The sequence below is a fragment of the Nicotiana tabacum genome, chromosome 8 (assembly GCF_000715075.1).
Source record: "Nicotiana tabacum cultivar K326 chromosome 8, ASM71507v2, whole genome shotgun sequence".
Taxonomy (NCBI): Eukaryota; Viridiplantae; Streptophyta; class Magnoliopsida; order Solanales; family Solanaceae; genus Nicotiana; species Nicotiana tabacum.
Window position 1 is genome coordinate 84,442,794 of NC_134087.1, and position 68,786 is coordinate 84,511,579.

The following is a 68,786-nucleotide window of genomic DNA, read 5'->3' on the forward strand; positions in this document are numbered from 1 at the left end:
TAACTAATTTCGTGCAAAATAGGAGACTTTTTTTAATATAAGCTTCATATTTTTCGAACATAGAACACAACCTTCAAAATCATCTTGGTTGTTTCACACTTAGGCTTTACTTTTTTTTTACTTAGGCTCAATATTTGTCATTTTCAAGAGCTTATATTTAAAAAAATTATTTTTAAGAGCTTAAATTTCTTATAATTTTAGATGCATCGTATATAATACACGTGCAACACGTGTACCGAGAAACTAGTTATATTAAAAATATGGACCTCTAAATTTAAAAGTTAAATTACTTTTTTTACCCTTTTTAAAAACCTAATTACCCCAATGAAGAAGAAAAACTACTAAACCTAGGCAACGCTTCATTCCAACAAATGGGTGTAACCTTTCAATATTCAACGAATGGGTGCGAGTGTGACTACTCATTAGTTCTTTTACGTGCTCTGACATGAAAAACTCGGCAATCACTTTTTCTTTCGGACGAGTCACCTCTCTCCTCTCTCTCCTTTTATTTCTCCCACTTGCAACAAGTTATTATCTGAGGTGCTAGCCGTTATGCTATATTATGGGGGAGTAATGAACTACATACAGACTTCAAAAAATTGAAGCAGAGTATGTTTTGGGTAATAATCTTTGGGAACATCAAACGCTTATACTACTTTTTTTAACTTCCTTTTCGTTAATACAGATTCAGCACCGACAAGAACAAAATTTCAAAACAGCCGCAACTTGTAAGCCAGCAATATTGTAGCTAGAAAAAATTAGAGTCATCAAGAGACAGAATAAAGAAAGAACAAAAGGTTTGAACTTTACGCCATTATGATGAATTACTTTTTAGCATTTAAACAACAGTTTGTTGTTGAAAATTAGTTAATGGAGGTTTTATTTTGAAGTAGTTCTTTTTCTTTATTCTCTTTTCTTTTGATCTTAGGAGAACATAGTTCGAAAATTTAGGAGGAATAACAAATAAGTACTAAGGACTCAAGCCAAGGTATTAAAAGTATAGACCTTTGTTCTGTGGCTTGATATAAATATGCGATTTCATCAAAATATTAAATTAATTTTTAACGTATATGAATGCTTTTTATTCTCTCTTTTCTCTTTTTTTCATAAAAAAAATTCTTAATTCACTAATGTATATATTGTCTCCTGGGAGTGTGTATTTGGGTATCCTGGGTATTCTTCATCGGCAAAAGATTGACGATGACCCTACTTATCGTTAGGAGGTGTCACGACCCAGATTTCCCACCATCGGGAGCCGTGATGACGCCTAGTAATGAAAGCTAGGCACGCCAATTATTCTAATTATTTAACTTTTTTTCATTTTTAATCCCCTAACAATGGTAAATAACATCATATAAACAGCGGAAATAATAAAGCGGAAAACTGAAATGTAACAAGTTAATAATAATTCCGATACAGATCCATAACAAACTACCCAGAACTGGTGTCACAATCTTACAGACTGTCTAGGAATACTACAAATAGTGGGTTCGAAAGATAAATACAACACTGTTTCTGAAATACATAGAAGGAACAGTAAGGAAAGATAGAAGGAGACGCCAAGGCCTGTGGACGCCTGTAGGACTACCTCGGGTCACCTGAATGGATTGAAGGCAGCAATCTCACTGCGGTCCAAAAGCTGCAGCACCGAGATCTGCACACAGTGCAGAGTGTAGTATCAGTACACCCGACCCCATGTGCTGGTAAGTGCCTAGCCTAACCTCGGCGAAGTAGTGACGAGGCTAGGACTAGACTGCCAAATAAACATGTGCAGTTAAATCATATACAGCGGAAAAGTAAAAGCAGAAATATACAGTTAAGGATAGGAGGGGGAACATGCTGCGGGGAACATCAAGTAATAACAGAAGAACAACAGATAAATATAGGGAACACCAAAATTCAATTATCAACAAGAATCATAAATAAAAGACAAGTGCACGGCATCACCCTTCGTGCTTTTACTCTTGTCCTCACCATAAAATCAATAAAATCGGCACGACATCACCTTTCGTGGCACGGAATGATCCTTCGTGCATTATCATGGAATGGAATGATCCTTCGTGCATTATCACTCATATTATGGCACGGAATTCTACATCGTGCGGCACAGCATCACCCTTCGTGCTTTTACCTCACAATATCGGCACGACATCACCCTTCGTGCATTAACACTCTCAAAAATCATACACGGCATCACCCTTCGTGCTTTACACTCTTCCTCACCCAAACAACAATCACAAAGCAATTTGGGAAAGGGAATCAATAATATTTCAATAAAATCCCGGCAAGAAAACAATAACATAATAACAATATCCCGGCAAGGGAAACAATGTCATGAATAATAACGTCCCGGCAAGGGAGATAATACCAAAAGCAATAACATCCCGCCAAGGGAGACAATATTATAAACCTCTTCTCTTTCCACAATTTCTTCACAACTTATTGCTCAACTTGAGCCAACGCTCTACAATGATCAATTACCAACAATACTTCCACAAGTCTTGTTCAACAATAGAAATCATCATATAAAGCATGAACAATACGAAACGGAGTCACATTAGCCATAGTATAAGACTCACGGGCATGCTTGACACCAACGTATATATACGCGTAACCATACCTATACGTCGTACTCAACAATTAACACATAGCAAATAGACTCAACTCCTAATCCCTCAAGCTAAGGTTAGACCAAACACTTACCTCGATGCCACGAACACAATTCAAGCCTCAACTACTGCTTTACCTCTTGTTTCCACCATCAATTCGCTTGTATCTAGCCACAAGTTACTTAACTATATCAATAAATTCTAAATGAATCAATTCTAATGCATGAAAATAAATTTTCCAATGATTTCCCCAAAAAGTCAAAAATCGATCCCGAGCCCACATGGTCAAAACCCGAGGTTCGAACCAAAGCCCGATTACCCATTCACCCACGAACCCAAATATATAATTTTCTTTTTGAAATCGAACCTCATATCGAGAGCCAAATCCCAAAAATTTAATAATTCTAAGTTCTACCCAAAACACCCAATTTTCCCTATGAAAACCCTTGATTTTGAGTTGAAATCATATGAAAAGATGTTATAAATTGAAGAAAACGGGTTAGAAATGACTTACAATCGATTTGGAAGAGTAGTTGCATTTAAAAAATCGCCCAAAAATGTTTTAGGTTTGAGAGAGTTTGAAAATGAGAAATTTTCGGCTAAGTTATGATTTAGCAGGTCGCAGATGTCGCAATTGCGACCAGGGTTCGAAATTGCGAAGCCCTTTAAGACCTGCTATCTTCGCATTTGCGATCAAATGTTCATAATTGCGAACTCGCATTTGCAAAGGGATTGTCGCATGTGACAGCTGGGGATTTCTGGGGTATTCGCATTTGCGAAGAAATGCTCGCAATTGCGAGCAAGGCTGGCTAGGGCTTACTTCGCAATTGCGAAGAGCCCCTCGCAATTCCCAAACCTGATAGGCTCGCAATTGCGACACTTGACCTCGCAATTGTGAGATCAGAGCCTCCAACACATACCAGATGAAAATTTGAAACTTCCTAAGTCCAATTCCACTCCGTGGCCTATCCAAAACTCACCCGAGCCCTCGGGGCTCCAAACCAAAACTGCACACTAACCTAAAACATCATACGGACTTGTTCGTGCATTGAAATCATCAACATAACAACAACAACTATGAATTAAACCTCAAATTCATGAAATCGCTCAAGAACATCAAAATTCCTATTTTCTCAATCATAGGTCCGTTTTATACCAAACCAATTCCGATCTTTACCAAATTTCACAGATTCCACTTAATTATTATTTCAAACTTGTACCGGGCTCCGAAACCAATATACAAGCCTGATACCATCAATTTCAAACATCTTTTTCTTTCTAAAAAACTCTTATATTTTCCAGAAAATAATTTTCTTTAAATATTTATTTCTCGGGCTTGGGACCTCAGAATTCGATTCCGGGCATATGCCCAAGTCCCAAATTTAACTACGGACCTTAGTGACCATCGGATCACGGGTCCGGGTCCGTTTACCAAGAATCTTGACCAAAGTCAACTTTATTCAATTTTAAAAGTAAATTTCCTTATTTCACTTAGTTTTCACATAAAAGCTTTCCGGAAACGCGCCTGGACTGCGCACCAAATTGAGGTAAGATAGAAAGAGGTTTTTAAGGCCTCAGAGCACTGAATTTATTTCCAAAACAAGTGATGACCTTTTGGGTCATCACATTCTCCACCTCTAAAACAACATTTCATCCTTGAACGGACATAAGAAAGAAGTACATGAGTCAGAGAAAAGATGGGGATATCGGCTCCGCATATCGGACTCGGACTCCCAGGTTTCTGCCTCAATAGGCTGACCTCTCCACTAAACACGAACAGAAGGAAAACTCTTTGATCTCAACTTACGAACATGTCGGTCTAGAATAGTTACCGGCTCCTCCTCATAGGACAAGTCCTTGTCCAACTGGACAATGCTGAAATCTAACACGTGGGATGGATCGTCGTGATACTTCCGAAGCATGGACAAATGAAATACTGGATGCACGACTGATAGACTCGACAACAACGCAAGTCTATAAGCCACCTCGCCCACTCGATCAAGAATCTCAAACGGGCCAATGAATCTAAGGCTAAGCTTGCCCTTCTTTCCAAATCTCATCACGCCCTTCATAGGCGACACCCGAAGCAACACCCCACTCACAGACCATGAATGCCACATCAAGAACCTTACGGTCGGCATAACTCTTTTGCATGGACTGAACCGTACGAAGCCTATCCTGAATGATCCTGACCTTGTCCAAGGCCTCTTGTACTAGATTTTTACCCAACAACCGAGCCTCTCCCGCCTCAAACTATCTAACCGGCGACCGACACTTCCTACTATATAAAGCCTCATAAGGAATTTGGATGCTCGATCGGTAACTGTTGTTGTAGGCAAACTCTGCTAAAGGAAAAAACTGATCCCACGAACCTCCAAAGTCAATGACACAAGCTTGGAGCATATCCTCCAAAATCTAAATAGTACGCTCGGACTGACCGTCCGTCTAAGGATGAAATGTTGTGCTCAACTCGACCCATGTGCCCAACTCACGCTGAACTGCTCTCCAAAAATATGAGATAAACTGTGTACCTCGGTCCGAAATGATAGACACGGGCACACCATGAAGATGAACAATCTCCCGAATATAGATCTCAGCTAACCTCTCGAAAGAATAGGAGACTGCCACAGGAATGAAATATGCTGACTTGGTCAGCCTATTAACAATAACCCACACTGCATCGAACTTCCTCTGAGTCCGTGGAAGTCCAACAACGAAGTCCATAGTGATATGCTCCCACTTCCACTCAGGAATCTCAATCTTCTGGAACAAACCACCAGGTCTCTGATGCTCGTACTTTACCTGCTGACAATTAAAACACCAATCCACATATGCAAAAATATCCTTCTTCATCCTCCTCTACCAATAATGATGCCGCAAATCCTGATACATCTTAGCGGCACCCGGATGAATAGAGTACCTGGATCTATGGGCCTCCTCTAAAATCAACTCTCGAAGCACATCCCCATTAGGCACACAAACTCGACCTTGCAGACTCAAAACTCCATCCTCTCCAACTGTGACCTGCTTGGCACCTCCGTGCCGCAATATGTCCCTAAGAACACACAAATAAGGATCATCATACTGCCGATCTCGGATACGGTCCAATAAAGAAGAACGAGCGACTGTGCAAGCTAACACACTGCTGGGCTTATAAACATCAAAACTCACGAACTGATTGGCCAAAGCCTGAACATCCAAAGCAAGTGGTCTCCTACCGACCGGAATATACGCAAGACTACCCATACTGGCTGACTTCCTACTCAAAGCATTGGCCACCACATTGGCCTTTCCCGGATGGTATAAGATGGTGATATCATAGTTTTTCAATAGCTCCAACCACCTTCTCTGCCACAAATTTAGTTCCTTCTGCTTGAACAAATACTGTAGACTCTTGTGATCCGTAAACATCTCACATGTCACCCCATACAGATAGTGCCTCCAAATCTTCAACGCGTGAACAATGGTTGCTAACTCAAAATCATGAAATAGATAGTTCTTCTCATGAATCTTCAATGGCTGCAATGACCTCGCTATCCTGCATCAACAACACCAAGCCCAATACAAGATGCATCACAATAAACCGTATATGGCTCTGAACTTGTGGGCAAAACCAACACTGGTGCCGTAATCAAAGCTATCTTGAGCTTTTAAAAGCTCGCCTCACACTAGTCCAACCACCTGAATTATGCATCCTTTTAGGTCAACTTGGTCATCGGGGTTGCAATAGATGAAAACCCCTCCACAAACCGATGGTAATAGCCTGCCAAACCCAAGAAATTTCGGATCTCTGTAGCTGATGCGGGTCTAGGCCAGTTCTTGATTTCCTCTATCTTCTTCGGATCCACCTGAATACCCTCTACTGAAACTACGTGACCTAAGAATGCAACTGAACTCAACCAGAACTCACACTTCGAAAACTTAGCATACAACTAACTATCTCTCAAAGTCAGGAGGACCACTCTCAAATGATGCTCATGCTCCTCCCGACGATGGGAATAGATCAAATATCATCAATGAAGACTATCACGAACGAATCCAAGTAAGGCTTGAACACTCGGTTCATCAAATCCATAAAAGTTGTTGGGGCATTTGTCAACCCAAATGACATCACCAAGAACTCATAATGCCCATACCGGGTGAGGAAAGATGTCTTAGGGACATCATATGCCCTAATCCTCAACTGATAGTAGCCATATCTCAAGTCAATCTTCGAATACCTTGGCGCCCTGAAGCTGATCAAACAAATCATCAATCATCGGCAATGGATACTAATTCTTAATTGTAATCTTGTTTAACTACTGGTAATCTATACACATCCTTATCGATCTGTCCTTCTTCTTTACAAACAACACTGGCCACCCCAAGGCGAGACGCTAGGTCTAATAAAGCCTTAATCAAGCAAGTCTTGCAACTGCTCCTTCAATTTTTTCAACTCAGGCGGGGCCATACGATACAATAGAATAGAAATGGGCTGAGTGCCCGGAGCCAAATCAATGCAAAAGTCAATATCCCTATCGGGTAGCATACCCGGCAGTTCTGAAGAAAATACCTCAAGAAGCTCACGAACTACAGGCATAGAATCCATAGAAGGAACCTCAGCACTAGAATCACGAACATATGCCAAATAAGCCAAACACCCCTTCTCGACCATACGCCGAGCCTTCATATATGAGATAACCCTACGGGTAGAATGACTAGGAGTCCCTCTCTACTCTAAATGAGGTAAACTCGGCAAGGCTAAGGTCATAGTCTTGGCATAACAGTCCAAGATAGCGTGGTAAGGTGATAACCAGTCAATCCCCAATATGACATCAAAATCAACCATGTCCAAAAGTAACAAATCTACCTGAGTCTCAAGACCCCTAATCACAACTATACATGAACGATGGACACAATCTACTATAATAGAATCACCTGCCGGTGTAGACACATATACAGGAGCACTCAAAGAATCACTAGGCATGACCAGATACAGTGCAAAATAAGATGCCACATAGGAGTAAGTAGACCTTGGATCAAATAGAACTGAAGCATCTCAACTACAAACGAGAACAATACATGTGATAACTACATCGGAAGCCTCAACTTTAGGCCTGGCTGGAAGAGCATAACATCGGGGCTGGGCCCCACCATCCTAAACTACATCTTTGGGATGGCCTCCTGTTGGCTGGCCTCCACCTCTAGTGGCCTGACCTAAACCTCTAATACCTCTACCTCAACCTTTAGCACCTCTACCTCCACCTCTAGCTGGTTGAGTGGGCGGTGAAACACTCGGTGCTTGAACCATGGAACAAGAACCCTGGTGATGAGATATACTCGGTGCTTGAGGGCAAAATCTAGCAATATGCCTCGTATTGCCACATATATAACAAGCCCTCGGCAGCTGAGACTACTGACCCTGATGACCTGAATACCACTCTGAAAACTCTGGAGCGGAGGTGCACTGATAGGAGCTGGCGGTGCATTATAGGGCAACTGATCAGAATACTGCATATGAGAACCACGACCACCTAGAGCACCATGAAAAGCCTGAAGTGTTGAATGAAACGGCTTGGGAGGATGGCCCCTACCAAAAGAATCCCTGCTTCCAGATGAGGCACCACTGAATCTACCCGAATGACGGGGCCTTTTGTCAAACCCCTGAACACTCCCCTATGATAGAACCATCTTAACTCTCCTGGCCACATTGGACGCCTCCTGAAAAGAAATCTTGCTCCCCGTCTCCTGAGCCATCTGCAATCGAATAGGCTGAATGAGTCCCTCAATGAACTTCCTCACTCTCTCCCTCTTAGTGGGAAGTATAAGAAGAGCATGACGGGCCAAGTCAATAAATCTGGTCTCGTACTGAGTAACAGTAATAGAACCCTGCTGGAGATGCTCAAACTGCCTATGATAGTTCTCCCTCTGAGTGATAGGAAGAAACTTCTCCATAAATAGCTGAGAGAACTGATCCCAAGTCAAAGCTGGTGACCCAGCTACTCAAGTCAAACGATAATCTCTCCACCAAGTCTTGGCGGATCCAGACAAGCGAAAAGCAGCAAAGTCAACTCCATTGGTCTCCACTATCCCCATTGATGTTCTAAATCTCAATACCACACAAGAAGGGGGGATGATTTGTGTGGTACCCAATTTTTTCTCTAGAAGAACCTGGTTCTTCTAGGTGTTCTACCTACTACTGTTTGCAGAATAAAAGTACATAAAATAAAGAACACAGAGATTTTTACGTGGAAAACACCTGGCTCAAAAGGTGAAAAAACCACGACCTACTGCTCAGTAGGATTTTTCCAAACTGACACTAAGATCACTGAGCCAAAATAGCATTTACAAAAACTCTTTGTAAACCAAAGGATTAACTCTAATCCCTTGTAGCACACAGCCTCAATTGTTGCGACAACGTCAAGTTAGCTTATAACTTAAACGCTCAAAGTACCTAATACACTTGCTTCTATGAAAGCTGAAAGGTACAACTTTAAACCACCTACTACAATTGAACTAGAATAAGAAAAAACACAATGAAACTGGTTCTTCTATCTCGTTCAAGTAGCTTCAGGAGTGCACACTCAAATCTCACTTAAATTGCTTACAAAATCGCCTTGCTCTTTTGCTTTCAATTTTGTTTAACTTCTGCGTATGTGCAATCCCAGTAAAAGAGAACAATCACTGTCATTTAATAGGTTAGAAATCAGAGTTTGATTTGGACTCAATTTCTGATCTTCTATCGTAGTTGAGTCCTTGAAGATATCAAACTCTAACACTCTCTTTATCTGGATTGTGTTCTCTTCATATAAGGAGACTTTCTTCCCTTATCCAATATGCAACCTTTTCAATCAGATCAGGAGATATTGCTGCTTGATCAGTAGGACTTATCTCCATCACGTGCATCTCACATGTGTAGGTTGATCATGACAGTGCTTCACAAGATGGACCTGGTCTATGACTGAGTTCATTTGTCATTCTTCAAAACTTCACATGTTCTTGGGCTAACAAATTCCCCCTTTTTGATGATGACAAACTCTGTTCTTTTTACTGATAAAAACACCTGTAAGAACTCAGCTTAACCATCAACACTAAACTTAGAAAATTTTCTTTTCATCAAGGACCAGGTTAATTAGGTTATAAATATCACTTATTTCAGAATAATGTGTAAAGCACAATATCTTTTCCCCCTTTTGGCATCATCGAAAAGTTGCATACACAGTGTGAATTCCAGATTTTAAAAAGTACTCATGGCCACTGGGGCAACTGCAAGTGCAATTATGGTGCAATCATCAGTAATCAAACAAACATATTTAAACTATCAAGGTCAAAATAATCATTGAACAAGATAAAATAGCATTTGTCATTGAGAGAGATATGTTGCCACTAACAATCCACAAAAAGAAAGAAAAACATCCAAACCATGAACAAAAAATAGAAAAATCCCTAATCTGGGTCACTGGGGTACTAGAACTAGTTTAGGAGACAGAAACTAGGAGTCCTAAAGCTTGGAGGAACTAGAGGGTTGAGTTTGGAGAAGATTCAGTATGTTCTGAAGAATTCCATCATTCTTCTCCTTTTCTTTTGCAAGCTCAATTCTGAGACCATCCCTCTCAGCTTCCACTTCAACCACAAAAGCCTTGAGCCTAGCAATTTCAGCATCCTTAGCTGCACGTTCCTGAACCAAAGTCCTAACTTTTCTATTGATGGGTGTCCTCAAGGATGAACTAGGTTCAACTAGGATGGCATTGACTGGATAGTCACAAGCAAGAAGAGTTTTGATGCCAAAGTATTCTTTGATCGAGGCCATTTCCCATTTCTTTAAAGGCACATTAAGCCTGTCTAGAACTGTGGTTAGTATAAATCCATATGGGGTAGCATGAGCCTTGGAACCATTTATGACCCTGTCTAGCAGTTTGACTATGAGGGCAGGCCAGTTGATTTGCTTTCCTCTCTCTAGGCATTCCATACTAACCAGATCCATGTAGTTGGCAGTGTGCCTTCTCTCCTGTCTTGGCAATAAGCACTTGTTGACTAACTCAAACACCACCTTGTGCTGAGGCCTCATCTGACTTTTCTGCACAACTCTGGCTTCATTCGCATTCTCTGAATCACAGAACTTTTTGGTGATTTCAAGGGTAGTGAGGAGGGAGTCCAGGCATGGCCACCTTTGCTTAGTATAGTCATCAAACCATTTAGAGGGTATGTCCAGAATCTCTCCCAGTTTCACAGCATCAAACTGTACTTGAACTCCCTTCACCTGGCTACTGACAACTCCATCCTTAACAGCAACATTTGCCATAAATTCAATCAACTCATTTCTAGCTAGCCTACCTTCCATCTAAAGGATCATGTCCTTCCATCCTTGAGCAGCCAAAAAGTCTACCAATCTCATCATCCCTGGTTCCACCAGGTCCTTCAACAATCTAACTTTTAAGTTTTTTCTTCTGCCAAAATGGCAAGCTTATCCTTTTCCTTCTCATATTCATCATCGTCTTCTTCTTCTCCACTCCAATCACCATCATCAGAAACTTTGGTTTGTTTAGCTTTCACTGCAGATCTTGTCCTCTTGGCTAGTGTGGGTTTAGCAGCTACAGGCACAGAGGAGGACTTCTTGGAGGAAGTCTTGGGTTTCTTAGGCTTGGGTGTAGGAACCTCCACTGTTGTACCCCTCTCTTGATGGACCAGTTCCATCTCTTCTTCCTCAATAGCCTCTGAGGATTCTGCAATCTTTCCCTTTCCCTTATCCTTTTTCCTTTTCTTGCTTTCTTCTAAAGCCTTCTATAGATCAGCTTCACTCTGTTTTACCCTGCTTCTTGTGGCTCTACCCCTAGGCACTGAAGAGGCAGTAGGTGTTGGGGATGAGGCTTTTCTTTTCATGGATGTCTTGGGAACATTTTGGGATTTTGGTGTAGTAGCTTTGCGTTTCTTTGGGTTATAACTTGCCCCAACCCTTTTCAGTAGGTCAACCAAGGTTTCTTTAGTAGATGAAACAGGTTTATCTCTTTTTTTGCTTAGATGAACTAACCCCTCAGCTGCTTCCCCAAAACCACTTCCCCCTAACTTCATGCCACTCTTATCTAACCTATCTTGTGCAACCCCACATATAGCAAGAAATGCTCCCTTCCCTTTTCCCCTCTCTTCACCACATGCACCCTCTTTTTTTTTTCTTTTTCAGACTTCTTTTTTCCTCCACTCCTACTCATCTCAAGCAACTCAACATCCATAATGGGTCCAACTAGAACAAAACTAGTTTCTAAGTTTTCAACCACAGAAGAACGTACCTCAGAAGGAGATTCTTGAGTCTTTTCAAAGTCATAAGACCCATGTCTATCTCCCTCAGTCGCGAATTGAAAGGACTCAGACTCAGACCTAGAATCAGACTTTGGAGCTGGGCTTTCTTTCACTTGGCTAGCTTTCAACCTTTCATTTAAAACCTTCCTCATAGCCCCAGATGCTATAGTTTTTCGAGCAAGCATTTTTTGCCTTCGAAACCTAAGTTTTGGAGATACACTGGGTAGAGTAGATGAGGATGAATTTGAGAGAGATGGTGGTGGAGGAGTGCCAGGATGATCTTGTGGGTTAGACATGATTCTTCGTTTCTTGAGAGGATTTGGGAATTTTGGAGAAGAGGGCAATTAGAATTGAAGAGGAATTTTTGACGGTTTTAGAATTATGAAGAAGACTAGAGATGTGGTATGTATTTAAAGCGAATTAGACATTAAATAAGTAACTACAGCTTTTTCAGGGGTCAAATAGAAGTCTAATCAAACTAAAATTCCAGAATTTTAATGATAGATTTGGCTTCCCTAGATATTAGGCAAAAGTCACGGTTTAGAGTTCTAGATGGACGGAACTGGTTCAATGCTCAACGGATAGAATTTTCTAGGAATTTGATAAGTATAGGACTTCTGCTCATGATTGAATTATTAATCTTTCTAATTGTGTAGAATATAAAAAACATACATGAGCTTTCATATGAACCCATACTGATAAACCATGTTCTTCATATAGAACTTTCTTGAACATGCTTCAAATGCCATAATAGAGAAAATGTTGTAAGAGATCAGTGAGTCATATATACACATGTCACCAGAGTATACTAATTAAAGTATGAACTGAGTACGAATTAATCTAGATATTTACACAAGGTTAGAATTCCTAACAAAAAAAATTCAATTTTTTGTGCATTCTGAGTTGGATCTATTAGGTGATCTTAATCATCCCTAATTCCAACATATTCCTCTCAAAGTTTTCTCTACTTAGTGCTTTAGTGAAGATGTTAGCAATTTGCTTATCAGTAGCACATAATTCTATGGAGATCAAACCTTTCTCATAGTTGTCTCTTAAGAAATGGTGCCTAACATCTATGTGCTTAGTCCTCTTATGATGAACATGGTTCTTTGTCATACTTATAGCACTAGTGTTATCACAAAATATAGGAATGCAACCAACTTCAATGCCAAAGTCTACTAGCTGTTGTTTGATCCATAGCAATTGAGCACAACAAGAGGTAGCAACAACATACTCAGCTTCAGCAGTAGATAAGACCACTGAATTTTGCTTTTTAGTAGCCCATGACACTAGACATGAACCAAGGAAGTGTGCCATACCTGAAGTGCTCTTCCGATCCACTAGAAAACCTGCATAATCAGCATCAGCATATCCTACTATATTGAAATTACTACCTTTGGGGTACCAAAGACACAAATCAATGGTGCCTTTCAAATATCTTAGTATCCCCTTGACAGCAATCAAGTGAGACTCTTTTGGATTTGCCTGAAAACGAGCACAATGCCCTACACTAAAAACAATGTCAGGTCTGCTGGCAGTAAGATACAAGAGTGAACCAATCATACCCCTATACAACTTTTGATCAAGTGATGAACCAGGTTCATCAATGTCTAATTTAGTGGCAGTTGCAATGGGTGTGTCTATTTCTTTTGATTCTTCCATTTTAAACTTTTTGATAAGCTCTTTTGCATACTTCTGCTGTTGGATCATGGTTCTATTAGGATTTTGTTTGATCTGCAAGCCTAAGAAAAAGTTAAGCTCACCCATCATACTCATTTCAAACTCACTCACCATTAATTTTGCAAAGTCCTTACTTAGCTTATCAGTGGTGGCCCCAAATATTATGTCATCAACATATATTTGTACCACAAGGAGATCCTTACCTTTTTCCCTTAAGAATAAGGTACTGTCAATTTTACCTCTTTTGTAACCATGCTCCAGTTAGAATTTGGATAGTAGTTCATACCATGCTCTTAGGGCCTGCTTGAGTCCATAGAGAGCCTTGTCTAACTTGTACACATGCTCAGAACATTCTTTGCTCTCAAACCATGGAGGTTGTTTTACAAACACTTCTTCTTTCGGGTAGCCATTCAGGAAGGCACTTTTGACATCCATCTGATGAAGAGTGAATTCCATGTGTGCTGCAAAGGCTATGAGGAGTCTGATTGCCTCTAATCTTGCAACTGCAGCAAAAGTCTCATCATAATCTATGCCTTCCTCTTGACTGTAACCATGGACCACCAGTCTTGCCTTGTTTCTTGTAACTGTTCCATCTTCATCAAGTTTGTTTCTGAAGACCCATTTTGTACCAATAACTAATCTGTCCTTGAGTCTTAGAACTAGATGCCAAACTTGACTTCTCTCAAACTGATTGAGTTCATCTTGCATTGCATTCACCCAATCTGCATCCTGCAAAGCCTCAACAACATTTTTAGGTTCAATAAGAGATAAAAAGGCATCAAAAATACACAGATTCTTTAATTGTGATCTAATTTTGACTCCAGATGTTGGATCAGTGATAATGTTCTTAATAGGATGAGAACTTTGATACTTGTAAGGTCTTACAACCAACTGGTCTCTGCTAGATATTTCTCCCATGTTTTGTTGCTAAGAAATAGGGTCATGAACATATTCTTTTAGGGGATTTATTTCAATTCCTCTTTGATCAGTTCCCCCTGTTAGGTTGCCCTGGATGGAAGAACCTATTCCTTATTTTGGTGTCACTTTGACTTGTGCTGAGGTTTCAGTCAAATCCTTTACCAATCCAATGGCTTCATCTTCATGTGTCCTATCTCTCAGAAAGAATGTTAGTTTCATCAAAATAATACATGTACACTTTCTTCTACGCACAAAGTTCTTTTATTGAACACTTTATATGCTTTGCTATGTGAAGAATATCCCAAGAATACTCCCTCATCACTTCTGAGATCAAACTTACTTAGGGAGTCTTTTCCATTATTGTGCACAAAGAACTTGCATCGAAATGCCCTAAGATGGGATATATTTGGTTTTCTCCCTTTAAGTAACTCATAGGGAGTCTTCTCTACAAGAGGTCTAGTTATGCATCTATTGATAATGTAACATGCAATGTTTATAGCCTCTGCTCAGAAGCTATGGGGCAGTTTACTAGAAAGAAGCATAGTCCTAGCCATGTCTTCAAGAGTCCTGTTCTTTCTTTCAACTACTCCATTTTGTTGAGGGGCCCTAGGGGCAGAGAAGTTATGAACTATACCATTTTCATCACAAAATTCAGCAAACTTAGCATTTTCAAATTCAGTTCCATGATCAGACCTAATTGATGTAAGTTGATTTCCTAATTATTTCTGAGTTTTTCTAACAAAGGCAGTGAACATGTCAAATGCTTCATCTTTAGATGTTAAGAATAGTACCCAGGTAAATATAGAATAATCATCAACAAGCACTATTACATATTTCTTTCCTCCTCTACTCATGGTTCTCATTGGACTACAGATATTCATATGGACCAGTTCCAACGACTTGGTTGTGCCTACCATTTTCTTGATTTTGAAAGATGATCTTACCTGCTTCCCCTTGCACAGGCCTTACAAACTTTGTCTTCTTTGAAATTGATGTTGGGTAACCCTATCACCAAGTCCTTAGAAACCAATTTGTTTAGCTGATTCAAATTGGCATGACCAAGTTTTTTGTGCCATAGGAGGGAATCATTGCAGTCAGCTTAGCGGTAATAAGACTCCTCAGCAATGCAGTCAGCTTTTGTGCCATAGGAGGGAATCATGACCAAGACTTCTTCAAGTCTTCAGCAATGCAGTCAGCTCTTGTCTTTGGCACATCCACTCCTTCAGCATTCTTCTTAGTAGTTGCTATAGGACCATCAGTGACTACGTCCCAGAGTTCATAGTCTTCTCCTATGATGTGATCCCTCATCCTGTTCTTCCACCAAGAATAGTACTGACCATTGAAAAGTGGATGCCTAGGAGTGGATTGCCCTTCCCAGTTCCCAGGCGGTGCACTCATGTTGATCTTTTCCTAAGATGTTAGTCTCTTCAAGGATAACCCGTTCTGATACCAATTGATATTCTAAACGTTAATACAATACAAGAAGGGGGTGATTTGTGTGGTACCCAATTTTCGCTCTAGATGAACCTGGTTCTTCTAGGTGTTCTAACTACTACTATTTGCGGAATAAAAAGTACATAAAATAAAGAACACAGAGTTTTTTACGTAGAAAACACCTGGCTCAAAAGGTGAAAAAACCACGACCTACTACTCAATAGGATTTTTCCAAACATCCACTAAAATCACTAAGCCAAAACAGCATTTACAGAACTCTTTGTAAACCTAAGGATTAACTCTAATCCCTTATAGCACACAGCCTTAACTGTTGTGACAACTTCAAGTTAGCTTATAACTTGAACACTCAAAGTACCTAATACAATTGCTTCTATGAAAGGTGAAAGGTACAACTTTAAACCACCTACTACAATTGAACTAGAATAAGAAAAAACACAATGGAACTGGTTCTTCTATCTCATTCAAGTAGCTTCACGAGTGCACACTCAAATCTCACATAAATTTCTTGCCAAATCGCCTTGCTCTTTTGCATTCAATTTAGTTTAACTAATGCGTTTGTGCAATCCAAGTAGAAGAAAACAATCGCTGTCATTTAATAGGTTAGAAATCAGAGTTTGATTGAGACTCAATTTTTGTTCTTCAATCGTAGTTAAGTCCTTGAAGATATCAAACTCTAACACTCTCTTTATCCGGATTGTATTCTCTTCATATAAGGAGACTTTCTCCCCTTATCCAATATGCAACCTTTTTTATCAGATCAGGAGATATTGATGCTTGATCAATAGGACTTATCTCCGTCACGTGCATCTTACATGTGTAAGTTGATCATGACAGTGCTTCACAAGATGGACCTGGTCCATGACTGAGTTCATTTGTCATTCTTAAAAACTTCACCTGTTCTTGGGGCCAACACCCATGTTCCGAAGAACCTCGTGATAGCTGTCCAAAATAATCCTGGGGATCCTCAGAAGTTGCACCAACAAAAGTAGTAGTGAAGAGCTTGGTGAACCTGTCTAATCTCCATAAAGCATCAGCAGACATAGTTAGCCCCTCTTCGGTCTGTGCCATAACACCAGGCTAAACTACCTCAACTGGCTGAGTTGCTAGAGTCTGAAACTGGGGAGCCATCTGCCCCGGAGTGCGAGTAGCAGGAGTTTGGGCTACTCCTCCAGCCTAAGAGACGGCTGGTGCTACAGGAAGCAAGCTTGCCTGGGTGACACTCTCCATAAGGCCCACTAGACGGACCAAAGCATCCTGAAGTACCGATGTGGCGATGAACCCCTCTAGGACCTGAGCTGGTCCTACTGGAACTGCCTGGGCTCGAAACTCATCATCAAACTCAACCTGAGGCTCCGCCGCTAGTGCTGGTGCTGGTGCTGGTTATCGAGCTCTGGGTTGAGCCCTGGCTCAGGCCCTATCACGGCCTCGACCTTTGCCTCTCACAGCAGCTGCTATTGGGGGATCGAGCTGATGATCAGGTGATGAAGCGGTACGTGTTTTCACCATCTGCGAAAGAATAGAGTGGAGGTTTAATTAGCATTGAGAAATCAAGTCGCACGACAGGAAAGAATAGATGTGAAGTTTTTCATAACTCTGTAGCCTATGGGATAAATACAGATGTCTCCATACCGATCTTTCAGACTCTACTAAGTTTGTTTGTGAATTGTGAGACCTAAGAAGCCTAGAGCTCTGATGCCAACTTGTCACGACCCAGATTTCCCACCCTACGGAGTCGTGATGGTGCCTACTAGTGAAAGCTAGGCAAGCCAATTATTCAAATGACTTAACCTTTTTCATTTTAATCCCCTAACAGTGGTAAATAACATCATATAAATAGAGGAAATAATAAAGCAGAAGACTGAAATGTAACAAGATAATAATAATTCTTATACATATCCATAACAAACTACCTAGAACTGGTGTCACAATCTCACAAACTGTCTAGAAATACTACAAATAGTGGGTTCGAAAGATAAATACAACAGTGTTTCTGAAATACATAGAAGGAACAGTAAGGAAAGATAGAAGGAGATGCCAAGGCCTGCGGACGCCTGCAGGACTACCTCAGGTCACCTGAATGGACTGAAGGCAGCAACCTCACTGCAGTCCAAAAGCTACAACACTGGGATTTGCACACAGTGCAGAGTGTAGTATCAGTACACCCGACCCCATGTGCTGGTAAGTGCCTAGCCTAACCTCGGCGAAGTAGTGACGAGGCTAGGACCAGACTACCAAATAAACATGTGCAGTTAAATCATATACAGCGGAAAAGTAAAAGCAGAAATATACAGTTAAGGATAGGAGGGGGAACATGCTGCGGGGAACATCAAGTAATAACAGAAGAACAACAGATAAATATAGGGAACACCAAAATTCAATTATCAACAAGAATCATAAATAAAAGACAAGTGCACGGCATTACCCTTCGTGCTTTTACTCTTGTCCTCACCATAAAATTAATAAAATCGGCATGACATCACCTTTCGTGGCACGGAATGATCCTTCGTGCATTATCATGGAACAGAATGATCCTCCGTGCATTATCACTCATATTATGGCACAGAATTCTACATCGTGCGGCACAGCATCACCCTTCGTGCTTTTACCTCACAATATCGACACGACATCACCCTTCGTGCATTAACACTCACAAAAATCATACACGGCATCACCCTTCGTACTTTATACTCTTCCTCACCCAAGCAACAATCACAAAGTAATTTGGGCAAGAGAATCAATAATATTTCAGTAAAATCCCTGCAAGGAAACAATAGCATAATAACAATATCCCGGCAAGGGAAACAATATCATGAATAATAACGTCCCGGCAAGGGAGATAATACCAAAGCAATAACATCTCGGCAAGGGAGACAATATTATAAACCTCTTCTCTTTCCACAATTTCTTCACAACTCATTTCTCAACTTAAGCCAATGCTCTACAATGATCAATTACCAACAATACTTCCGCAAGTCTTGTTCAACAATAGAAATCATACTATAAAGCATGAACAATACGAAACTGAGTCACACTAGTCATAGTATAAGACTCACGAGCATGCTTGACACCGACGTATAGATACTCGTCACCATGCCTATACGTCGTACTCAACAATTAACACATAGCAAATAGACTCAACTCCTAATCCCTCAAGCTAAGGTTAGACCAAACACTTACACCGATGCCACGAACATAATTCAAGCCTCAACTACTGCTTTGCCTCTAGTTTTCACTACCAATTCACTTGTATCTAGCCACAAGTTACCTAACTATATCAATAAATGCTAAATGAATCAATTCTAATGCATGAAAATAAGTTTTCCAATGATTTCACCAAAAAGTCAAAAATCGACTCCAGGCCCACATGATCAAAACCCGAGATTCGAACCAAAACTCACTTACCCATTCATCCACGAACCAAATATATAATTTATTTTGAAATCGGACCTCAAATCGAGATCCAAATCCCCAAAATTTGAAAATCCTAAGTTCTACCCAAAACACCCAATTTCCCCCATGAAAACCCTTGATTTTGAGTTGAAATCATGTGAAAAGATGTTATAGATTGAAGAAAACGAGTTAGAAATGACTTACAATCGATTTAGAAGAGTAGTTGCCTTTGAAAAATCGCCCAAAAATGTTTTAGGTTTGAGAGAGTTTGAAAAATGAGAAATTTTCGACTAAGTTATGATTTAGCAGGTCGCAGATGTCACAATTGCGACCAGGGTTTGCAATTGCGAACCCCTTCAGGACCTGCTATCTTCGCATTTGCGATCAGATGTTTGCAATTGCGAAGGGATTGTCGCATTTGTGACAGCTGGGGATTTCTGGGGTATTCGCATTTGCGAAGAAATGCTTGCAACTGCGAGCAACGCTGGCCAGGGCTTACTTCGCAATTGCGAAGAGCCCCTGGAAATTCCCAAGCAGGATAGGCTCGCAATTGCGACACCTGACCTCGCAATTGCGAGATCAGAGCCTGCAACACATACCAGATGAAAATCTGAAACTTCCTAAGTCCAATTCCACTCTATGGCCTATCCAAAACTCACCCGAGCCCTCGAGGCTCCAAACCAAATATGCACACTAACCTAAAAACATCATACGGACTTGCTCGTGCATTCAAATCATCAAAACAACAACAACAACTATGAATTAAACCTCAAATTCATAAAATCACTCAAGAACATCAAAATTCTTATTTTCTCAACCATAGGTCCGTTTTATACCAAACCAATTTCGATCTTTACCAAATTTCACAAATTCCACTTAATTATTATTTCAAACTTGTACCGGGCTCCGAGACCAAAATACGGGCCCAATACCATCAATTTCAAACATTTTTTCCTTTCCAAAAACTCTTATATTTTCTAAAAAATAATTTTCTTTAAAAATTTATTTCTCGGGCTTGGGACCTCGGAATTCGATTCCGGATATATGCCGAATTCTCAAATTTAACTACGGACCCTATGAGACCATCGGATCATGGGTCCGGGTCCGTTTACCAAGAATGTTGACCAAAGTCAACTTTATTCAATTTTAAAAGCAAATTTCCTTATTTCATTTAGTTTCACATAAAAGCTTTCCGGAAACGCGTCCGGACTGCACACGTAAATTGAAGTAAGACAGAAAGAGATTTTTAAAGCTTAGGAGTACTGAATTTACTTCCAAAACAAGTGATGACCTACCGGAGGAGAAGATTGTTTAGAGCCAATACTTACGTGAGCCGTGGGTGGGAGAGAGATCCTACATCTTTACCTTCTTTTTTGTGCTTTAGTTTTATATTTAAAATGCCTACGCTTTTTAATTGTTTGAATGGAGTTCCTGTGTTGAATTTGTTAATGATTAGATCATCAGTGACTTAGAAGCCAAAAATATTAATGATCATCATTAGTTATTTAGCATTTCTCTTCTAAAAAGATTGACTAAATACTGAATATTTTTTTGATTTGAGGCATTATGCAATGGCGAATATTTGGAACGATTTTAGGATCAGTTGTAGTCAACGTGGGACTATTTGTCTTCTATTTCCTTGGCAATGCTTTATTAATATACTCAACAATTGCCTTCTATCTTAATTTGCATCATGCAGCAGTGTTTGCTCTTGAATTTCCTCAAAATTCTCACCAGGAGAAAGAGAGTCGGGAAGAGAGGCAAGAATTTGAACCTAAAGGCCTACAAACAATTCTTCACATTGCTCTCTGCATAGGAAATAGGAGCACAAAAATATAATTGTTGGACTATAGGAGTACTACCAACAAAGAGTTCCGTTTTTGCAAGGTATACGTTGACAACTTATATTTTTCGGCAACGGACTAAATATACCCCTTTACTTTCAAATATTATTTATCTGTACCCCTCGTTATACTATTGGGCTATCTATACCCCTATTGTCATACTATTGTATTATCTATACCCCTACTGTCATACTTTGAAACAAAAATATCCCTATTTTGGATGGAGTGACACGTGGCAATACCAGATTAAAACGACCCATTTCTTTTTTTTTCCGACCCGTTTTTAAAAAAACCCACCACCCGGCCCCTATTTTCATTTTTTTCCAGTTTTTTTAAAAATTTCAAATTTTAAAAAACGAAAATATTTTGTCAAAAAACAAAAAAAAATCTGTTTTTACAAATTTGTTTTTCCAGTTTTTACAAAACAAAATTCTTTTAAAAAAACTGAAAAAATGGAAAAAAATATTTTTCAAAAATGAAAATATTTTGTTGAAAATAATTTTTTCAGTTTTTAAAAAACGAAAATATTTTGTTAAAAATGAAAATATTTTTTTCTGTTTTTACAAAAAAATTCAGTTTATACAAATTTGTTTTTTCAGTTTTTACCAAAAGAAAATCTTTAAAAAAAAACTAAAAAAAAAACATTATTCAAAAAACGAAATATTTTGTTGGAAATATTTTTTTCAGCTTTTAAAAAACTAAAATATTTTGTTAAAAACTGGAAAAAAATCCAGTTTTACATTTTTTTTCAGTTTTTACAAATATGTTTTTATATTTATTACAAAAAATATATTTTGTTAAAAAAACGATTTTTTCAGTTTTTACAATTTGTTTTGCAAAATCTTTTCAGTATCTACTCAGTTTTAAAAAAAGAAAATATTTTATAATTTTTTTTTAAGTTTTACAAAAAGAAAATTCTTTAAAAAAACTGAAAAATGAAAATATGGTTCGGGTTGTTAGTTTTTTGTAAAATGGGTTGGGTAAAAAAAAGAAATGAGTCATTTTAATCTGGTGCTGCCACGTGACACTCCATCCAAAACAGAAATATTTTTGTTCCAAAGTATAACGGTAAGGATATGAATAGCCCAATGGTATAACGAAGAATATAGGTAAAGTTTCTCTCCTCCAATTTGGTAATTTGGGAACCAAAAGAGACAATGGTCGACCTATGAGGTCTTCAATGTTCACTCGCTTGCTTCCCCCCGCACTTTGAAAGTTCCTTCTAAAGATTATCATTAGGCTAGCCACCTTTCCCTTACTCTTTCTCTGCGCCTCTACTTTTGTATGTATACGTCATTGTGGAATTAAATATATTCAATTGTTAACATTTTATTCGATATTGGGTGATGCGACAGAGCGAATATGTGTCGGCGCAGGATAAAAGGCGCAAAATTGTGTTTGGATTCGCTGGAAGTACTGATTCATTCTGCTTTTACAATCACTTAATGTTGATTTACTTATATTTGAATCGTTTAAAAGTGATCAATTTCTTCTTTCTTCTTTCAAAAAAAAAAATGGAAATGTGTTCTATATATTTATGCATTGTTTCTATTTTAGATTCTTACTGTTTTACTATTATTAGGTAGAATGACTTTTCTATTTTATTCATATTCTCAAATTTTAAGTGCAAGGAACATATGCCAATCAAATTATGTCGATCGAGCTCTATTTTACTTTTTTATAGTCAAATAGTTATTTCTTCGACAATAGTAATTCAAATTTTTTGATATAATCATTTTTGTACTCTATTCATGTTTTAGTCTTTCTTTCTTAAATGATATGGAATATTAAATTATATGGGGAACTTTAATTGCTAAAAAGATTAATATGAATTTGAAGATGTTGATGCTACCACAGTTTAGGAATAAGAAGATAAACTAAGGATGAGGATGTAAGAATCACTGAATATTAATGTTCACTAAATATAGATTAGTTGTCTCTCTTTATAATGGAAGAAATTGTGAACTAATTTGATTTTTTAAGTTGTATTTAACGAAAAATTATTATTGTTGGTGTATAAGCTATATATCAATTTTTGTGTGTTTCTTCACATGAAAAACAACTTGTACTGGCATAATATTCAAAAATTTATTTGTATTAAGTAGGAAGCCCATAACTTAAAAGTTCAATTATCTAAATGCCCTTCTAAATAATTCAAATATTTTACTTGTAAAAAAATTAAATACAATGAGAATTTTATTTGAAAGGATGCCACCCTTCAAATTAGTTGCAAATGTTAGTGTTCGGTTGTGTATTAGATGTCATAATTGGATTACACGGGATTATGATACCATCTATATTTAAGTGTCCGAAAAAGAATTTACAACATATCTCCTAACGATCTCCCTTTTTTCAAGGATTTGTACTATTGATTTGTCAAGCGACTCCCGTTATAGCATTGTGAGTTTTAATATGATTCTTTCAATCTATATGTTATCTTTGTCTGATTCAATTAACAAGCATTTGCATGTGTGTTTCGATCCTTTATTCGTATTTGTGACATTGTGATTTAGATTTTAACTTTTCTATCACCAAGTTGTTTCAAACTAAAGTATTCACATGTAACAAATATAACGTTGGTAACTCGAAAAAAGAATTATTATTATGGTTGTAGTTGACTTGTCAAATGTAAAATCGAAAGATGTAATTTTTTTTAGTGTTTGCTAGAGATAATGAATTAATTACTTTTGACAAGAAAGAAGATCATGTCAAAAATAATCTCAAAATAATATATTTTGAACTAATTACTAAATAAAATATTTTTAATTAATTATTCTATTAATTAGCCTTAGAAAGTTTTTCTATGAAACATTACTTTCTTTGTCGTAATTTATGTATCATACTTTCTTTTTTAGTATTTTCTAAAATAATATCATACTTTTTTATTTAAAAATAACTTAACTTCAAACTTACTCTTTTACCCTTAACAAATGATGTGTAGTGACATAAATATCTATAGGTTACTTTAGACTACGCATTTCAAAAAAATTTCTTTCTTATATTTCGTGTCAAGTCAAACACACCATATAAATTTGGACTAGGGAGTAAATGTGATGACCCAAAAGGGTCATCTTTTATTTTAGAACTCGAATCCGGGTTCGGAGACTTTGAAAATCTCATTTTCTTTCTTCTCGATTTACGTGCTCAATCTGGGCGCGTTTACGAAAAGCATTTATGTGAAATTTAAGAAAAATATTGAATCTTTGCCTTTAAAATTGACTTCGGTCAGTATTTTTGATAAACGGATCCGGACCAGTGATTTGATAGTCCCGTAGGGTCCGTAGTTAAAAATGGGACTTGGGCGTATGTCCGAAAGAGAATTCCGGGGTCCCTAGCCCGAGAAATGAATTTTTGAAGAAAATTATTTACTGAAAAATATAAGGATTTTTAGAAATGGAATAGTGTGTGATCTCGTTGATATCGGGCCCGTATTTTAATTTCGAAGCCCGGCACAGGTTTGATATAATATTTAAGTCGTGTATGTGGAATTTGGTGAGAAACAGAACTGATTTGATGTGATTTGGACGTCCGGTTGCGAAAATAGAAATTTCAAGTGTTCTTAAGAAAATCATGAGTTTTGGTGTTAAATTCGTTGTTTGAGATGTTATTTTGGTGATTTGATCGCACGGGCAAGTCCGTATGATGTTTTTAGACTTGTATACATGTTTGGTTTAGAGCCCCGAGGGCTCGGGTGAGTTTTGGATAGACTACGGAGTGAATTTGGACTTGAAAAATCTGCTGTTGCATCTGGAATTTGTTGCAGGCCTCTGATTTCGCAATTGTGAGATCAGGCTTCGCATTTGCGAGCTTCACAAGTTGGCAATTGCGAGGGTTTTATCGCAATTGCGAAGAAGCCCTAGGCCAGCATTGTTCGCATTTGCGAACATACCTTCGCATTTGCGAAGCCATCAGGGAGGGGCAACCTTCGCAATTGCGACCAATAGTTTGCAATTGCGACAGTAGCAGAAATGCAGCAGGTTCGCAATTGCGTTGCCTATCTCGCATTTGCGAGCTTCGCAATTACGAAGCTCTAGTCGCAATTGCGACATCTACAACTGATCAAAACCTAATTTAGACAGGATTTCAACTCATTCTCTCAAATTTTCAAACCTTAAGCTCCCATAGGCGATTTTCCAAAGGAGAGTTCTTCCCCAACTCATAGGTAAACGATTTCTAACTCATTTCCTTCAATCCATTTCATCATTTTACAAGATTTCATCACAAAATCTAGGGGTTTTATGGTAGAAATTAGGGATTTGTGTAGAATTAGGACTTTTTTTACAATTGGGACTTGGACTTCGATTTGGGGTCAGATTTTGAAACTAATTACATATTTGAGCTCGTGGGTGAATGGGTTTTGGTCCGAACCTCGAGTTTTGACCAAGTAGGTCCGGGGTCGATTTTGGACTTTTTAGTAGAAAGTTTGAGAAAACTAAATTTATGCATTGTAGTTAATTCCCTTAGCAATAATTGTTGATATTGAGTTAATTGTGGCTAGATACAAGCGGATTGGAAGTGGAACTGAGAGGTAAAGCGGTAATTGAGGCTAGATTTTTGGCCGTGGAATTGAGGTAAGTGTTTGGTCTAACCTTAGCTTGAGGGAATATGTATTGTTGTCTTAATTGCTACATGTTAGTATTAAGTACGACATATAGGTGTGGTGACGAGTATCTATATGTTGATGTTGAACATGCAAGTGAGTCTTATACTGTGATCGTTGTGTCTCTTATTACGTACTGTTCATGCCTAAATTGATAGTTTTCTATGTTGAACAAGTCTTATAATATTTTCTTGGTATTGGATTGTTGTCGAGTATTGACTCAAGTTGAGACTTATTTTGTGAAGTTAACTGTTGAAATGAGATTTGTTATTGTTGATTCCCTTGCCAAGATATTATTGTTTCTATTATTTGGGTGAGGAAGAGTGTAAAGTACGAAGGGTGATGCCGTGCACGATATTGTGAGCGAGTATTAATGCACAAAGGGTGATGTCGTGCCATATTCTGTGAGTGTTAATGCACGAAGGGTGATGTCGTGTCATAATTTTGGGAGTTAATGCACAAATGGTGATGTCGTGCCATGATTTTGAGAGTTAATGCACGAAGGGTGATGTCGTGCCATTTCGGTTGTTTCTTATGGTGAGGATGAGAGTAAAAGCATGAAGGGTGATGCCGTTCACGTGTTATTATATCATTATTTCTATTGGTTCAAATATGGTGTTTACTTTGCTTCTTCATTGAATTACTGTTAGAATCTGATATTTCCCGCAGCATGTTTTCCTTTCCCGTCTTTATCTGTTAAATTTCTGTTATTATTGTTTTTCATATATGATTTAATTGTACAGGTTTATATTATTGTTGTGTCCTAGCCTTGTCACTACTTCGCCGAGGTTAGGCTCGACACTTACCAGTACACGGGGTCGGTTGTACTAATACCGCACTCTGCACTTTCTGTATAGATCTCGGTGGCGGACCTCGTGAGTATAGTTGAGGTTTCTGCCTTCAGTCCACGGGAGACCCAAGGTAGATCTGCCTCCGTTCGCAGACCCTGGAGTCCCCTTTCCTCTATTTTAGTTTTCATGTCTCTTTCTATTTTGAGAACAAATGTACTTCTTTTAAACCAATATTTGTAGAATTTCTTAGACATTCGTGGATTGTGACACCAGATCAGTAGGGTAGTCATATATTAGAGTTGTTGAACTTTTATAACATTTATGCACTTTATCTCTGTTCGGCTTTAGCTATTATTTATTTATGTTCTGGTTAATAGTTAATGTGGTAAAACTATATCTGTCGGCTTGCCTAGTTTTCAAGAGTAGGCGCCATCACGATCTCGACGGTGGGAAATTCGGGTCATGACAAGTTGGTATCAAAGCTCTAGGTTGCCTAGGTCTCACAATTCACAAACAAGCTAGGTAGATTCTGAGGGATCGGTATGGAGACGTTTGTGCTTATCCCCAGAGTCTACAGAGTTAGGAGAACTTCACATCTATTCTTTTCTGTCGTGCGATTTGATTTCCTAATACTAATTGAACTTCCACTCTGTTCTTTTGAAGATGGCGAGAACACGTACTGTTTCATCAGCTGACTAGCAGCCCTCCTACGAGGGGTAGAGGCCGAGGTCGTGCTAGACGTCGAGGCAGGGGAAGGACTCAGCCCAGAGCTCGAGTAGCAGCACCAGTGGAGGAGCCTCAGGTAGAATTTGAGGATGAGGTTCCGGCCCAAACCGTCCAGCAGGGCCAGCTCAAGTTTCAGAGGATTTCATCGCCATCCAGGTACTCCAGGATGCTCTGGTCCGTATATTGGGCCTTATGGAGAGTGTCACTCAAGCAGGCATACTTCCTGTAGCACCAGCCATCGCTCAGGCTAGGGGAGGAGCACAGACTCTTGCTACACGCTTTCCGGAGCAGATGGCTCCCCAATTTCAGACTCCAGCAGCTCAGCCAGTTGGGATAGTTCCGCCGGGTGTTGTAGTACAGACCGGTGATGGATCAACTATGTCTTCTGATGCCTTGTGGAGACTGGACATGTTCACCAAGATTTTTACTACTAATGGCGGTACATCTTTAGAGGATCCCCAGGATTATTTGGACAGTTGTCACGAGGTTCTACAGAACATGGGGTAGTGGAGACTAATGGGGTCGAATTTGCTACTTTTCGTCTGTTAGGTTCCGCCAAGAAGTGGTGGAGGGATTATTGTTTGGCCTGACCAGTTGGGTCACCTGCATTGACTTGGGACAAGTTCTCTCAGCTATTTCTCGAGAAGTTCCTTCCTATCACTCATAGAGAGGACTATCGTATGTGGTTCGAGCATCTTCAGCAGGGTTCTATAACTGTCACCCAGTACGAGACTAGGTTTGGTGATTTGGCTCGTCATGCTCTTCTTATACTCCCCACCGAGAGAGAGAGGGAGAGGAGGTTCATTGAGCGACTAACTCAGCCTATCAGATTGCAGATGGCTAAGGAGACAGGGAGCGAGATTTCTTTCCATGATGAGGCCAATGTGTCCAGGCGAGTGGAAATGGTTTTAGCTTAGGGGAGAAGTCAGGGGTCTGACAAGAGGCCCCGTCATTCTGGTAGGTTTAGTGATGCCTCGTCTAGAGGCAGGGATTCTTTTGGTAGGGGCCATCCTCTCAGGCCGTTTCATTCAGACTTTAGGCTTCTCACAGTGCTTCAGGTGGTCGTGGTTCTTATATGTAGTATTATGAGTAGCTACCCTACAGTGCATCACCAGCCCCTATCAGTGCACCTCCGCTCCAGAGTTTTTAGGGTGGTTACTCAGGCCGTCAGGGTCAGTTTCAGGGTCAGCAGTCCCAGCAGTCGAGGGCTTGTTATACTTGTGGATCCGAGGCACATTGCTAAATTTTGCCCTCGAGCTTCAAGCAATTCTGAGCATTAGGGCTCTTGTGCCATGGTTCAGGCATCGGGTGTTCCACTGCCCGCTCAGCCATCTAGAGGTGGGGTGAGGCAATTAGAGGTGGAGGTCGAGGTATTATAGGTGGAGGTCAGGCCGCTAGGGGTAGAGGCCAGCCAGTACGAGGCCATCCCAGGGATGTAGTTCAGAGTGGTGGGACCCATCCCCGATGTTATGCTTTCCCAGCCAGGCCTGAGGCTGAGGCATCCGATGTCGTTATCACAGGTATAGTTTTAGTTTGCAATAGAGATGCTTCAGTTCTATTTGATCCAAGGTCTACATATTCCTATGTGTATCTTATTTTGTTATGTATTTGGTTGTGCCTCGTAATTCTTTGAGTGCTCCTGTATATATATCTACACTGGTATGTGATTCTATTATAGTTGATCGTGTCTATTGCTCATGTGTGGTTATTATTGGGGGTCTTGAGACCCGTGTAGATCTCTTATTTCTTGATATGGTCGATTTTGATGTCATCTTGGGGATGGATTGGCTGTCACCTTATCATGCCATATTGAACTGTCACGCCAAGACCATGACCTTAGCCTTGCCGGAGTTGCCTCGATTGGAGTGGAGAGGGACTCCTAGTCATTCTACCAGTAGGGTCATTTCTTATATGAAGGCTCGGCGTATGGTCGAGAATTGGTGTTTGGCTTATTTGGCTTATGTTCGCGATTCCAATGTAGAGGTTCCTTCCATGGATTCCGTATCAATTGTTTGTGAGTTTCTAAAGGTATTTCCTGTAGACCTGTCGGGGATGTCACCCAACAGAGATATTGACTTTTGCATTGATGTGGCTCTGGGCACTCAACCCATTTCCATTCTATCATACCATATGACCCCTCTAGAGTTGAAAGAATTGAAGGAATAGTTGCAATATTTGCTTGATAAGGGCTTTATTAGACTTAGTGTCTCGCCCTAGGGTGCGTCGGTGTTGTTTGTTAAGAAGAATGATGGATCGATGAAGATGTGCATAGACTATCAGCAGTTGAACAAAGTCACCATCAAGAACAAGTATGCATTGCCGAGGATTGATGATTTATTTGATCAGCTTCAGGGTGTCAAGGTGTTTTCGAAGATTGATTTGAGGTCTGGCTACCATTAGTTGACGATTAGGGCATCTCATGTCCCTAAGATAGCTTTTCGCACTCGGTATGGGCATTACGTGTTCCTACTTATGTCATTTGGGTTGACAAATGCCCCAGCAACATTTATGGATTTGATAAACCGGGTGTTCAAGCCCTATCTATATTCTTTCGTGATTGTTTTTATTGATGATATTTTGATCTACTCCCGCAGTTGAGAGGAGCATGAGCAGCATCTTCGAGCCGTTCTTCAGACTCTGAGAGACAGCTAGTTATATGCAATACTTGTTTAAGCAGAAGGAGCTAAATTTGGGCAGAAGAGGTGGTTGAAGCTATTGAAAGACTATGATATCACCATCTTGTTTCATCCTGGGAAGGCCAATGTAGTGGACGATACTTTGAGTAGGAAGTCAGCCAGTATGGGCAGCCTTGCGTAGATTCCACTCAGTGAGAGACCGCTTGCTTTGGATGTTCAGGCTTTAGCCAATCAGTTCGTGCAGTTGGATGTTTCTGAGCCCAGCCATGCCTAGCTTGTACAGTCGCTCGGTCTTCATTATTTGAGTGTGTCGGAGATTGGCAGTATGATGACCCTCATTTGCTTGTCCTTAGGGATACAGTGCGGCACGGAGATGCCAAGTAGGTTACAGTTGGGGATGATGGAGTTTTGAGGATGTAGGGTCGTATTTGTGTGCCCAATATGGAGGGACTTGCGGCAGCATTATTGTTGGAGGAGGATGAAGAAGGATATTGTTGCGTATATAGCTTGGTGTTTGAATTGTTAGCAAGTAAAGTATGAGCATTAGAGACCTGGTGGTTTGCTTCAGAAGATTGAGATCCCTGGGTGGAAGTGGGAGCGTATCACTATGAATTTTGTTGTTGGACTCCCACGGACTCAGAAGAAGTTTGACGCAGTATGGGTTACTGTGGATAGACTGACTAAGTCAATGCATTTCATTCCTGTGGCGGTTTCCTATTCTTCGGAGTGGTTGGCAGAGATTTATATCCGTGAGATTGTTCGTCTCCATGATGTGCCCGTGTCTATCATTTCTGATCGAGGTACACAGTTTACCTCGCATTTCTGGAGGGCAGTTCAGCGTGAGTTGGGTACGTGGGTCGAGTTGAGCACAACATTTCATCCCCAGACGAACGGTCAGTCCGAGCATACTATTCAGATTTTGGAGGATATGCTCCGAGCTTGTGTTATTGACTTTGGAGTTTCTTGGGATTAGTTCTTGCCATTAGCGGAGTTTGCCTACAATAACAGTTATCAGTTGAGCATCCAGATGGCTCCCTATGAGGCATTATATGGTAGACGGTGTCGGTCGCCGGTTGGATAGTTTGAGCCGGGAGAGGCTCGGTTGTTGGGTACAGATTTAGTTAAGGAGGCATTGTATAAGGTTAAGATTATTTAGGATAGGCTTCGTACATCTCAGTCCAGGCAAAAGAGTTATGCCGACCGTAAGGTTCGTGATGTGGCATTCATGGTCGGAGAGCAAGTGTTGCTTCGGGTGTTGCCCATGAAGGGCGTGATGAGATTTGGGAAGAAGGGCAAGCTAAGCCCTAGGTTCATCGGGCCTTTTGAGATCCTTGACCGAGTAGGAGAGGTGGCTTACAGATTTGCGTTGCCACCAGGTTTATCAGCTGTGCATCCAGTTTTTCATGTGTCCATGCTTCAGACAGTTGAGATAGAAGAGTTATCATTCGGTTCGTGTTCAGTGGAGAGGTCAGCTTGTCAAGGTAGCTACCTGGGAGTCCGAGTCCGATATGCGGAGCCGATATCCCCATCTTTTCACTTACTTAGGTACTATTCTATGTCCATTTGAGGACAAACGGTTGTTTTAGAGTTGGAGAATATGATGAGCCAAAGGATAATCTTTTATTTTTTAACCCAAATCCAGGTTCCAAGGCCTTGAAAACCTCATTTCCTTTCTCTCTATTTGCGTGCGCAGTCTGGGCGCGTTTCCGGAAAGCATTTATGTGAAATTTAAGAAAAATATTGAATTTTTGCCTTCAAAATTGACTTTGCTCAACATTTTTTGTAAACAGATCCAGACCCGTGATTCGACGGTCCTGTAGGGTCCGTAGTAAAATATGGGATGTGGGCGTATGCCCGGAAGCGAATTCCGAGGTCCCTAACCCGAGAAATAAATTTTTGAAGAAAATTGTTTACTGGAAAATATAAGGATTTTTAGAAATGGAATAGTGTGTGATATCATTGGTATTGGGCCTGTATTTTTGTTTCGGAGTCAGTCAGGTTTGATATAATATTTATGTCGTGTATGTGGAATTTGGAGAGAAACGGAACTGATTTGACGTGATTTGGACGTCCGGTTGCGAAAATAGAAATTTCAAGTTTTCTTAAGAAAATCATGAGTTTTGGTGTTAAATTCATTGTTTGAGATATTATTTTGGCGATTTGATTGCACGAGCAAGTCTGTATGATGTTTTTAGACTTGTATGTATGTTTGGTTTAGAGCCCCGAGGGCTCAGGTAAGTTTTAGATAGGCCACAGAATGAGTTTGGACTTAGAAAATCTGTTGTTGCATCTAGAATTTGTTGCAGGCCTCTGATCTCACAATTGCGAGATTAGGCTTTGCATTTGCGAGCTTCACAGGCTTGGCAATTGCGTGGGGTTTATCTTAATTGCGAAGAAGCCCTGGGCCAGCATAGTTCGCATTTGCGAACATACCTTCACTTTGCGAAGCCATCAGGGAGGGGCAACCTTCGCGATTGCGACCAATAGTTCGCAATTGAGACAATAGCAGAAATGCAGCAGGTTCGCTATTGCCATGCCTATCTCGCATTTGTGAAGCTCTGGTCGCAATTGCGACATCTACAACTGATCAAAACCCAATTTAGACGGGATTTCAACTCATTCTCTCAAATTTTCAAACCCTAAGCTCCCATAGGCGATTTTCCAAAAGAGAGTTCTTCCCTAACTCATAGGTATACAGTTTCTAACTCATTTCCTTCAATCCATTTCATATTTTTACAAGATTTCATACAAAAATCTAGGGTTTTCATGGTAGAAATTATGGATTTGGGTAGAATTAGGACTTTTTGTATAATTGAGATTTGGACTTCGATTTGGGGTCAGATTTCGAAACTAATTAAATATTTGGCTCGTGGGTGAATGGGTGAATGGGTTTTGGTCTGAACCTTGAGTTTTAACCAAGCGGGCCCGGGGTCAATTTTTGACTTTTCGGGGGAAAGTTTGGGAAAACTAAATTTATGCATTGTAGTTAATTCCCTTAGCAATAATTGTTGATATTGAGTTAATTATGGCTAGATACAAGCGGATTGGAAGTGGAACCGAGAGGTAAAGCGGTAATTGAGGCTTGATTTTTGGTCGTGGAATCGAGGTAAGTGTTTGGTCTAACCTTAGGTTGAGGGAATATGTGTTGTTGTCTTAATTGCTACATGTTAGTATTGAGTACGATGTATAGGTGTGGTGATGAGTATCGATACGTTAGTGTTGAACATGCAAGTCAGTCTTATACTGTGACCGTTGTGTCTCTTATTACGTATTGTTCATGCCTAAATTTATGTTTTCCATGTTGAACAAGTCTTATGATATTTTCTTGGTATTTGATCATTGTTGAGTATTGACTCAAGTTGAGACTTATTTTGTGAAGCTAACTATTGAAATGAGATTTGTTATTGTTGATTCTCTTGCCGGGATATTATTGTTTCTACTGTTTGGGTGAGAAAGTATGTAAAGCATGAAGGGTGATGCCGTGCACGATATTGAGAGTGAGTGTTAATGCACGAAGGGTGATGTTGTGCCATATTTTGTGAGTGTTAATGCACGAAGGGTGATGTCGTGCCATGATTTTGAGAGTTAATGCACGACGGGAGATGTCGTGCCATGATTATGAGAGTTAATGCACAAAGGGTAATACCGTGCCGTTTCTGTTGTTTCTTATGGTGAGGATGAGAGTAAAAGCACGAAAGGTGATGTCGTGCATGTGTTATTATATCATTATTTATGTTGGTTCAAATATGGTGTTTACTTTGCTTCTTCATTGAATTACTATCAGAATCTGATATTCCCCGCAGCATGTTTTCCCTTCCTGTCATTATCTGTTAAATTTTTGTTAATATTGTTTCTCATAGTTGACTTAATTGCACAGGTTTATATTGTTGTCATGTCCTAGACTCGTCACTACTTCGCCGAGGTTAGGCTCGACACTTACTAGTACATGGGATCAGTTGTACTGATACTGCACTCTGCATTTTCTGTGCAGATCTCGTTGTCGAACCTCGTGAGTAGAGTTGAGGTTGCAGCCTTCAGCCCACAGGAGACCCAAGGTAGATCTGTTGGCATTCGCAGACTCTGGAGTCCCCTTTCCTATATTTTAGTTTTCCTGTCTCTTTCTATTTTGAGAACAAATGTACTTCTTTTAAACCAATATTTGTAGAATTTCTTAGTCGTTTGTGGATTGTAATACCAGATCAGTGGGGTAGTCATGTAGTAAAGTTGTTGAACTATTATAGCACTTCCGGACTTTATCTCTGTTCGGCTTTAGCTATTATTTATTTCTGTTATGGTTAATAATTAATGTGGTAAAACTATATCTATCGACTTGCCTAGTTTTTAAGAGTAGGTGCCATCGCGATCCCAACGGTGAAAAATTTGGGTCGTGACAGTAAATTGCACCTAATTATTTTCTCATACATTTACTTTTATCAATACATCAGCAGACAACAATAAGCGAAAATAGCATGGGTTGGCCAGTGTTCGGACTAGTAATTAAAAATATTCAGCGTTTGCAAAGTTATTGAAAGAAAAAAGCCACTATTTTGTTGAATGCAAAAAGTTCCAACATAATATGCTGAATTGTGGAGCTCTTGCATATAAACTTCCACCATATTATGTTGGAACTCTAGTACATTCCAGCATAATATGTTGGATTATGGAGCTCCTGCGTATAAACTTTCAGCATATTATGTTGGAACTTCAACACATTTTAAAATTTCAGCATATTATGTTGGTTCTCATATGTAAAAAAATTAACTCCAACTGTCACGACCCAGATTTCCCACCTTCGGGAGTCGTGATGCCGCCTACTAGTGAAAGCTAGGGAAGCCAATCATTCCAAGTATTTACCTATTCCATTTTTAATCCTTTAACAATTGTGAATTTGCATTATATAAACAGCGGAATTAAATAAGCGGAAGAACGAAATATAACAGTTTAATATTAATACCGATACAAATCCATAAACTAAAAACTACCCAGATCTGGTGTCACAATCTCACATATTGTCTAGGAATACTACAAATAATGGGTTTGAAAGATAGATACAACACTATTTCTGAAATACATAGAAGGAATGGTAAGGAAAGATAGAAGGAGACGCCAAGTCCTGCGGACGCCTGCATGACTACCTCAGGTCACCTGAAAAGACTGAAGGTAGCAACCTCACTGCGGTCCAAATGCTCCGGCACCGGGATCTGCATACAGTGCAGAGTGTAGTATCAGCACAACTGACCCCATGTGCTGGTAAGTGCCTAGCCTAACTACAGCAAAATAATGACAAGGCTAGAACTAGACTACCAAATAAACCTGTGTAGTTAAATCATATACAGCAGAAAAGTAAAAGCAGAAATTTACAGCTAAGGATAAGAGGTGGAAACATGCTGCCGGGAACAACAAGTATCAGCAGAAGACATCAGATAAATGTAAAGAACACCGTAGTTCCATAAAAAACAAGAATCAGAAATAAAACACAAGTGCACATCATCACCTTTCGTGCTTTTACTCTCGTCCTCGCGATAAAAATCAATAAAATCGGCACCACATCACCCTTCGTGCTTTTACCTCACATAATCATGGCACGGAATGATCCTTCATGCATTATCACTCATATCATGGCATGGAATTGTACATCGTGCTGCACCATATCATCCTTCGTGCTTTTAACTCACAATATCGGCACGGCATCACCCCTCGTGCATTAACACTCTCAAAATCATACATGACATCACCCTTCGTGCTTTACAATCTTCCTCACCCAAACAACAATCACAAAGCAATTTGGGCAAGGGAATCAGTAATATTTCAATAAAATCCCGACAAGGGAACAATAGCGTAACAACAATATCCCGATAAGGGAAATAATATCATAAATAATAACGTCCTGGCAAAGGAGATAATATCAAAAGCAATAACATCTCGGCAAGGGAGACAATATTATAAACCTGTTCTCTTTTCCTCAATTTCTTCACAACTCATTTCTCAACTTGAGCTAACGCTATACAATGATCAATTACCAATAATACTTCCACAAGCCTTGTTCAATAATTGAAATCATCATATAAAGCATGAACAATACGAAACAGAGTCACATTAGTCATAGTATAAGACTCACGGGCATGCTTGACACCAACGTATAGCTACTCGTCACCATGCATATACGTCGTACTTAACAATTAACACATAGCAAATAAGACACGACTCCTAATCCCTCAAGCTAAGGTTAGACCAAATAGTTACCTCGATACCACGAATACAATTCAAGCTTCAACTACCGTTTTACCTCTTGTTTCCGCCACCAATTCGCTTTTATCTAGCCACAATTTACTTAACGATATCAATAAATGCTAAATGAATTAATTCTAATGCATGAAATTAGATTTTCCAATGATTTCCCCAAAAAGTCAAAATCGACCCCGCGCCCATATGGTCAAAACTCGAGGTTCGAACCAAAACCCGTTTACCCATTCACCCACGAACCCAAATATATAATTTATTTTGAAATCAGACCTCAAATCAAGGTCCAAATCCCCAAACTTTTAAAATCCTAGGTTCTACCGAGAACAGCCAATGTCCCCCATGAAAACCGTTGATTTTGAGTTGAAATCATGTAAAAAGATGGATTAGATTGAAAGAAATGAGTTAGAAATGACTTACTAATGATTTGGAAGATTAGTGGCCTTTGAAAAATCACCCAAAGATGTTTTAGGGTTGAGAAACTTTGAAAAATAAGAGATTTCAGATTAAGTTATAATTTAGCAGGTTGCAGATGTCGCAATTGCGACCAGGGTTCGCAATTGCGACCCTTAAGGAACCTGCTGACTTCGCAAATGCGAAGGATACATCGCATTTGGGACCATGGGCAATTCCGGTCACCTTCGCATTTGCGAGGGACTTGTCGCATTCGCAACATCGCAATTGCGAGGAAAGGTCGCATTTGCGACCAAGGCCTGCCCAGCCCAGTCTTCGCAAATGCGAATGTTTGTTCACAAATGTGAGCCAGGCTTCGCAATTGCGAAGCCTGCAGACCTGCAACACACAGCAGGTTTTCCTAAGTTCAAAACACTCAGTGGCCTATCCAAAACTCACCCGAGCCCTCGGGACTCCAAACCAAACATACACGCAAGTCCAAAAACATCATACGGACTTGCTCGTGCAATCAAATCATCAAAATAACATCAATAACCATGAATTTAGCATCAAAATCAAAGAAAAATCTCATGAACTCTTAAGTTCCATTTTTAACAACCGATGGTCCGATTCACATCATATCAAGTCCGTTTCTTACCCAATTTTACAAGTTCAACTTAAATGCCATATAAGACCTGTACCGTGCTCCAAAACCAAAATACGGGTCCGATACCATCAAATTCAAACACATTACAATTCCTAAAAATTCTTATAATTTCAGTTGAACAATTTCTTTCAAAAATTTATTTCTCGGGCTTGGGACCTCGGAATTCAATTTCGGGCATACGCCCAAGTCCCACATTTTACTACAGACCCTCCGGGACCGTCGAATCACGGGTCCGGGTCTGTTTACCTAAAATGTTGACCGAAGTCAACTTAAATTCATTTTAAAAGAAAAATTTATCATTTTTCACAGATTTTCACATAATGGTTTTCCGGATACACGCCTGGACTATGCAAGCAAATTGAGGTGAGACAAAAAGGAGGTTTTAAGGCCTCAGAATGCAGAATTTATTTCCAAAACAAGTGATGACCTTTTGGGTTATCACATTCTCCACCTAAAATAACCATTAATCCTCGAACGGACATAAGAAAGAAGTACATGAGTTCAAGAAAATACGAGGTTATCGGCTTTGCATATCGGACTCAGACTCCTAGGTCACTGCCTTAACAGGCTGACCTCTTCACGGAACACGAACAGAAGGAAAACTCTTCGATCTCAACTCACGAACCTGCCGGTCTTGAATGGCTACCAGCTCCTCCTAATAGGACAAGTCCTTGTACAACTAGACAGTGCTGAAATCTAACACGTGGGATGGATTGCCGTGATACTTCCGAAGCATGGACACATAAAACACTGGATGCACGGCTGATAAGCTTAGTGGCAACGCAAGTTTGTAAGCCATCTCTCCTACTCGATCAAGAATCTCAAACGGCCCAATGAATCAAGGGCTAAGCTTTCCCCTCTTCCCAAATCTCATCACACCCTTCATAGGCAACACCCGAAGCAACACCTGCTCGCCAACCATGAATGCCACATCACGAACCTTACGGTCGACATAACTCTTTTGCCTGGACTGAGTTGTACGAAGCCTATCTTGAATGACGCTGACCTTGTCCAAGGCATCCTATACTAGATCCTACCATAAAACCAAGCCTCTTCTGGCTCAAACCATCCAACTGGCGACCGACACTGCCTACCATATAAAGCCTTATAAGGAGCCATCTGGATGCTCGACTGGTAGCTGTTGTTGTAGGCAAACTTGCTAAAGGCAAGAATTGATACCACGAGCCTCCAAAGTCAATGACATAAGCTCGGAGCATATCCTCCAAAATCTGAATAGTATGCTCGGACTGCCCGTCCGTCTGAGGATGAAATATTGTGCTCAACTCGACCCATATGCCTAACTCATGCTGAACTGCTCTCCAGAAATATGAGGTAAACTACGTACCTCGGTCCAAAATGATAGACACGGGCACACCATGAAGACGAACAATCTCCCGAATATAGATCTCAACTAACCTCTCGGAAGAATAGGAGACTGCCACAGGATTGAAATGTGCTGACTTGGTCAGCCTATCAACAATAACCCACACTATATCGAACTTCCTCTGATTCTGTGGGAGTCTAACAACGAAGTCCATAGAGATACGCTCCCACTTCCACTCAGGAATCTCAATCTTCTGGAATAAACTACCAGGTCTTTGATGATCGTACTTTACCTACTGACAATTTAAACACCAAGCCACATATGCAACAATATCCTTCTTCATCATCCTCCACCAATAATGTTGCCGAAAATCCTGATACATCTTAGTGGCGCTCGGATGAATAGAGTACTGGGAGCTATGGGCCTCCTCTAAAATCAACTCTCGAAGCCCATCCACATTAGGTACACAAACTCGACCCTGCAACCTTAAAACTCCATCATCTCCTAATGTAACCTGTTTGGCACCACCGTGCTGCACCGTGTCCCTAAGGACACACAAATGAGGATCATCATACTGCCGATCTAGGTATGCTCCAATAAAGAAGAACGAGAGACTGTGCAAGCTAACACACGGCTGGGCTCAGAAACATCCAACCTCACGAACTGATTGGCCAAAGCTTGAACATCTAAAGCAAGCGGTCTCTCACCGACTGGAATATACGCAAGACTACCCATACTGGCTGACATCCTACTCAAAGCATCGACTACTACATTGGCCTTACCCAGATGATATAAGATGGTGATATCATAGTCTTTCAATAACTCCAACCACCTTCTCTACCTCAAATTTAGCTCTTTCTGCTTGAACAAGTATTGCAAACTCTTGTGATCCGTGAACACCTCACATGACACCCCATACAGATAATGCCTCCAAATCTTCAATGCATGAACAATGGCTGCTAACTCCAAATCATGAACCGGATAGTTCTTCTCATGAATATTTAACTGTCGCGAAGCATAAGCAATGACCTTGCCATCCTTCATCAACACCGCACCAAGTCCAATACGAGATGTGTCATGATAAACTGTATATGGCCCTGAACCTGTGGGCAAAACCAACATCGGTGCCATAGTCAAAGTTGTCTTGAGCTTCTGAAAGCTCGCCTCACACTCGTCCAACCACTTGAACTGGGCACCATTCTGGGTCAACCTGGTCATTGGGACTGCAATAGATGAAAACCCCATCACAACCCGACGGTAATAGCCTGCCAAACCCAAGAAACTCCGGATCTCTATTGCTGACACGGGTCGAGGCCAGTTCTTGACTGCCTCTATATTCTTCGGATCCACCTGAATACCCTCTGCTAAAACTACATGACCTAAGAATGCAACTGAACTCAACCAGAACTTACACTTCAACAACTTAGCATACAATTGACTATCTCTCAAAGTTTGAAGAACCACTCTCAGATGCAGCTCATGCTCCTCCCGGCTGCGGGAATAGATAAAAGCTGATGGGGCATTTGTCAAACCAAATGACATCACCAAGACTCTCAAGTAAATCTTCAAAAATACCTTGGCACCCTGAAGCTGATCAAACAAATCATCAATCCTAGGCAATGGATACTTATTCTTAATTATAACCTTGTTCAACTGCTGGTAATCTATATACATTCTCATCGATCCGTCCTTCTTTTTAACAAACAACACTGGTGTACCCCAAGGAGAGACACTAGGTCTAATGAAGCCCTTATCAATCAAGTCTTGCAACTGTTCCTTCAATTCTTTCAACTCAGGCAAGGGCCATACGATACGGCATAATAGAAATGGGTTGAGTGCCCGAAGCCAAGTCAATTCAGAAGTCAATATTCCTGTCGAGTGGCATGTCTAGCAGGTCTGAAGGAAACACCTCTGGAAACTCACGAACGATAGGCACCGAATCCATAGAAGGAACCTCAGCACTAGAGTCACGAACATATGCCAAATAGGCCAAACACTCTTTCTCGACCATTCGCCGAGCTTTCATATATGAGATAACAATACGGGTAGAATGACTAGGAGTCCTCTCCACTCTAAACGAGGAAACCCCGGCAAGGCAAAGGTCACTGTCTTGGCATGACAGTCCAAGATAGCGTGGTAAGGTGATAACCAGTCCATCCCCAATATGACATCAAAATCAACCATGTCCAAAAGTAACAAATCTACTCGAGTCTCAAGACCCCCAATCACAACTATACATGAACGATGGACATGATCTACCACAATAGAATCACCCACCGGTATAGATACATATACAAGAGCACTCAAAGAATCACTAGGCATGACCAGATACAGTGCAAAATAAAATGACACATAGGAGTATGTAGATCCTGGATCAAATAGAACTGAAGTATCTCTACTACAAACCAGAACAGTACCTATGATAACTACATCAAAAGCCTCAGCCTCAGCCTCAGGACTAGCTGGAAGAGAATAACATCGAGGTTGGGCCCCACCACCCTGAACACATCTCTGGGAGGGCCTTCTACTGGCTGGCCTCCACCTCTAGCGGCCTGACCTCCACCACTAACACCTCGACCTCCACCTCTAGCACCTCAACCTCTACCTCTAGCTGGATGGGCGGGTGGTGGAACACTTGGTGCCTGAACCATGGCACGGGTACCCTGATGCTAAGAGCTGCTCGGTGCTCGAGGGCAAAATTTAGCAATATGCCTCGTATTGCCACATGTATAACAAGCCCTCAGCGGCTGAGACTGCCGACCCTGATAGCCTGAATAACCGCTCTGAAAACTCTGGAGCGGAGGTACACTGATAGGAGTTGGTGCTGCACTGTAGGGCAATTGATCAAAATACTGCATATGATAACCACGGCCACTTGGAGAAATGTGAGAAGCTTGAAGTGCTGAGTGAAACGGCCTGGGAGGATGGCCCCTACCAAAAGAATCCCTGCCTCCATACGAGGCACCATTGAACCTACCAGAATGACGAGGTCTCTTGTCAGACCCCTGACCACCCCCTGTGATAGAACCATCTCAACTCTCCTGGCCATATTGGTCGCATCCTAAAAAGATACCTCACTCCCCGTCTCCTTAGCCATATGGAATCGAATAGGCTGAACGAGTCCCTCAATGAACCTCCTCACTCTCTCTCTCTCTCTCTCTATCTCTCAGTGGGAAGTATAAGAAGAGCATGACGGGCCAAGTCAATAAATCTGGTCTCGTACTGAGTAACGTTCATAGAACCCTGCTGGAGATGCTCAAACTGCCTCTAATAGTTCTCCCTCTGAGTGATAAGAAGAAAATTTTCCAGAAATAGCTAAGAGAGTTGATCCCAAGTCAAGGTTGCTGACCCAGCCGGTCTAGCCAAACAATAATCTCTCAACCAAGTCTTGGCGGATCCAGACAAACGAAAAGCAGCAAAGTCGACCCCATTAGTCTCCACTATCCCCATGTTCCTGAGAACCTCATGACAACTATCTAAATAATCCTGGGGATCCTTAGAAGATGCACCGCTGAAAGTAGTAGTGAAGAGCTTGGTGAACCTGTCCAATCTCCACAAGGTAATAGTAGACATAGCTGATCCATCACCGGTTTGAGCTACCACACTCGGCTGAACTGCTCCAACTGGCTGAGCCGTTAGAGTCTAGAAATAGGGAGCCATCTGCTTCAGAGTGCGGGTAGCAGGAGTCTGTGCTCCTCTTCTGACTTGAGAGATGGTTGGTACTACAGTAAATAGGCCTTCCCGGATGACACTCTCCATAAGGCCCACTAGATGGACCAGAGCATCCTGGAGTTCTAAGGTAGCAATGAACACTTCTGGGACCTGAGCTGGGCCCACCGGAACTGCCTGGGCCAGAACCTCATCATCAAAATTAACCTGAGGCTCCGCCGCTAGTACTGCCGCTCTGGTCTGAGCTTTGCCCCTGCCTCGACCTCTAGCACGGCCTCGCCCTCTGCCCCTTGCGGGAGCTGCTGCTAGGGGCTCGGGATGTTGATCAGTGGATGAGGAAGCGAGTGTTCTCACCATCTGCGAAAGAACAGAGTAGAAATTCAATTATCATTGAGGAACCAAACCGCATGACAAAGATGAATAGAAGTGAAACTATTCCTAAATCTACAGCCCCTGGGGGATAAATACAGATGTCTCTGTACGTATCCCTCAGACTCTACTAAGCTTGTCTATGAATTGTGAGACCTAAGCAACCTATAGCTTTGATACCAACTTGTCACAACCCGTATTTTTCACCTTCGGGAGTCGTGATGGCGCATACTAGTGAAAGTTGGGCAAGCTAATAATTCCAAGTATTTACCTATTCTATTTTTAATCTTTTAACAATTGTGAATTTGCATTATATAAACAACGGAATTAAATAAGTGGAAGAACGAAATGTAACAGTTTAATATTAATACCGATACAAATCCATAAACTAAAAACTGCCCAGATCTGGTGTCACAATTTCACAGACTGTCTAAGAATACTACAAATAAGAGTCTGAAAGATAAATACAAGTTGTTTCAGAAATACATAGAAGAAATAGTATAGAAAGATAGAAGGAGATGCCAAGGCCTGTGGACGCCTGCAGGACTACCTCGGGTCGCCTAAATGGACTGAAGGCAGGAACATCAGTGGGGTCAAAAGCTGCAGCACCAGGATCTGCACACAATACAGAGTATAGTATCAGTACAACCGACCCCATGTGTTGGTAAGTGCCTAGCCTAACCTCGGCAAGGTAGTGACGAGGCTAGGACCAGACTATCAAATAAACCTGTGCAGTTAAATCATATACAACGGAAAAGTAAAAGCAGAAATTTACAGCTAAGGATAGGAGGGGGAAAAATGATACGAGGAACAACAAGTATCAGCAGAAAACAACAGATAAATGTAAAGAACACCATAGTTCAATTATCAACAAGAATCGGAAATAAAAGACAAGTGCATGGCATCACCCTTCGTGCTTTTACTCTCGTCCTCACCATAAAAATCAATAAAATCGGCACGGCATCACCCTTCATGCTTTTACCTCACATAATCATAGCACGGAATGATCCTTCGTGCATTATCACTCATATCATGGCACATAATTGTACATCGTGCGGCATGGCATCACCCTTCATGCTTTTTGTCACACCTCTTTTTTCCTACCCCGGAAGGGTATAAGGGAGTTTTTCCCAATTTAAGTGACAATTGAAACGGAATTATTTTATTTAAAATTCAGAGTTGCCATTTAGGATAATTTATGGTGTCCCAAGTCACTGGTTCAAATCCCGAATCGAGGAAAGATTGACTGTGTTTTACAATCCGTGAACATAGAAATCCAGGTAAGGAATTTTGTTAACCTGAGAGAAGGTGTTAGGCATTCCCGGGTTCCGTGGTTTTAGCATGGTCGCTCAACTATTATTATTGTCCTATTATTTGATTTTAAAAAATAGTTTTTGAAACCTATGTGCATTTTATTCCTTTTAAAAACCCGCTTTTAGTAACCCGATTGTTATACAATTAATTATTTGATTACACATTGCGAATCATGTCACAGAAACCGTACCCATGATCTACAACATGTTTATTTTATTAACAAAATTAAATTGTGGCCGGGTCACATAAATGTACCCCCGGATTTTAGAAATTAAGCATCACAACTACGTCATGGGAACCGTACCAGTAGCTATGACAATTTGTTTAATTAATGCGCCTAAAGCAAACTACGAGAGTTCAAGGTATTTTTCTATACTAGTTAAGATAACGATGTGAGGGACATAGACTAGGTGATTGGATGGCACACCTCAAATTTATTAAAGAAAAGTATTCAACTAAGTGAACTATGGATATTCATATTTAAAAATTAATTTGAGATTAAGTATCACAACCATGCCATGGGAACTATACCCATAGTTGTGATGATTTAATTACGTGCCTAAAGCAAACTACGATGTTTATACCCCACTCAATCCGTTCTTATCAATAAGGTACTTGGTCAAAATTCTTGTTTATTTTCGTCCACCAAAACAATAGTATCATCATGCTTTGGCAAATAAGAATCGTAAAACCCTTTAAAATAAAATAAATAAATACAAGCATGTTCAATTCTATCATATGATATTAGAAGCTCAAAATTAATAACTAAAATCCAAACATCACATATCTAGAGAAAATATTGCAACAGAGAAATAAAAACAAATGCTATAATATTAGCGTCCAAACAACTGGTCCAAAAAATAGTAACCAATAAGGCAAGGTGAATCAATCATAATCTCACGTTCAACCGGATTCGGAGAATACAAACATAAGAAAACATACCCCTGATTCGAACCGAAACTGCCACGAATTGAAATTTGCCTTTGATTAATGAAAATTTCGATAGTTACAAGGGCGTAAAGTAACCACAGCCACAATCAAATCCGAAACAGCAATCAAAATCATCTGAAACTACGAACCACAATTCCTAACCTCGATGAACAGTGACGACCTCAGAACCGAACTTCATATGAAGTCTATGAAGAATCGAAACAGAAATGAAATGATTTTTGTTTTTGTGTTTCGAATTTGAAACCCAAATTGAAACGAAGAAGAACTGAAATTGACGGATGATGGTGGTTGTCGGAACGGAGGTGGAGTTGGATGGTTGTTTGGCTGGTCGACAGCGGTTTAGGAGGTGTGTTTGACGCCGGGAGTGAGGTTTTCTTAGGGTGTTGCGGCTATTATTGTTGTGTAGGTTAAGGTCTTGAGTCTTTGGTCTTGTAATATGAAAGAGAAGAAGCCATAGCTGGGAAGGTTTTACAGGTTCGTTGTTCTTTGGATTACAGGGGTCTGCCCATTGGTGCTACATCAGATCTCTATGTATGTATAGGTCTGTGTAGGTCTTGAAGAGAGGGTCGTTTGAGGTGGGGCGAGGAAGATGGATTTTAGGGGTGGGGTCTGATTTTTTGAAAACGGCGGATCCCTCAACTAGGTCTCTAGCTCTTGTTTTGATTAGGATTCTTGGTTAATTTTATTTGTGTAGTGTGCTGATGGGTTAAGGTTTGGGCTTTTGGGTTAATGGGCTAAGAGATTGGTTTAATTAGGCTAAAAGCAAGACTAAATTAGTCCAAAAAATTAATTCTATTCCCTCCTCCTTTTTTGTACGTAAAAATAATATAGCAAACAAGATAAACTATTAAAAATACTACTTAATCTTACTTAAGAAAATAACTATTAAAATAACACTAACCGTTAAAACAAACCTATTTTTGGTATTTTTCAAGATTAAAAATGACAACAAAACATTAATGAAACTATTTTTTGTAATTTTCATTTTTCGTGATAAAATAAAGTAAAAGGGCCAAAACTAATTAAAATAGTGATATTAGGCCTAAACTAAATATTTAAATACTAAAATATGTAAAATCTTGAGGAGGGTCAAAAATAAAATGTCTACAGCAGCCCCTCTTTGACTGGGAACGCGAAGAGTTTTCAGACAAAGAACGACTAGACAGGTTTTTTGACCCGACCTTTATTTCAAGAGACCAAAACTAAGAGAAAGGGGAATGTAACCGAGCCCTGGTATCTGAGCTGCCTACATATCCTTGGCTATAAAGGAATCAGGCCACGTGTAGTTCAGAAGTGAATGAGGTGATAGAGTATACCGAGGTGGAGAGCCGGTTGAGGTGTCGTTCCGTCGAGGTTCCGGTCTGCGGTCCTGTTATTACATCGAAATCAAAAAATCAAAAAGACTAACTAAGCATGTCAACTATGAGTTACAAGATTCCTCTCTATAAGTCTTCTGAAGCTTGATCTTGAGTCTTGAATAGTTCTTTATATAGACTTTAGATTTGAACCTTGACGCTCGCTAGTTATAGGTGCTAGTTCATTCTTCTTCGGATTAGGACCGGACATGAAATGGTCATTATTTCAGTCATCATGTCTTGAGTAGTTCACATCTTTCTCTACTTCTGCATTTTGGATTCACTTCTTCTTCTTTTTTATTTTATTTTATTCTGGATTGTGACTAACTTGTGTTGATCATCTCGGACAGTTGGCTCACATTCTTGCTGCAAACTTCTGCTTCTTCTAACTTGAATTGTATTGTAAAATGACTTCCCTTGTTCTCCAGGTGGGCGCCTGCTGCCAAAACTTGAATTATATTCCCTTGTTTTCCAGGTGGGCACCTGATTGCCATAAACTTGAACTGTATTCCCTTGTTCTCCAGGTGGGCGCCTGATTGCCAAAACTTGAACTGTATTCCCTTGTTCTCCAGGTGGGCGCCTGATTGCCAAAACTTGAACTATATTCCCTTGTTCTCCAAGTGGGCACCTGATTGCTAAAACTTGAACTGTATTCCCTTGTTCTCCAGGTGGGCCTGATTGCCAAAACTTGAACTGTATTCACTTGTTCTCCAAGTGGGCGCCTGATTGCCAAAACTTGAACTGAATTCCCTTGTTCTCCAGGTGGGTGCCTTCAATCAAAACAACAAAACAAACAAAAAAAAATTTCTGCCCCAGTTTGCACTCGAAAGATTTGTGAGTTGTTAGCAAAATTGTAAACCACTTGTGCTATTGATGCAATGATGAGAGTAAACTAAAGACTCGACTAGGATGTGCGTCTCCTATGATTAAAATTGACAAACTTATACTAGGAAGTGTGTTTCCGAAGAGTAAAACTAGCAAACTTTGACTAGGAAGTGCATCTCCTAAAACAAATATAACAATAGTGACTCAAACTAGGAAGTGCATCTCTTAGATGGACTTAAACAACCAAAACTAGGAAGTGTGTCTCCTAAAATAAAAATATAACTTGAAAGACCCAGACTAGGAAGTGCGTCTCCTAGGGGTGAAACTTGAATGAACCAAACTAGGAAGTGTGTCTCCTACGGGTGAAATCCTAATTTAGGAAGTGCGTCTCCAAAAACAAAATATAACCTGAAAGACCCAAACTAGGAGGTGCGTCTTCTATGGGTAAAACTCGATTTAGGAAGTGCATCTCCTAAAACAAAATATAACCTAAAAGACCTAGACTAGGAAGTGCATCTCCTAGGGGTGAAACTTCAATGATTCAAACCAGGAAGTGCGTCTCCTAGATGAAACTTAAATGACACAAACTAGGAAGTGCGTCTCCTAGAGGATAAACTCTTAATTTAGGAAATGTGTCTCCTAAAAGTATATCCTAAAGAACCCAAACTAGGAAGTGCGTCTCCTAGGGGTGAAACTTCACCGACTCAAACTAGGAAGTGCGTCTCCTAGAAATGAATTTAAATGACCAAAGCTAGGAAGTGCGTCTCCTAAGGATAAAACTTAATTTAGGAAGTGCGTCTCCTAAAGAAAAAATATAAACGGAAAGACCCAGACTAGGAAGTGCGTCTCCTAGGGGTGAAACTCAATTTAGGAAGTGCGTCTCCTGAAAGTGTATCCTGAAAGACCCAGACTAGGAAGTGCGTCTCCTAGGGGTGGAACATTAATGACTTAAACTAGGAAGTGCGTCTCCTAGGAATGAATTTAAATGACCAAGACTAGGAAGTGCGTCTCCTAGGGGTGAGAATCTCGATTTATGAAGTGTGTCTCCTAGAGCAAAATATAACTTGAAAGACTTAGACTAGGAAGTGCATCTCATAGGGGTAAAACCTCAGTGACTCAAACTCATATGATCCAAACTAGGAAGTGCATTTCCTAGGGGTAAAATTTCAATTTAGGAAGTGCGTCTCCTAAAACAAAAATATAACCTTAAAGATCTAGGATAGGAAGTGTGTCTCCTAAGGGCGATACCTCAATTTAGGAAGTGCATCTCCTACAACAAAATATAACTTGAAAACCCAGACTAGGAAGTGTTTCTCCTAGGGGTGATGTGTGATCTTCTCAATAGCCTTTGCGTAAGCAGAACTGGGGCATTACACATGAAAAATTCAAGCTTCCAAGCTTTGATATGAACATAGCCTTCACCCCTGTTTCAGACAAAGAAAACTTGTGAGTTTAAACATGGTGGTTGGTTTGTGGCCTTGACTTTGTGGTGATTGCTACTTCACTTGCCATGATAACTTTGATTTCAACTTGAAATACATTGCTTGTTCATTGACTAAACACTTTCTCTGTCACCCTTATCACAAAAAACACCTCTGATTCATTCTAACCCAATACTCTTTATCTGTTGAATTGTGCTCATGAATTGCCACATACTGAACCTTTGGATTTCACATGAATCCCAAAGCACGTTGATTGTTGCCAACTCAGTGAGTCTACTGTTCTTTCCTGACTTATGCCACTTTGATGTGTAAGATAGATTCCGTTTCGTACAATTGGAAAGTTGGTAGCAAATTTTGAAGTCATTTCTCACTTGTTTTGACCAAACAGACTCAAGAAAAGGAAGTAAACAAGACAAAAGGAATAGAGTAAAGCACAATGGAAAGAGATGATACCTAAAAAGAAAATTACAAAGTAGAAACCTATTAGATGTGGACAACAACTCTAATGGCTATGCCATGCACCTTTTGATTAAGTGGCCTAATATGTCAAGCAAGTCTAATGCTCAACTCTTGTTGTACCTCTGAGTCGTGAAACTGGGCTTCAATGCTCCGATTATCCTATCTGATTCACGGGCCTTATTCGACTTGTAGTGCTCGAAGGGTTTTTACCATCAAGCCTCTCTCATTTTGTTCTTTCTCTCAACTTACCGTTGCCTTATAGTGCTTGTGAAGGTTTTCACCGATAAGACTCTCATTTTTGTTTTCCTTGTGTAGAACGGAGTGTTGCCCCTGATGTGAATCATACCTCTAACTCACTTGACTTGGCACTACTCAAAGATTGATCGGAAGGTCTTTGTTAGGACCGTAATGTAGGCTTTTGGATAGGATTAGAAAAAAGGGGTATCATAAAGGCTCAAAACGGCTTAAAAGGGCTCAAAATTACAAATTTTGGAATCAGATCTCTTACAACAACCACAACTTCTGCCCCAGTTTCTTTGCTTGGGGACTTTTGAATTTTTATTTTGATGGGACCGAACCGTGAGGCTGCCTACGTATCCTTAAAAGGAATCAGGTCAAACGTAGTTCATGACATAGGAATTGCTTTGTTTTTGTTACTTGTGTTTTCTTTTTCTTTCTCTTTTCTTTTCATGTTTTCTTTTCTTTTCTTCTCTTCTTCTTCTTCTTTTTTTCCTTTTTTTTCTTCTTTTCTTCTCTTTCTTTTGCTTTACTTGCTTTTTCTCAATTTCTTTTCTTTTCTTTTTTTTATTTTCTCGTTTTCCTCTTTTCTTTTCTTTATTTTTTTATTCTGTATCTGTATTTCTAAACTCTGCTTCTGATTCCAAAAGAGGGATATGAAAGAAAACGAATAAGGCTCAAAGGGGTAACAAAGGATAAAGTGTTTAGATAGTAGAATAAAATGTCTTTGTCATTCCAATCTTCAAAGCATGCCAAACACAAACAATACAATTAAACAAACCAAAGAAATCATACATAATATCTTTTAAGTGCATTAGAATTGATAGTCATATCCACACATTTGCCTTCTACATCTGTTAGATACAAAGCACCATTGGGCAACACTCTCGTTACCACGAATGACCCTGCCAATTTGGGGCAAACTTTCCTTTAGCTTCAGCCGGATGCGGCAGGATGCGTTTCAATACTTGCTGACCCACTTCAAATTTCTGGGGACGCACCTTCTTGTTGTATGATCTTGCCATTCTCTTTTGATACAATTGACCATGATACACTGCCGCCAGTCTTTTTTCGTTAATCAGACTTAATTGCTCCAAACGGGTTTTGACCCACTCATCATCATCAATTTCAGCTTCAGCAACAATCCGAACGGATGAAATTTTAACTTCCACGGGTATCACTGCTTCAGTACCATATACCAACAAATAAGGAGTTGTACCTACTAAAGTGCGAACAGTAGTGCGGTAACCCAGCAAAGCAAAAGGCAACTTTTCATGCCATTGCCTAAAACCTTGTACCATCTTTCGAAGTATCTTCTTTATGTGCTATCTGCCACAGTTTCACACAATTCGGGCTTTAAGTGATCTCAAAATGCCTTTACTTATTTTCCTCAAATGTCCCTATCATCTTTAAAATTGTTTCATTGCTTCCTGATTGAACTAACTTTTAAGACCAGACTGAGAATTACGCGTGCATGTCATGTCACTAGAGTCATCAGGAAAAGAACTATAAAAGGAAAAGATAACTAAACAAACACTGACTAAAAATAACAAAAAACAGGAAATTACATTAGACAGATGGTGAAAGGATTTGAACAATAAAACAAGTAAAATAAGTTGGGGTTACAACCCTGGAACTAAACCAGACAATACTAAACAAGCTACTACGACTAAACAAACTAGGCAAAATAAAAGGATAAAAGGGTTTGAGTCACAAGACAATATCCGGATTACAACCCTAAAAATAACCCGGACAATAGAAATGACAACAAAATAAACCACCAAGACTCCTCCCCTACTTGCCAAGATATGGAGCGTCTTTCCAATTACCAAGCACGACATCTTAGCCATTGGATTCCACATCAATATTTCCAAGACCATTAACAACTTCAATATCATTAAATTTAGTCAGCAAGTTCCCTAGAGGATTCGCATGCTCCCTGTCACTATCCTTGATCACAATTACCCCTTCTTGAATCATTCTTTCTATTTCCTTTTTCAAAGCACGACAATCTTCAATGATATGCCCTTGGACGTTAGAGTGGTACATGCATCGTACAGTAGGATCAAAACCTTTTGCATATGGGTCTAGAGTATAGCCGAGGAGTGGCTCAATCAGGCCAGAATGCTTTAACTTTTCAAACAAGCTTGTGTAGGACTCCCTGATTGGCATGAAACTATTTTTTTGCCTTTGTTCCCCTCCCTGCCCCTATTTTCTAGGGTTGTTGGGTGCTCGAAAATTTTATGAAGGCAAGAGTGCATTATGCGGTGCTGGCGCTCGCCATAAGGAGTGACCCGGTGGTTGGACAAATGACCGGACATTGTTCGGAGGATAATACTGAGGTGGATTATGTGGAGCTCGGGGATAGGTTTGGGGTTGGGATTGAGGCTGAGTATATTGGTGAGGCAGACCCTTTAAACCATGTCCTGATTCTGAGACAACCATGGCAATATCATCATGTTCTTCTGACCCAGCAAGCTTCTTGTGTCGTTCTGAATTGCTTGTGTTGTGGCTTTTAAAGTAGAATAGCTCATGATCTTGCTCGACTTCAGCCCATCTTCTACCATTTCTCCCATTTTTACCACATCATTAAAAGGCCTACCCACAACCGAGATCAAATTCCCAAAGTAAGTTGGCTCTTGAGCTTGAAGAAAGTACTCGACCATCTTGTTTTCTTCCATCGGAGGATTGACTCTGGTAGCTTGCTCTCTCCATCTGATCTCGTATTACCTAAAGCTTTCATTAGGCTTTTTTTCCATCTTGACGATGTACATGCGATCCGAAACAATTTCTATATTGTACTGAAAGTGCCCGGAAAAGGCCTGAGCGATATCGTCCCATGTGTACCACTTGCTAGCATCTTGGCGGGTGTACCACTCAAGAGTTTCCCCACTCAGGCTCTAACTGAAATACATCATCAATAATTTATCTTTCCTACCGGCGCCTCTCATCTTACTGCAGTAGCCTCTCAAATGGGTCATGTGATCTCCATGTCCGTCATACAAATCAAACTTTGGCATATTAAACCCAGCAGACAGTTGGATGTCAGGAAACAAGCACGGGTCTTTGTAAGACACGCTTATCTGGCTCCCTATCCCTTACATGTTTCTTAAAGACTGCTCTAAGATTTTTACCTTCCTGGATATCTCGTCTTGCTCCACTGTCTTAGAAGGCTTTTTAGTTTCACCGGGTGACTCAAAATGAGGAGCGTGAGAGTATGAATCCGAGACCTTGAAAGTTAGTTTTGGAGCATAGTGTTGGGCATCGGGGACTTTGAACAAAGTCTCGTTAGAGGATCGAGGAAAAGTAGCTGGTGGAGGAGCTACGAAAGCATGAGTGGCCCAAGGAGCGGGATATGAGGTGGTTTTGGCGGGTGGAGTGTGAAAAAGTTGCAGGTAGACATCAGCAGCAGTAGGAAGCTGGATTTGTGACAGTGCGGAATGATGACAAGGCTTTCAGTGTAGTTAGTGGAAACTGATGGTGGAGGACGCCCACTAATCCAGGCTTGGTATATTACGGCCATTTGTCCTTTCACCCTTAAGACCTCTTCTTTCAACTCAGATTCTGATTCAACAATTCCCTTAGACGGATCAATAACCCTTGTGTCCAACTCTTTGCCAGTCATGACTACCTTGCTCTCTGACCTTGTGTTGTATGGATGAGTTACCTTAAAAACCACAAACCAACCACCCTTCTGCTCAATGGAGATAACAAAAAGGAACAAAATGAGGTCATCATGTTAGCATTAGGGCATTTAACAGCTAAAAATATCACATTGCTTGCAATGCACCTAACAAAATTTAACGGTTCTAGAATGACTTCGAGGGTCACAAGGTCACTTGGCATCATCCTCATTTGTTCACTTCAATCTTCTCTTTTCGTTTCTTTTCTAGCACTTGCTTGCTCATTTTCCTTCCTCTTTTTTTTTAATTATCATTCTTTTCTTTCTTCTCATTTCTCATATCCCATAATTTCACCATCTTTTTCTCTCTTTTTTTTTCTCTTTTTTTTCTTTTCTTTTAAAAATAAAAATAAAAAAATAATTCGATCGAACCCTATATAGGTTGCCTACGTATCATGACGCTGCATGAATCAGATCTTTGCGTAGTTCGGCAAGATCGGGAATAAAGTAAACAAACTAACGTTCTCATTTTGTTTTATTTTATTTTCTTTTTGTTTATTACCTTAATGACTATTTTTATGAAAAAAGAGAAATAAAAGAAGTAGATCTTTTTTTTTGAATTTTATAGACTTAATGTTCTATAACCTATTCTAAACCTAAGCTTAAACGAGCATATATCTTCTTCTTTTTTTGAAACAAATACTCTAAGAGAAATTATTAAGGAAAAACCCTAGAAGAAAAAAAATTATTTTTTGATTCTTTTTTTTAGGAAGGAAATCTAAAGAATAAACCAAAGAAAAATATTTTGAATTTTCAATTGATATCCCTGAAAAAAGATTTCAAAGTGAGAAATGAACAAGATAAAAAATATTTTTGGATTTCAATTTTTGATTACCTAAAGGAGAAACTCTAAAGATAAACAGAAGATAAAGTATGTTTTTTTTCTTCTATGTACAATGTCCTAAAATTCTAGTGAAAGTAAAAAAGAATATATTTTTTTTGTTTTATATATATTTCCCAAAGAAGAAACTTAAAAGAAAGTCTCTTTTTTGTTTTGGAATTAACATCTTAAGAAAACTTCTAAAGAGGTATTAAAGAAAATTCTTTTTTTTTGAACTTTTAGTCTATACTAAAGGAAATATAAAAGCAATTTTTATTTTGAGTTATAGATAATAAATTCCTAAGGAAAGCTACCTCAAAAGAATTTGTCTTTTATTTCTAGAATTAGTATTCTAAAGAAAACATCTAACAGAAATATAAAAACTCAAAATTCCTTTTTTTGGATTTTTGATTTATAACACATCTTTTTCAAATACCAAATAGGAAATACAATGTAATGACCCGGCCGGTCATTTTGAGCTCTAGCGCGTCGTTCAGTAGTTTGAGGCTATGAGCAGCTTGACTTCAGGTATTATGATTTGTACGCATGGTCGGAATTGAATTTCGGGAAGTTCGGAGTTGATTTGGAAAGAGAATCCTCATTTCGGAAGCTTTAAGTTGAAATAATTGACTAAGATTGGATTTTTGAGTAAACGACCTCGGAATCGGGATTCGAAGGTTCCAGCAAGTTTGTATGATGATTTCGGACTTGGGCGTGTGTCCAGATCGGGTTTTGGAAGACCCGGGAACATTTCGGCACCTATTATAGAAGTTAGCATTTTATAAGAATTTTATAAATTTGGGTTGAAGTGAATTTCAATGCTATCGATGTCCGTTTGGGATTCCGAATCTAGGAATATCTCTGTATGGTGATTCTAGTGATGGGAGCGCGATCGGAAGTGAATTCAGAGGTTCGTGGGTCATTTTGGAGTCATTTGGCTAAAGATAAAAATTTGAAGGTTTTTGAGAAGTTTGACCGGGAGTGAACTTTTTAATATCGAGATCGGATTCCGATTTTGGAAGTTGGAGTAGGTTCGTAATGTGGAATGTGACTTGTGTGCAAAATTTGATGTCAATCGGACGTGATTTGATAGGTTTCGGCATCGAATGTAGAAATTGGAATTTCTTAGTTTCATTAGACTCGAATTGGGGTGTGATTCGTGTTTTTAGCGTTGTTTGATGTGATTTGAGGCCTCGACTAAGTCCGTGATAAGTTTTGAGACTTGTTGGTATGTTCGGACGGGGTCCCGAGGGGCTCGGGTGAGTTTCGGGATAGTTTCGGACAATTTCTAGGCCATTTTTAGCTGCTGGTTTTTGGCTACAGCAATATGCTACGCGATCGCGGGGAATCAGTAGCGATCACGATGAGTAAAGTGGGAGAAAATGGCCAGTGATTCGCGATCACATAGAGGAAAGTTTCTGTTACACTGACCCGACTTTGGAAGCTTGTATCTCGCAATCTATAAGGAATTTGGAGATGATCAAAAAATAAAAATTGTAGCCCTTTGTATCTAGTTTTCAGAATATTAAACCATTTGGAATTTGGAGTTGTGTACAAAAAGTTATGGGTGGTAAGGTAAACTATAGCCTATCGGGGAAGAGTTTGGAAATCGCGAAGAAGAAATTTGTGTTGCACGGGGCTGACTTTGAAAGATTATATCTTGTAATATATAAGGAATTGGGAGATGAGTAAAGCGCAAAAGTTGTAGTACTTGCAGTCTAGTACAAAAGGTTAAACCATGTGCAATTTGGAGTTTTGTACAAAAGGTTATAGCCATTATACTAGAGACTGTCTAAAAGAGCTGGGCATTTGTTCTTCGCGATCGCGAACCCTTTTCCGCGATCGTGAAGGGCAAATTTTGGGCTAAGAGATGTTTTCCTTCATGATTACAAAGCATTATCCGCGATCACGAAGAGTAAATACCTGGGCAGAAGCTATATTTTGAGATTTTGGCCATTTTTAACATATTTGGAGCTATGGAGCTCGGATTGAAGCGATTTTTTAGGCAATTTTCACCATATGGATTGGGGTAAGTGTTCTATATTCGAAAGAAATTATACTTCATGATTCTATGGATATATTCATCATTTATTTCGGATTTAAATGGAAGAAATCAAGATTTTTGCAAAACTTTTCAAGAACGAAAATTCAAGATTTGGAGGTCAAGTTGTTATCGGAATTTGATAAAATTGGTATGGTTGAACTCGTATCAGAATGGGTTGTCGGATTTGTGAGTTTTTTCGGAATCCGAGCACGTGGGCTCGAGGGCAATTTTGTCAACTTTTCGAACAGAGTTAGGAATTTATCTAAATTGAATTGTTGTGAGTATTAGAGCATATATTTATGGATTTTCTCACTTATTGGCTAGTTTTGGAGCGTTGTTCATCGATTTGAGTCGTCAGAAGGGCTTGGAAGCCGGTTTTGGAACTTCGAAGCGAGGTGAGTCTCCTTTCTAACCTTATAAGAGGGAATTGTCCATATAGGTGAATTAATTGGAGATGTGCTCCTATTTGTGGGGGCTACGTATGCACAAGGTGACAAGAGTCCGTGCGTAGCTACTATTATGCATAAGTTCGGGTAATCTGGGACCCAAAAGCATGCTCTACTTGTAATATTTGAAATCTTGTTGTCGAATTAAAATGCTTAAATCATATTGAATTGGTAAATGAATTTCTAAAGGAATTAAAGATCATTTTATTGACCGTTAAAGAGAATTGCTATTCTTTAGGTAATTGTTTTTCCCTGATGAAGTCTTGATTGACTGTTTGAATATGTGTTTCTATGTGTACCTGCATCGCATGTATGATTCGCGAGCGGGGTGATTGTTTATTTATATTTGACCATGTCGCACGTATGATTCGCGAGCGGGGTAATAGATGCATATATGGTTCGCGCCATTCGACCCTCTGGTAGTGCACAGTTTAAATATTTGTTGGATCGGGCTGTACGACCTCAGCATGATTTGTGCATGCTTGTATTGCTTGCCTTGAGATTTATAGATGTTGATATTTGTTCTCCCTAGCTTGAGATAAATGTATAAATGATGAAAATGGATTTGGAAATTTCCTATTAATAAAAGAATTGCTTACTTGTTCATGCTATTGAGTTACAGCCATCTTTATGAAAACCCTCAATTTACTATATTATTGGTATATTACTATCGGACCACTAGTAAGTGTCGAAGTCGACCTCTCATCTCTACTTCTTCGAGATTAGATGGGATACTCACTAGGTACACGTTGTTTTCGTACTCATGCTATACTTGTTGTGCATTTCTGTTGCACAGGTGCACGTAAGTCTAGTGGCCTATTCTGGCGCAGCGGCATGATTGATACTAAGACTTAGGCGACCTGCACCTCTCAGGACGATCCGCAGCCGACAGAGACTCTTTCAGAGTATTGTACTGTATTTTCTTTTCTGTCCAATTGTATTCAAGACAGTTGTTGTATTACATTATTTCCTAGAAATTGCTCATGCACTTGTGACACCGGGTTCTGGGATGATTATGGGGTATTCTGTATGAACTTCTAAACATTCTTTTATTTATTTTGTAAAGATTATCTTTTACTAGCTAAATTGAAGGAATAATCATAGTTTTCACAATTATTTAAACGAGAATTTAATTAAGTATATATAATTGGCTTGCCTGACAGCGTTGTACGGCGCCCTCACGACCCTTAGTGAATTTTGGGCCGTGACATACAATAATAAAAGACTTGACATTACTGTACAAACTAGAAGGTAAAAGTCGACATAAAAAGAAAAACAGACTCACAACATAAAAAAAATCTCCTTAAGCAAACTCATGAATGTGTGATCCTGATTGGATGGTCCTGGGACGTCTGTCATGCTCAAACTCCGGTAAGTAAACCCACACTTGTATGAGAAAATTAAGACCAAATAAAGTTAAAGACCTAGAACACTATGTGAGACAATAACACTTCCTATTGGACAACATGCAAGACATGATTGAGCCTATTTTTTCAAAATGGCTTATGTGGCCTAGAGATGGCTAAAAGTGCAAAATTTGGCTACGACCCGCAAAGTCAAGAACCTAAGATTTACTACGAATACCGAACCCTATGTGGGTTGCTTACGTATCCCGCCCCGGGAGACGAGAATCAGGTTCGCGTAGTTCGGGAAGATTAGATACGGGCGAGAATTAAAAAAATAACTCATTTAGAGAAAACATATTTTTTGTCTTTTGTTTTGAAAAATGATGAAACATGTAAATTCTTTTGGATTTTCTTTTTCCTCATTTTTTCTGACTTTTTTTGAAAAAAAAATAATGGGAAAGTGCAAAATCTTTTTGAATTTTTTTCATTTCCATTTTTTGGTCTTTTCTTAAATAAGCGTGAAAGAAAGTTATAGCCGGGCCCTACTTGCTTTATTTTATACTTCACACTCTTTTATTTCTCATTTTTCCTCAACCCACATTGGTCCGCCAAATGACCCCTTTTACCCTTGAAGAATGTAACATATAGCACATAAGATGCATCAAGATGGTCTTTTATTTTTGGGTACGCCTGTCCTAGACGGACCCAACCTCTGTGTTGAGTCCCAAAAGTCAAATGCACATGATGCAATCAAGCGTTCCTACTAGGGATCCGGCATGAGTCTGAGTTATTCTAGGTTCAAATTCTGGTTATATTGTTCTAGACTTGTGTATCCGAGTGGACAACTCGAGCCGGGGGGGGGAACGTACCTGGAACCAAAAGGCCATCCGGCTTTGTAACTTGTCCGAACCTCTTTCTAAATTAGGGTATGACACTAACAGAAAAGAAGTCACGCCAGCGTGCACTTCCCCGAAGATGAGAAGAGAAGGGTTTCGTAGTAGTTTATATACCGTTCAAATAATATCAAAGCGGTAAAAAGCGACATTTAGCACATTAGGCCCAAGCATGTGATAAAAATCAGATAATAAATAAAAATAAAATATAATAATTATTCTAAGCTCGAATTCTTGGACCCTGAACTAGAAGTTCTGGGTTCTTGTCCCCAGTAGAGTCGCCAGAGCTGTCACACCTCCTTTTTCCTACCCCCGGAAGGGTATAAAGGAGTTTTTTCTAATTTAAGTGACAATCGAAATGGCATTATTTTATTTAAAATTCAGAGTCTCCACTTGGGATAATTTATGGTGTCCCAAGTCACCGGTTCAAATCCCAAATTGAGGAAAGATTGAATCTGTTTTACAGTCCGCGAACACAAAAATCCGGGTTCCGTGGTTTTAGCACGGTCTCTCAACTATTATTATTGACCAATTTATTTGATTTTAAAAAATATTTTTTGAAACCTATGTGTATTTTATTCTTTTTGAAAACCCGCTTTTAATAACCCGATTATTGTACAACTAATTATTTGATTACACATTGCGAATCATGTCACAGGAACTGTACCCACGATCTACAACATGTTTATTTTATTAACAAGATTAAATTATGGTTGGGTTACATAAATGTACCCCCGGATTTTAGAAATTAAGCATCACAACTACGCCACGGGAACTGTACCCGTAGCTATGACAATTTATTTAATTAACGCACCTAAGGCAAACTACAAGAGTTTAGGGTATTTTTCTACACTAGTTAAGATATCGATGTGAGGGCCATAGACTAGGTGATTGGACGGCACACCTCAAATTTATTAAAGGAAAGTATTCAACTAAGTGAACTACGGATATTCATATTCAAAAACTAATTTGAGATTAAATATCACAACCACGCCATGGGAACCATACCCATAGTTGTGATGATTTAATTACGTGCCTAAAGCAAACTACGATGTTTATACCCCACTTAATCCGTTCTTATCAATAAGGTACTTGGTCAAAATTCTTGTTCATTTTCGTCCACCAAAACAACAATATCATCATGCTTTGGCAAAAAAGAATCGTAAAACTCTTTAAAATAAAATAAATAAATACAAGCATGTTCAATTCTATCTTATGAGATTAGAAGCTCAAAATTAATAACTAAAATCCAAACATCACATATCTAGAAAAAACATTGCAACAGAGAAATAAAAACAACCGCTATAACATTAGCGTCCAAACAACTGGTCCAAACAATAGTAACCAATAAGGTAAGGTGAAGCAATCGTAATTTCACGTTCAACCGGATCCAGAGAATACAAACATAAGAAAACATACCTCTAATTCGAACCGAACTGCCACGAATTGAAATTTGCCTTTGATTAATGAAAATTCCGACAGTTACAAGGGCGTAAAGAAACCACAGCCACAATCAAATCCGAAATAGCAATCAAAATCGTCTGAAACTGCGAACCACAATTTTAAACCTCGACGAACAGTGACGACCTTAGAACCGAACTTCAAACGAAGTCCATGAAGAATCGAAATAGAAATTGAAATGATTTTCGTTTTTGTGTTTCGAATTTTAAACCCAAATTGAAACGAAGAAGAACTAAAATTGACGGAATGGAGGACAGTGACGGACGACGGTGGTTGTCGGAACGGAGGTGGAGTTGGATGGTTGTTTGGCTGGTCGGTAGCGGTTTAAAAGGTGTGTTCGATGCCGGGAGTGGGGTTCTCTTAAGAAGTTGTGGTTGTTGTTGTTGTGTAGGTTAAGGTCTTGTGTCTTAGGTCTTGAAATGTGAAAGAGAAGAAGCCATGGCTGGAAAGGTTTTACATGTTTGCTGGTCTTCGGATTACAGGGTCTGCCCATTGGTGCTGCTTCAGATCTCTATGTGTGTATAGGTCTGTGTAGGTCTTGAAGAGAGGGTCGTTTGGGGTGGGGCGAAGAAGATGGATTTCAAGGGGTGGGGTTTGATTTTTGTGAAAACGGCGTATCCCTCCACTAGGTCTCTAGCTCTTGTTTTTATTAGGGATTCTAGGTTAATTTTATTTGTGCAGTGTGCTGATGGGTTAAGGTTTGAGCTTTTGGGTTAATGGGCTAAGATATTGGCTTAATTGGGCTAAAAGCAAGACTAAATTAGTCCAAAAAATTAATTCTATTCCCTCCTCCTTTTTTGTACGTAAAAATAATATAGCAAACAAGATAAATTATTAAAAATACTACTTAATTTTACTTAAGAAAATAACTATTAAAATAACACTAACCGTTAAAACAAACCTATTTTTTGTATTTTTTTCAAGATTAAAAATGACTACAAAACATTAATGAAACTATTTTTTTGTAATTTTTATTTTTCGTGATAAAATAAAGTAAAAGGGCTGAAACTAATTAAAATAGCGATATTAGGCCCAAACTAAATATTTAAATGCTAAATATGTAAAATCTTGGGGAAGGTAAAAAATGACATGTCTACACTTTTACCTTATAATATTGGCACGACATCACCCCTCGTGCATTAACACTCTCAAAAATCATATACGGCATCATCCTTCGTGCTTTACACTCTTCCTCACCCAAGCAACAATCACAAAGCAATTTGGGAAAGGGAATCAACAATATTTCAAAAAAATCCCGGCAAGGGAACAATAGCATAACAACAATATCCCGGCAAGGGAAATAATATCATAAATAATAACGTCCCGGCAATGGAGATAATATCAAAAGCAATAACATCCCGGCAAGGGAGACAATATTATAAACCTCTTCTCTTTTCCTCAATTTCTTCCCAACTCATTTCTCAACTTGAGCCAACGCTCTACAATGATCAATTACCAACAATACTTCCACAAGCCTTGTTCAATAAAATAAATCATCATATAAAGCATGAACAATACGAAACGGAGTCACATTAGTCATAGTATAAGACTCACGGGCATGCTTGACACCAACGTATAGATACTCGTCATCATGCCTATATGTTGTACTCAACAATTAAAACATAACAAATAAGACACGACTCATAATCCCTCAAGCTAAGGTTAGACCAAACACTTACCTCGATGCTACGAACACAATTCAAGCCTCAACTACCGCTTTACCTCTTATTTCTACCACCAATTCGCTTGTATCTAGCCACAGTTTACTTAACGATATCAATAAATGCTAAATGAATCAATTCTAATGCATGAAATTAGGTTTTCCAATAATTTCTCCAAAAAGTCAAAAATTGACCCCGGACCCACATGGTCAAAACCCGAGGTTCGAACCAAAACCCGATTATCTATTCACCGACGAACCCAAATATGTAATTTGTTTTGAAATCGGACCTCAAATCGAGGTCCAAATCCCAAAAATTTGAAAATCCTAGGTTCTACCCAAAACACTCAATTTCCCCCATGAAAACATTTGATTTTGAGTTGACATCATGTAAAAAGATGGATTAGATTAAAAGAAATGAGTAAGAAATGACTTACTAATGATTTGGAAGAGTAGTTGCCTTTGAAAAATCGCTCAAAGATGTTTTAGGTATGAGAGAGTTTGAAAAATGAGAGATTTTCGGCTAAGTTATGATTTAGCAGGTTGCAAATGTCACAATTGCGACCAGGGTTCGCAATAAGGAACCTGCTGACTTCGCAAATGCGAAGGATACGTCGCATTTGCGACCATGGGCAATTCCGGTCACCTTTGCATTTGTGAGGGACCTGTCGCATTTGCGACATCACAATTGCGAGAAAAGGTCGCATTTGCGACCAAGTCCTGCCCAGTCCAGTTTTCGCAAATGCGAATGTTTGTTCGCAAATGCGAGCTTGCAATTGCGAAGCGTGCAGACCTGCAACACACAGTAGTTTTTCCTAAGTTCAAAACACTTTATGGCCTATCCAAAACTCACCCGAGCCCTCGGGACTACAAACCAAACATGCACGCAAGTCCAAAAATATCATACGCACTTGCTTGTACGATCAAATCATCAAAATAACATCAATAACTATAAATTTAGCATCAAAATCAAAGAAAACTCTCATGAACTCTTAAGTTCCATTTTTAACAACCGATGGTGCGATTCACATCATATCAAGTCTGTTTCTTACTCAATTTTACAGGCTCAACTTAAATGCCATATAAGACCTATACCGGGCTCCGGAACCAAAAGACGGGCCCGATACCATCAAATTCAAGCACATTCCAATTTCTAAAAACTCTTATAATTTCAGTTAAATAATTTCTTTCAAAAATTCATTTCTCGGGCTTGGGACCTCGAAATTCAATTCCGGGCATACGCCCAAGTCCCATATTTTCCTACGGACCCTCCGGGACGGTCGAATCACGGGTTCGGGACCGTTTACCCAAAATGTGTACCGAAGTCAACTTAAATTCATTTAAAAAGCAAAATTTATCATTTTTCACATATTTTCATATAATGGCTTTCCGGATATACGCCCGGACTACGCACGCAAATCGAGGTAAGACAAAAAGGAGGTTTTAAGGCTCGTAACACAGAATGTATTTCTAAAACAAGTGATGACACCAACATATTATGCTGGAATTTTTTGTTTTTAAGGGTATTTTTGTTTAGATTTTATCCTTACGTGAAAAGTGGCTAAATTTCGATTACTTTTGAAATTATGTCTATTTTTTAATTATCAGTTAGAAATATGGCTATTCCCTCCCCCCCACCACACACACACAAAAAGGTCTTGTTTAGCCACTGCGTCGTCACATTCATTGGGTTAAGTTAATTGTTTGATTCTAACGTTTTTATTTTGTTTTGTTTTGTTTGGAAACAAACTTTTATTTGATAAATATTATATTTTCCTTATAGGTTAAACATTGTATCCAATAATGTAAGTTTATTTTGCACTCTTTTAATAGGTTGTTTGGATTACTTGGTAATAATAATAATAATAATAATAATAATAATAATACTTAATGATTATTATTATACTTAATGATTCCTCACCAAATTGATTTTAGCCCAGGTTCTCGGGCAAGAAAATATATTCAAAAAGAATTTTTTAGTGATAAATGGAGCCAGTTTAAAACTTGGTTTTTCGATGCTTATAGCAAAGATGATTTAAATAATATTTCTCAAGAGTTCTACGAAACTTGTGCTTTGCATAATCAAATTATGTATTTTGTTCCCTGGTTTATAACAACTTATTTACCACTTTATATAAAGGTTTTAGAAAGATCTTATAAAGATGGGAGTGACAATATTACTAAAGTCATTTACCCTCCTCAAGTACCCTTTATTTTACCTAATAATACTGGTATCACATTCGCTGCTTTCCAAAAATTTATTGATGATAATGTTGCAGCTGTTAGTATCGCAGAGATCAATAAATTGATTTCTCAAAATAATTATTTGGGTTTATATGTAAAAAATTTGGGAGAACATATCGGTTCTCTCAATAAAAAAAACTTGATGATTTGATTATTTTAATAAAAGAAATGAGTACTAACAAAGGAACAATTGATATTGCCTCCACGTCAGGAAGCAAATCAAATGATCAAGCTGTTCTTACTCATTTTCAAAGACCTCCTGAGATTCAGGATTTCAAATTTAAATCTCTTGAGGACTTAACAGAACTCCTTGATAAAAAGCTTTCTAGTTTAAATATTAGACCAATTGATTTATCAAAAAAATTTGCTGATAAAATTGAGACTGTTTCTGATTATAAAAATGAAACGTGGTCAGAGTTTAATAAACTCAAGGGTTTTATTAAATCCAATAGTAGGTATGCTGACAAACCCAGAATGCAGACTTACTATTATTCCCGTCCTACTCCTCAAGATGTGTTGATAGAGGAACGCGATTGGAATCAGACCAATACGCCTTACAGCGGTTCCGAAATTTATGAATGGAATCTTGACGGTTTAACTGATAGAAAATTAAATATTCTTGTACATAGAATGCTTATGTACGCAACTATCTGTAAAAGTGTTAAAAATATAGATAGAACTATTTGCGAAATGATTATTGCAGGCTTTACTGGCCAACTTCGTGGTTGGTGGGATAACTATTTATCCGTTGAAGAAAAAGTCGTGGTTATTAATGTTATAGCCACTGACGAGGGAGTTGATAACTTAGGCATGGCTCTAGTTAAAAATAGAGAAGATGTTGTTTATACCCTTGTTCTTACAATTCTAGAACATTTCAATGGTAGATTTACTAGTCAGCATGAGACCGTCCGTACTCTACTAAATGGGTTTAGATGTAAAACCCTTAGTGAATTCAGATGGTACAAAGATACCTTTATGAGTAGGGTTATGGAATTACCCAAAAATAAATATGAGCATTGGGAAGCTAAGTTTATAGATGGCCTTCCCTCCTTATTTGCTAAGAGAGTGAGAAAAGTTTTAAGGGGTAGTTACGAAGAAATTTCGTATAAGAATTATACCTATGACATACTTATAGGAGTTTGTACACAAGAAGGATTAAACTTGTGTAATAAGCTGAACTATCTAGACAGCTGAAGATAGATAAGGTTAAAGAGAAATCAAAATTAGGAGATTTCTGTGCCCAATTCGATTTACCCGGAACTTCCACCCATAGTAAGAAGAAGAAAAATAGATATCATAGGCATCCTAACCCTGATAGCCCGTATAAGAAAAAGAGGTCTAGACATAGATCTAAGGAAGAGTGTGATGCTAGAAAAGCTTATCGTAAATCTACTAGATTTGCGAAGAATAGATCTAAGCGAGATCTTGCTGACATTAAGTGCTATAAGTGCGGAAAATTTGGTCATATCGGCCCAAATTGCAAGCTTCAAAAGCTGAAGACCTTAGAACTAGATGATGAGTTACGTGATAAGGTTTATAGCTTGTTATACACTTCTGGATCAGAATCTGATTATAGTTCTAAGACTGATTCCGAAGCTGAAGTTGATTTACTTGATTTATCTGATAGTGATAAAGATATTGATAATACTTGCACAGCTTGCAAAAGTGATATATGCACTTGTGATGATGATGAATTTTATAAATTGCAATCACAATTTCAAGATTTGAATATGAAAACTATTACATCTGATTAATAGATCATTTAAAGGAAGTTACTGATGAAAAACTTCGTGAAAAAATTATTAATTTGGATGCAAGTTCTTCTAGTAGTTCAAAACCTTTTGAAAAACAAAAGAACGAATTTGAATATTCTACGGCTTATTCTTTGTCTAAAATTAATAAACGTCTTCATAAGACCAGTACGCCAAGCAGAGATGCTTCTTTTGATGACTTAAAGGTTGAAATCGAAAATTTGAAAAGGGATATTAAGTTTCTTAAAGAAAATCAAATGATTTGTGATCACCGGATTACTTAAATTATGGAAAATAATTCTCTAACAGATTTTTCGACTAATGGAATTTTTGAATTTTCAAATGACAAGGGAAAAGGAATTTCTGATAGTAAAAATCTGATTGATGAAAAGTCTGACATGTTTTTAGGTATGATGCAAATTATTACTGCTCATAAATGGTACGTTAAATGAACTATTTTGATTGATAATATATTTTCTATAACTGATATAGTCATGATTGATAGTGGAGCAGATGTAAGCTGCATCCAAGAAGGACTTGTTCCTACTAAATATTTTCAGAAAACTGCTCATTTGGTAAAATTTGCTTCTGGTCATGCTTTAGATATAGAGTATAAACTACTGAATACTCATATTTGCAAAAATAAGGTCTGTATTCCTCACTTCTTTTTGGTAAAAAATCAGTTATACCCTCCAATTATACTTAGAACTCCTTTTATTAATGTTATTTATCCTTTTACTAGCATAGACTCGAATGGTTTTACTGTTATTTATTAGGATAAAAGGATAAGTTATTCTTTTGTTACAGATCCCGTAACTAGAGATATTAATACTTTGATTAATATGAAGTAGAGACATGTTGATTCCTTACAATTAAAAGTATTGAGTTTGAATATATTCGACACTTTACAATCTGCTAAAGTCCAGCAAAAGATTAAATTGATTGCTGAACAAATGGCTGTTGATATTTGTGTCGATCATCCTAGTGCCTTTTGGAATCGGAAAAGGCACATTGTCACTCTTCCTTACGAAGAAAACTTCTCCGAGGATGATATTCCTACTAAATCTCGACCGTGCCAGATGAACGTTGAATTGGTCGAATTCTGCAAAAAAGAGATTGATAGTTTGTTACAAAAGGGTTTGATAAAGCCTTCAAAATCTCCTTGGTCTTGTTCGGCATTTTATGTGAATAATGCTGCAGAAAAGGAACGTGGCGTTCCTAGATTGGTTATAAATTATAAACCTTTGAATAAGTATTTGAAATGGATTAGATATCCTATCCCCAATAAAAGGGATTTGCTATCTAGATTATATGACGCCAATATATTTTCAAAATTTGATTTAAAATTTGGATATTGACAAATTCAAATTTTTAAAGAGCATACTTATAGGACTGCTTTCAATGTTCCATTCATTCAATATGAATGGAATGTCATGCCCTTCGATTTGAAAAATGCCCCTTCTGAATTTCAGAAAATAATGAATGATATTTTCAATCCTTACCTGGATTTTATCATCGTTTACATTGATGATATATTAGTATTTTATAAAACTTTTGAGATGCATATTAAGCATCTTGATATTTTTAAAAAAAATTGCTATACAAAATGGTTTAGTTATTTCTAAACAAAAAATGAGTTTATTTCAAACTGATGTTCGATTTTTAAGTCATAATATTTGTCAAGGAAAGATTACTCCTATACAGAGATCGATTGATTTTGCTTCAAAATTTACTGATGTAATTAGTGACAGGACTCAACTACAGAGATTTTTGGGAAGTTTAAATTACATATCTCCTTTTTATAAGAGTTTATCTCAAGATTTAGCCCCTGTATACGATAGGCTGAAAAAGAATTATAAGCAACCTTGAACTGACCAGAACACTATGTTAGTCAATTATATTAAACAACGTGTTAAGTCTTTACCTTACTTAACTCTTGCTAATCCTGCATGGCAAAAAATTATTGAGACAAATACGTCCAACATTGGCTATGGTGGGATTTTGAAACAAGTGAATCCCAGCAATAACTGTGAATATCTGATAAGATTTCACTCGGGAAAATGGACTGAAGTCCAGAAGAAATATGCTAATGTGGCTCATGAAATGTTGACTATTGTTAAATGTGTTTTGAAATTTCAAGACGATTTATATAATCAAAAGTTTTTGATAAAAACTGATGCTCAATCTGTTAAGTATATGCTTGAGAAAGATTTCAAACATGATGCTTCAAAATTAACATTTGCCAGATGGCAAGCCCAACTAGCGCCTTTTGATTTTGAAATTTTATACAAAAAAGAAATTGATAATTCTCTTCCGGATTTCTTATCCCGTGAATACTTAGATTAATTATGAATTTCTACACAACTTTTCTCGATGAAGAATTTTTAATCACTATTCTTAAGGTGGTTAAGTTAAATAGAGACTTACAAGGTATCATAATTGAAAATAATCATTGATAGTATGGTTGAGGATGAATTTTCAATTCATGATTATTCTGAAGAAATCAGGGATGATATGTAAGATTATTACTTCTCTAAATAAACTAAATTATTATATGTGCAGAATGGACCCTTCGTAGGCCAGAGGCAGAGGAAAAGGAGGAACATCACCCTCCTCCTCAGAAAGTTCATACTCGCAAGGATTGACATACGGATCCTCATCTAATTCCCCAGTAATACAAATGGGAAAGAGGAGCTTGATTAACTCAAAGGTTCCTCTTAAAGGAGAATCTTCCTCAACACCTTCTATTCATCTGGAAGATATTCCAGAAGATAGTCCGTTATTCGGTCATCTGCAGGCATATTTGGCCACTAAAAAGCAAAGTGATACATTTGCTTTAGTTGCTAAAGAAGAGGACTCTTACGAAAAGCTAGTAAACAAAGAAATGATATTTCTTTTAGAAAACTCTGAGATTCAGAGAAAAAATGAGCCATGGAAGACCTTCCAAAGATATTTGATCAATGGATTATACTATTCAGGAGAGTCATACAAAACCTGTTCGTACTGATGAAACTATTCTCACTAGTACAGACAGTGTAGAATTTCAGCACTTTTCTGGTTACAACACTAATGAGAATGTTTATAACTTCTCAAAAATTATTATTAAACAGATTATATCTATTGAAGATTGGGGAATCTCCATAATAAAAGAAAGGCAGATAAGCCTTAACAAATCTTTGATGAGCTTTACATACTGGGATTATATCCAAGCCTTTGATAAAGTGCTTTACTGTAATAATGAAAGACAAACCATACTTGGTTTGTAAAGGTAT

At 38.9% G+C, this 68,786-nt stretch overlaps 1 long non-coding RNA gene across 2 annotated transcripts; it reads right to left on the reverse strand.

Moving 5' to 3' along the window:
- Positions 1–42,941: 42,941 nt before the first annotated feature.
- Positions 42,942–60,534, reverse strand: LOC142162753 (uncharacterized). 2 transcript variants are annotated; one of them, XR_012694120.1, is made up of 3 exons: positions 59,818–60,534; positions 44,841–52,861; positions 42,942–43,199 (listed from the first exon to the last, which is right to left on the reverse strand). It is a non-coding gene; the product is annotated as an uncharacterized LOC142162753 (long non-coding RNA). The 2 variants fall into 2 exon arrangements; XR_012694119.1 differs by having other exon boundaries at positions 44,841–50,496; positions 59,818–60,533.
- Between the last annotated feature and the right edge of the window lie 8,252 nt (positions 60,535–68,786).